Below are 71,856 nucleotides of genomic sequence, written 5' to 3' on the forward strand. Positions count from 1 at the left end.
TGACTGTGGGAAAAGCTTCAATCAGAAGGGTCACCTGAACTTGCACATATTGACTCACACAGGAATAAAACCATTTAGCTGTGGTGACTGTGGGAAAAGCTTCAATCAGAAGGGTCACCTGAACTTTCATATACGGACTCACACAGGAGTGAAACCATTTAGCTGTGAGGTCTGCGATAAAAGCTTCAGATACAAGGGCACCCTAGCCGAACATATACAGATTCACAAAGGAGAGAAACAACATGGCTGCTCAATCTGTGCTAAAAGTTTCACTCATAAAACAAATCTTCTGAGGCATGTGGATAAAGTCCACAAAGGAAGAAAACGGGGAAAAAACCTGAAAGACGAAAGAAAATGAGGACAAAGATGTTCAGTCAGAAGATGGGAATAACTGGCAGGATGTGGACAACACTTTTAGGAAAGCAAAGCAAATCTGGATCATTCATGCTTTGGGGTTCAGATGAAAAGGTGGTGTGATCAAATGGTACATAGTGTTGTAGTAAGGTCACAGGTCTGCTGATCAAAATATTGTTGACGTTTTCACGGAATTACAAAAAGGAATTCCTGGGCATTTGTTTAGTAATTTCTCTCATAATGTCTGATATTATTGATGCATAAAATACAATTCCAGAAAAGGTCTCCTTGTCAGTTGCCTTAATAAACCTCCAAGAGTATGTCTCAACAGATTTCACCTAATGCTGCTCATTCATGATATTGATTTAATCTTGTATAGAGTAATGATATACAGTTGACTCCTGGTGGAGAATGTATTCTCCCAGATCAGCCTAAACCGCTGTTTGTCGACGTCCTCTGCGTTTATTTTCAGCAAACTTAACAAACTCTTCCACCAAGGCACCTGCAAGTTCCCGGATATTTCTGGGGGGAATGGACCTAGCCCTCACCCTCCGATCCAACAGGTCCCAGATGTGCTCAATGGGATTGAGATCTGGGCTCTTCGCTGGCCATGGCAGAACACTGACATTCCTGTCTTGCAGGAAATCACGCACAGAACGAGCAGTATGGCTGGTGGCATTGTCATGCTGGAGGGTCATGTCATGATGAGCCTGCAGGAAGGGTACCACATGAGGGAGGTAGATGTCTTCTCTGTAACGCACAACGTTGAGTTTGCCTGCAATGACGACAAGCTCAGTCCGATGATGCTGTGACACACCGCCCCAGACCATGACGGACCCTCCAAGTCGATCCCGCTCCAGAGTACAGGCCTCAGTGTAACGCTCATTCCTTCGACGATAAACGCGAATCCGACCATCACCCCATGTGAGACAAAACCGCGACTCGTCAGTGAAGAGCACTTTTTGCCAGTCCTGTCTGGTCCAGCGACGGTGGGTTTGTGCCCATAGGCGACGTTGTTGCCGGTGATGTCTGGTGAGGACCTGCCTTACAACAGGCCTACAAGCCCTCAGGCCAGCCTCTCTCAGCCTATTGCGGACAGTCTGAGCACTGATGGAGGGATTCCTGGTGTAACTCGGGCAGTTGTTGTTGCCATCCTGTACCTGTCCCGCAGCCCTGTTTCTGGGTTCGCCACCCACTAGAATTACGACTTTTCAATTGTTTTTGACTAGATCATGTAAGTAGAATGCTTCCACAAGTTACCAAAGCCAGAAAAAAAAATGGCTATATTGTAAAAATGTATGAAAATAAAAATCAGCTTTTGGTCTTAATTTAAGGTTAGGGTTAAGCATAAGGTTAGCTGTGTGGAGTAAGGTTATGTTTAAAATCGCATTTGAAAAAGATAAATTGTAGAAATAGGCGGGGTCTATGACTTTATGGCTGTGGTAACTAGCGACGACCACTTCGATTTGATTTTTGCCTTCATTGTGTGGAGTAAAGACATGTTGACAACCAGGCTACCGAACTCTCATTCCACTGAAAATGTGTAAACTACAGTTGTTGCATGTGTTTTTATTACATTTTTATTGTAACCCCAGACAAGCACACCTGACTCAACTTGTGAACTAATCATCAAGCCCCTGAGGAGTTGAATGAGGGCTACAACGAAGTTGGGTAACGCTGCCCCAGAGTACCACAGTATGAGTCATATTACCCATAAAACCTAGCGGTCAAACAAGAAAATGGTTCCAATCGTTTTTCCAGCATACATTTTTTTCCTCATAGTGGATTTTAGAAACACTTAAATAAGTGCTGTGTTTCATGTCAACTTACCCTGGCGTGACGTTTTGATAACCGTGTGAATCTCTCTAGGACAAGGTGACTTTTATCAATATAGTCGGCTCTATTTACACCCCAAAATGAAATCCTAATTATCTGCTAATGTGGCTATCACAAAGAACTACACATGCCATGATGATCTGCATGAGACTGCCGAATCGAGGCAAAGGTAAGAATCTCTGGATTATGTTAGCAAAGTTTTGTATTGAATAAATTGGCTATATTAGTTTAAATTGACAATTCTGTAAATTGTCCTGTGCAAGTTTTAAATTGACACCATACCTGTTAGTAAAGGTGTCCACTAGAGATGACGTAAGAGCTTGCAGGGATTTGCAGTCTTGCATGATGTCTACTTTAACGCTAATTAGTATTTTCGAATCTAAGAGTAAATAGAGCCGAATATATTGCCAAAAGTTACCTTGTCCGAGAGAGATTTACATGGTTATCAAAACGTCACACCAGGGTAAGCCTACGTGAAACACAGCCCTTATTTTAAGCGTTTCTAAAATAAATAAATGGTAAAGAAAAACGATTGGAACCGTTTTACGGTATTATGACACCACCACCGTATGACTGAGTTCTAGTAATCTGAGTCGTAGTGCACCGGTTGATGGCCTGTGACGTGAATGGACAAAAGCGGTGAGGGAGGACCGCCCTTCACAAATCGGCGTCACTCGGTCATGTTATCAGTAAGGCAGCATGGTGCATCATGGTACAACATCTCTTTTCCATAAAATATATGTTCACGTTTTCATTGGGAAGGCAAATAAAGCATTTTATCAAAAGCAATCACTTCTGTTTGTGAAAACACAGAATCCTACTCATTACTCCAAGTTCTTAATCTAGCCTAGGCTACATAACTTTTGACATGGGCTTTGAACGGGCACTGGGTCACACCCAGGAGGCTGTTCCAAAACAATGCAATCACTTTTCACCCAATACAACTCCTCACACCGGGGTAACCCGGGACAGATAATCAAATCCCTTCAATTCCTATAGCATTTTAAACAACCCTGTGGATCATTCTCCGACAACACTGAATGCAGGTCAAAACTACTGTATCACCCGAGTAAGGGATAATCAACGAGGGGCTGTGAGTTCTCTAGAAAATAATGAACGATGTGAAAGGTCGGAGAACGGATACAAACTGGGAGACTAAGGCCTAGATTCAATCAGATCGAGCATCAACCGGCAATAGCTATTTTTGTTACCTTTACTTAACTGACAGCCAAACCTGGACGACACTGGGCCAATTGTGCGCCGCCCTATGGGACTCCCAATCACAGCCGGATGTGATGCAGCCTGGATTTGAACCAGGTACTGTAGTGACACCACTGAGATGCAGTGCCTTAGACTGCTGCACCATTCGGGAGCTCCCCTAAAACCTGCAGAGCTGACGTTTTGCCAATGTCTGAGGTGTAATTGTGTTGCAGCTGTCAAAGCAGTGAGAAAATTCTCTTGATCGTTGTCAGGAAACCACACCTGGTAAACGCATGAGGTAAGGTTAACTTATGCTTCCCAGTGAAATACTTACACCATCGTTTCTAAAATGTTGGCTCAGCATTCCCGAACAGTCCCATTACCAGTCAGAATGTTGAACAAACTGACTTTACCTATTGTCCGCTGATTTTTGTCCCTATGTCGGAGGTAATCTGATACAAATATCTAACAGGGAAGTGTTATCAACCCGACCTTCAGTAAACTGGTTTGTATTTCAGTTTTTTTTTTTTTCAATACTGATGCAATTCGCACTGTGACAAAACACTTGCACAATATGTCCGAGCCTAACTGAACCACAGACCAAAGGGCGAACACTTCCAGCTGATTGTGAGGAAACGTGCTTCGGTCGACTACGTTCGGTTACATTCGGCTGTTGTTTACATATTGTGCATCACGTGCAATGCGTCAAGAGATTGAAAATACAAGCGACAGAACCTACCGGAGCTGTGGATATCCTATCTCTCCACCTCCTATTGCCAAAAGGACCAACAGCATGTACAACTGGTAAAGGAAGTGTAAATATAATTTTATTAAACATTCTGGTTTGTAGAGACTATTGCGTCTTTTTAAGAGCAACTAGAGAGAATGTAGTAGACGGTATGTGTTAAAAGGTGATTGATGAGCTATTTCTGTGTCATGTGTTTATGGTGTGCTTATGTAACATGATAGCACAGCGGTTTCTGCGAAGTAAAGCAAATGTTTGCAATATAAAGTAATGGCCTGATGATTGATGTGTGGTGACCTTGTTGAACTGAAAGAAAATGTGTTTGAAAAATGTGAAACGGTTGGGAATGTTTGTAGTGAATGGGGGAGGCCTGAGTTTGAGCTGTTTGAAAAATGTGAAACAGTTGGACATTTTTGTAGTGAACTTATTGAGCAGTTGGGTAGCTTGTGACCCCTTGTATAATGAAAAAGTAATTTCCAGGGTAGGTCTGCCTGAGCATAAGTAGATAAACTACAGAAAACATGTCTCCTAGACCAATTCTAGGTGTATTGTGTCCTTCATGTCTAGGACACGATGACAAAACTATCTTAAGCCATTTTCTCCAAATCCTCATCTTCTTCAAGCTGTGAGCTCCTCAGACAATGTCTCTTCCACGCTGGATCTCCAGGGCCTTCCAGGTTTTCTATGTTTTCTTCTCCATGATAGATCAACCTTCTTGCCGTTAAGTCCAAGTTATGTCTTGAGGACAGAAGGGCCCATGTTCGTAAATGTTCATGATGGTGGAAAAACCGCTGTACTTGTTTCATCATATCAAGCACTTTAAAATAATCTCCCCACCTGAAGCTAAAGTCAGGCACAAAATAGTTGACCTATGTGCATGCTTTTGAAGATGCATATTAACTAACAGATTTGGTGGCATTTGAGCTATTGAATTCAGAACAACCTAAAATTGTAATTTGGAGTCTGGACTATATGCCACTGAAGAGATTCTGATGGCTTTCAAATCATCTCGCCTGCAGACTTCCTCTTCCAATGCGTACCCCGGCAGGGATGTTCCACTTAGGGCCTGTTTGATCTGACTTAGAGCAAGTCTTAAGCGCACTCTCAAATGTTGTTTTTTGACATCATTGTAAGCCTGCCACACACACACTATACGATACATAATAATGAGTGTGTTTTTGTCACAACCCGGCTTGTGGGAAGTGACAAAGAGCTCTTATAGGACCAGGGTACAAATAATAATAATCAATAATTTTGCTCTTAATTTAGCCATTTTACATAACTTTATTTGTTAATAGAAAATTGTGAATAACTCACCACATGTTAATGAGAAGGGTGTGCTTGAAAGGATGCTCATATCTCTGTAATGTTGGGTAGTATTGGAGAGAGTCTCAGTCTTAAATCATTTTCTACACACAGTCTGTGCCTGTATTTAGTTGTCATGCTAGTGAGGGCTGAGAATCCACTCTCACATCGGTACGTGGTTGAAAAGGGCATCAGTGTCTTAACAGCGTGATTTGCCAAGGCAGGATACTCTCAGCGCAGCTCAATCCAGAAATCTGGCAGTGGCTTCTGATTAAATTCAATTTTCACAGAACCGCTTGTTGCAATTTCGATGAGGCTCTCTTGTTCAGATATCAGTAAGTGGACTGGAGGCATGAAAGGATAATGAATCCAGTTGTTTGTGTCGTCCGTTTCGGGAAAGTACCTGCGTAATTGCGCACCCAACTCACTCAGGTGCTTCGCCATATCACATTTGACATTGTCCATAAACTTGAGTTAATTTGCACACAAAAAAAATCATACAATGATGGAAAGACCTGTGTGTTGTCCTTGTTAATGCAGACAGAAAAGAGCTCCAACTTCTTAATCATAGCCTCAATTTTGTCCTGCACATTGAGTTGCAAAGAGTCTCTGTAATCCTAGATTCAGATCATTCAGGCGAGAAAAAACATCACTCAGATAGGCCAGTCATGTGAGGAACTCGTCATCATGCAAGCGGTCAGACAAGTGAAAATGACGGTCAGTAAAGAAAACTTTAAGCTCGTCTCTCAATTCAAAAAAACGTGTCAATACTTTGCCCCTTGATAACCAGCACACTTCTGTATGTTGTAAAGGCATTACATGGTCGCTGCCCATATCATTGCATAATGCAGAAAATACACGAGAGTTCAGGGGCCTTGCTTTAACAAAGTTAAACATTTCCACTGTAGTGTCCAAAACATATTTCAAGCTGTCCGGCATTCCCTTGGCAGCAAGAGCCTCTCGGTGGATGCTGCAGTGAACCCAAGTGGCGTCGGGAGCAACTGCTTGCACGCGCGTTACCACTCCACTATGTCTCCCTGTCATGGCTTTTGCACCATCAGTACAGATACCAACACATCTTGACCACCAAAGTGCATTTGATGTTACAAAGCTGTCCAGTACTTTAAAAATATCCTCTCCTGTTGTCCTGGTTTCCAGTGGTTTGCAGAAGAGTATGTTTTCCTTAACTGACCCCCCATAAACGTAACGGACATATACCAGGAGCAAGGCAGTTAACCCCCAACAACAACTGCTCCCCGGACACTGATGACATGGACATCGATGAAGGCAGCCCCCCTGCACCTCTCTGATTCAGAGGGGTTGGGTTAAATGCAAAATACCATTTCGGTTGAATGCATTCAGTTGTGCAACTGACTAGGTCTCCCCCTTTCCCTATAAAACTGACTAGGTATCCCCCTTTCCCTATACAACTGACTAGGTATCCCCCTTTCCCTATACAACTGACTAGGTATCCCCCTTTCCCTATACAACTGACTAGGTATCCCCCTTTCCCTATACAACTGACTAGGTATCCCCCTTTCCTAACTGTTTCCCCACATGTAGTTATCTCTTTCCATTATCACCTTGTAGTAAAACCCTAGATTATTGATACATTTCAAATATGCTTTCAAGAAAACCTTGCCTTGCATTTGTCCAAGAGTGTTTATCATCACCGCTCCTACCGGTCATAGACTACGGCGACATTATCTACATTAATGCAGCTGCCAAATACACTGAAACCATTAGATGCAGTTTATCACAGAGCACTACACTTTATTACAGGCAACAGGTTCAGTTCACATCACTGCATTCTGTATCAGAAAGTAGGTTGGCTATTTTACAAAATAAAGCCATTTTACAAAATCTCCCACTGTACCTAACACCATTAATCACTTTTAAGATGTACAAGTTACCAAGGATGGTTAACTCTGGATATTCCTTCGTTCTCTACAGAGTTAGGTAAACTTCCTTGTGGAATAATCTCCAAAAGTCTCAAATTTGATGATTTGGTGCCTTTTTAGGGCATTTCAGACAGCTGATTGAGGACCTTATTTAATGTAGAATGTGTTTGTTTTCTATGACTGTGTTTCATATTGGTTCTTTGCTTTTCATAGTGTATTTAATGTGTGTATTTGTGTAATTACAGGGCTCATCTGTAAAAGAGACCTTGGTCTCAGCATGCCTCCCTGATAAAATAAAGGTTAAACAAAAATTCTGACCTCATTCAAACTAATGCTATACTGTCGACTCCTGATGAAAATGGATTATTCCAGATTATTCTATAGTTATGATATTAATCCATTGTTTGTCTACATGTAATGATCTTTTCCCTTTTTTACCTGGCTGCCATGCACGGTAGTAAACCCCCATCCAGCTACCGCGCTGTTGTTCCTTTCCGGGTTTGCCACCAACTAGTTTGAACCGATGTATCACAGATAGAACAACGTGACAGATATTTCACCGGATGTATAAATGTGAAACATCTGCTTGGCGTTTCCACTCGTTACCAAATATGGTAGTGAGCGGAAGCACAGTGGCCGGCAGTGGGAGAAGATGGAAGGAGATGGATTTTGGCCAATATTCTTCAAATATTCTCATTATTGGATCTAAATAAAGTTTTCTGTTTCCAAAGGTAAGCTTTGAAGACTTTATCCTGTGCAAAAGTTTTTCAACATTTCTTTGTCTAAAAGGAGCGCTAAGGCGAATTTAGTTATTGCACAAGGATAGGCGTCCCCTATCGGAAAAATGCAGATATATGCCAGAACGGTCCAATAGGATCTCGTTAGCTAGTGCATGGCTCTGCCCACTATGACTAATTTCTTCCCATTGGAAACGAAAGGCTGTGGTCTATCTTGGTTTAGTTATAAAAGTCTTTGGAGTTATTTTCCTAAATTCCTTGACTAGAACACGGAAGTAGGATTGGAGACGACTGTGTCACAGACAGAAGAGGATTTAGTTATACATGTCTTTGACTTTGTTTTTAATTCCTTGCGTGGAGTAACGAAAGATCAACTGACTAAACTGAAGACTGAAAATGTCTAAACTACAGGTGTTCCGTGTGTTTTTAAATGATCGTTTAACGGCGGCTGCTGTGGAGATTTTCGGTGCAGTTGAGAAAACGGTAGTAGAATACCAGGAGGAGAATGATCGGCTACGGAGACTGCTGCGGAGGACACCGGAGAATCAACTATGTAGAATAGGTACGTATTTAGATATATACTAGAAGCTAGCAATAGTTATACCTTATTGATAAACTATTTGTGCTAAAAGTGATCACCATTTAATACATTTTAATATTGTTGTTTTTAAACCACGCATGGATTAAAAACATTGTCATAAAAAAATCAGGAAGTGATTTGAATGTATTCTTAAAAAAATGTAACACCTTTTTAGAAATGAATCTTATTCTCCAGGCTGCATCACATCCGGCTGTGATTGGGAGTCCCATAGGGCGCACAATTGGCCCAGCGTCTTCTGGGTTAGGGTTTGGCCAGGGTAGGCCGTCATTGTATATAATAATTTGTTCTTAACTGACTTGCCTAGTTAAATAAAGGTTAAATGAAAAAATATATTATTATCTTCAATTCATTAAGTAGTTGAAAATTATATTTTATTTTTATTTATTTCACCTTTATTTAACCAGGTAGGCCAGTTGAGAACAAGTTCTCATTTACAACTGCGAACTCGCCAAGATAAAGCAAAGCAGTGCGACAAAAAACAACACAGAGTTACACATGGAATAAACAAAAGTACAGTCAATAACACAATAGAAAAATATATATACAGTGTGTGCAAATGGCATGAGGAGGTAAGGCAATAAATGGGCCATAGTAGAGAAGTAATTACAAATTAGCAAATTAACACTTGAGTGATAGATGTGCAGATGATGATGTGCAAGTAGAAATACTGGTGTGCAAAAGAGCAAAAAAAAAGTAAATTAAAAACAATATGGGGATGAGGTAGGTAGATTGGATGGGCTATTTACAGATGGGCTATGTACAGCTGCAGTGATCGGTTAGCTGATGTTTAAAGTTAGTGAGGGAGATATGTCTCCAACTTCAGCGATATTTGCAATTCGTTCCAGTCATTGGCAGCAGAGAACTGGAAGGAAAGGCGGCTAAAGGAAGTGTTGGCTTTGGGGATGACCAGTGAGATATACCTGCAGGAGCGCATGCAGTGTTGTTATGGAGCGCGTGTGGGTGTTATGGTGACCAGTGAGCTGAGATAAGGCGGAGCTTTACCTAGCAAAGACTTATAGATGACCTGGAGCCAGTGTGTCTGGCGACGAATATGTAGCGAGGGCCAGCCGACAAGAGCATACAGGTCGCAGTGGTGGGTGGTATATGGGGCTTTGGTGACAAAACATATGGCATTGTGATAGACTACATCCAGTTTTCTGAGTAGAGTGTTGAGGGCTATTTTGTAAATGACATCGCCGAAGTCTAAAATCGGTAGGATAGTCAGTTTTACGAGGGTATGTTTGGCAGCGTGAGTGAAGGAGGCTTTGTTGTGAAATAGGAAGCCAATTCTAGATTTAATTTTGGATTGGAGATGCTTAAATGAGTCTGGAAGGAGAGTTTACAGTCTAGCCAGATTTTAGTTTTACGGTTATGGAATTGGAGATACAGTTTACCCAGTCTTGAATTTACTGTCTTAAATCCAAATTGACCCCAACCCTGATATCTAAAGTCTAGGTAACCTCTGCTCCTCCTCTCCTTCCCTCCAGACTCTCTGCAGCTCTCTGTCTCTGAAGAGGACGTTCCCCCTGAGCAGCAGCACTGTGAGCAGGAGTGGAGCCCCAGTCTGGGGCAGAAGGACCCAGAGCCCACACAGATTAAAGAGGAAGAGGAGGAAGTCAGGACCAGTCAGGAGGAAGAGCAGCTTCAGGGCATTGAGGCTGATATCATGGAGTTCACATTCACTCCTTCCTGTGTGAAAAGTGAATGTGATCAGGAGGACCCACTTCAGTCCTTGACTCTTCCCCAAACCCAGACTGTGGAGAACAGAGAGAGTGACTCTAAACCAGTGGATCTCAAACCTTTTGCCACTGTAACCCACCTAAAGGGTCTTGACATTCTCTGTGACCTTCCAGATAATCAAAACAATGCCTCCAGCCACAGTTCAGCTGTAAGCAGCTACCCAGTAGGACTTGACATCAGCCCACCATTAGATCCAAACACGTCAATGGGGGAACACGGTTCCAAACCCAACACCACGTCTAGAAAAACTCACCACTGTGGTGAAATGTTTCCTCTGAAAGCTGACCTGCAGAGGCACGTGACTCTTACCAATAATATAATCAGTGAATGCCGCTTCTGCAATAAACAATACAACTCCACCTGTAAACTGAAGGCCCATATCCAACTCTGTCACATTGACAAATCATGCACATGCCCTGTTTGTGGCAAGACCATCAAACACAAAGGAGATCTGTCCAGGCACATGAGTATTCACACAGGAGAGAAACAATTTAGCTGTGGTGACTGTGGAAAAAGCTTCTATCAGAAGGGGCACCTGAACTTGCACATACTGAGTCACACAGGAGAGAAACCATTTAGCTGTGGTGACTGTGGGAAAAGCTTCTATCAGAAGGGAGACCTAGGGAGTCATATACTGACTCACACACAAGAGAAACCATTTAGCTGTGGTGTCTGTGGGAAAAGCTTCTATCAGAAGGGTCACCTTACAGATCATATACGGACTCACACAGGAGAGAAACCATTTAGCTGTGGTGACTGTGGGAAAAGCTTCAATTTGAAGGGGAACCTAAGAAAGCATAAACTGACTCACACAGGAGAGAAACCATTTAGCTGTGGTGACTGCGGGAAAAGCTTCAGTCAAAAGACTAACCTGCTGACGCATGTCAAAAACATCCACAAAGGAAGAAAACAGGATGAATAGTGAAAGAAGACAATTAGGAAAAATATGTTCTGTCAAAAGATATGAATAACAGGCAGGATGTGGTCAACACTCGTAGGAAAGGAAAGCTACTCTGGATAATTTATGCGGTTGGTTCGAGATCAATAGATTTGTGATGGATTTACTATTGTAAAAAATTCTATATGAATACAGTTTGATTTGAATTATGATGTAATGATTAAACATTACACAGCATTGTCGGAAGCTCACAGGTCTGCTGTTCAGTCTAATGTTTTCACGTTATTAGAAACAGGAATTCCTGGTCATTTGTTTTAGAATGTCTCTCGGGTGATGAGAGAATGGTCTGACTGATGTTATTTAGACAAAACGTACACACATTCTGTAAAATATCTCATCAAAATATTTCTCATCGATTTTTGACCAAATCTTGCTCATTCATGATATTGATTTAGGATTTTATGGAGTAATGATATACAGTAGACTCCTGAGAATTGATTAAAAGCATTCCAGGTGAAGCTGGTTGAGAGAAAATAGTAAAAATTAAAAACCTTGAATAAGTCAGTGTGTCCAAACTTTTGACTGGTACTATATAGCACCAGTCAAAGTTTTGGACACACCTACTCATTCAAGGTTTTTAATTTTTTTTAACTATTTTCTATCTATATATATCTATATATAGATAGTAGTTAACCTTAAAAATCTAAATGAAAATTCTTGTAGAAAATAGTAAAAAAAAATAGATATATAGATAGTAGTATATTCATATATATATATATATTCAAATCTAAAGTATGTAATTCAACCAGACAGCACCCTTATATCATGGTAAAAGGCCGCACTTGACCGTTGCACTTGAATCATTCCCACGGTGAATGGCTAGGCCCGCTATAATATGAAACCACACACTGTTGAATCATTCCCACGGTGAATGGCTAGGCCTGCTACACTATGAAACCACACACTGTTGAATCATTCCCACGGTGAATGGCTAGGCCTGCTACACTATGAAACCACACACTGTTGAATCATTCCCACGGTGAATGGCTAGGCCCGCTATACTATGAAACCACACACTATTACAGAGACTTTGATATAAATTTTTTATTTTACCTTTTATTCATACAGGTTTTTCTCATTGAGATAACATCTCTTTTCCAAGAGAGACCTGGTCCAATAGCAGCAGGGGGAACAATGTTTCAGACAAAACAACTTACATACAGTAACACAACATTAAACAAAACTATAAACACACATATAATACAACAAAAACATTTTATGTAAAAAACACGAAAGTCTTGACTAAAAACATTGTTCTGAAGACAATTGCACTCTTCTATGATATATAGATCGATCAAGTGTTTAAACTCCACCAACGAAATGTTAAATGTTCAGGAGAGAATTCCAGGACCACGGAGCTAAGTAACTACAACTATTTCTACCATTACCTGTTCTAATTTTTGGTACCGTTGGAAGCAAATGAGAATGGGACCGTAATTTATATTTATTTACCTACCTGACTAAAAAAGAACAGAGATAAAATGGCATTTTACCCAATATTACCGGCAGCAATTTATACGGTGAAAACAATGTGTGGGGACGCAGACGCACAGAAACTCACATCAATACCTTTGTCAGATAACACTGATAAATTATTTGTTTATGCTACAGAATTATGATAAGTGTACTATATTACGTATTAGATCACTAAAAAATACAACTTTAACAGTTCCGTGTAGTTTCCCAATAAAATGGTCTGACGGTGAATTGTACATACTCGGTATACATATCCCGAAATTAATAAATAATCTCACTCCAATACATTTTAATAGGAAGTTAGCAAAAAAAAACATAAGATATTGCTATCTTGGAAAGGAAAATACATTTTTATTTGTGGAAAAATCACCCTGATTAAATCTTTAGTCATATCCCAGGTTACCTATTTGCTTATGGTCTTGCCTACACCTAGCGACCAGTTTATTTTAAATTATATGAGCAAAAAAGATTCAATTTTATTTGGAACACCAAGCCAGACAAAAATAAACGGCCTTATTTATATCATGAATTTGAATTCGGAGGGCAGAAATTATAAAATATCAAAGCATTAGATCTCTCACTAACAGATTATTAAGAATTTCTCACCTGATGTTCCAGAATGGCCTTTTTCCCTTTTTTTCAGATTACAATCTCTCATTTTCAGTTATTTGAAAATGAAATAATCTCCAAAATATTGCTATTTTTTAAAACAAGCCGTAGAAAGTTGGTCGCAATTTTAGTTTAATCCACCAGAAAATAACAAATAATACAACAAATATTGTGATTTAAAGTCATTGATTAAAAAAAGTAATTATTAAAAAAAGATATGAATAATCTTTTGTAAAGGATATCATAAATAGGACTGGTGGAGTTACGTCACACATGCAGCTAACAAAAATATGGAAATGTCTGCTCTACCCAAAATTACAACCAACTAATTGCAGCATTACCGCAAAAATCGTAGAGGCAAGCGGAAGGGGGGAAAAAGCATTAAAAGACCAACATTGGTTAAAGAAAATTGGGCTAAATGGGAAAAAGTATACCAGTTTCATTTAAGGACCAAAACATTTACAACGGTGCCATATAGATTGCTAAATAGGTGGTAAGAGATTTTTGATGTATCGATTCCATGGCACATGGTTTATGAACTGAGACGCAAAACGATGCTGGATTCAAAACGCTGAATTTTTCTATATAAATTATTATACAAAATTCTTGCAACCAATAGAATGTTATATATATATATGGGGGATACAACCTTCACAGCTCTGCAGAGTTTTGCTGCTTAGTTATAAATATATGGTTAATAGAAATAAACACTGGATGCTGGAGTGAGTAGTCGTGCTGTTCTTCGCTCTGCGGGTAATATTACATTTCCTTACATTCCAACGGAACGATTTGATGAGTGTAATGTTAGCTACATAGTTGTCTTTGTGTCAAGGATAAAGGTGTAGCTAAAGGTGTAGGTGTAGCTTTGAGAAACTAACAAGGTTAGCTAGCCAGCTGTATTCGTTCGGCGTCAACATCATCACAACACCACAGCCACTGCTAGCTAGCCAGCCAACTTCACCAACTAGCGGTACTGTAGAAACTAAATACATTACAACGGAACGATGTGATTAGTGTAACGTTAGCTAGCTACATAGTTGTCTTTGTATCAAAGATAAAGGTAAACGCAGCCACTGCTAGCTAGCCGACTCTACCAGCTAGCAGTACTGTATAATTTTTAGTCAATAAGATTTTTGCAACGTAAGCTTTCGTGTTGTGTAGCCCACTTGTGTAGCTAGCAGGACTGACTTTGTGTTAGCTAGCCAACGTTTAATTACTTCTGCGTTATGAAAGGAACTAGACACTGACACGAATGATCCACTGGTAGTTTGTTGTAACCAAGTATTGGTCCTAACCGTGTGTTATTGCATGCTAGTCAGCTACGGCGTCATAGGATACGGTGCACTGGGTGGGTTTCACGGAAGAATACTGTACCAAGTTATCTAGCTGAATAAACTAAATTTGAGCCTATTCCTGGAAACATTGAACCACTGTAGTTTACATCAATTATAATTTCTAAAGTGGAAGTTGGAATAGTTATATTTGAGTGTTTCAGCGAATGGTTAGTGAGGGAGGCCCTGCTCTCTCGCTTCCCCAGTTGTTTAGTTAATTTTCATTCCAATCTCCTTTGCATTAGCATAGCCTGTCAACTATGTGTCTGTCTATCCCTGTTCTCTCCTCTCTGCACAGGCCACACAAACGCTTCATACCGCATGGCCGCTGCCACTCCAACCTGGTGGTCCCAGCGCGCACGACCCACGTGGAGTTCCAGGTCTCCGGCAACCTCTGGAACTGCCGGTCTGCGGCCAACAAGGCAGAGTTCATCTCAGCCTATGCTACCCTCCAGTCCCTCGACTTCTTGGCGCTGACTGAAACATGGATTACCACAGATAACACTGCTACTCCTACTGCTCTCTCCTCGTCTGCCCACGTGTTCTCGCATACCCCGAGAGCATCTGGCCAGCGGGGTGGTGGCACTGGAATCCTCATCTCTCCCAAGTGGACATTCTCTCTTTCTCCCCTGACCCATCTGTCTATCTCCTCATTTGAATTCCATGCTGTCACAGTTACCAGCCCTTTCAAGCTTAACATCCTTATCATTTATCGCCCTCCAGTTTCCCTTGGAGAGTTCAACAATGAGCTTGACGCCTTGATAAGTTCCTTTCCTGAGGATGGCTCACCTCTCACAATTCTGGGTGACTTTAACCTCCCCACGTCTACCTTTGACTCATTTCTCTCTGCCTCCTTCTTTCCACTCCTCTCCTCTTTTGACCTCACCCTCTCACCGTCCCCCCCTACTCACAAGGCAGGCAATACGCTTGACCTCATCTTTACTAGATGCTGTTCTTCTACTAATCTCACTGCAACTCCCCTCCAAGTCTCCGACCACTACCTTGTATCCTTTTCCCTCTCGCTCTCCTCCAACACTACTCACTCTGCCCCTACTCAAATGGTATTGCGCCGTCGCAACCTTCGCTCTCTCACTCCTGCTACTCTCTCCTCTTCCATTCTATCATCTCTTCCCTCTGCTCAATGCTTCTCCAACCAATCTCCTGATTCTGCCTCCTCAACCCTCCTCTCCTCCCTTTCTGCATCCTTTGACTCTGTCCCCTATCCTCCCGGCCGGCTCGGTCCTCCCCTCCTGCTCCGTGGCTTGACGACTCATTGCGAGCTCACAGAACAGGGCTCCGGGCAGCCGAGCGGAAATGGAGGAAAACTAGCCTCCCTGCGGACCTGGCATCTTTTCACTCCCTCCTCTCCACATATTCTTCCTCTGTTTCTGCTGCTAAAGCCACTTTCTACCACTCTAAATTCCAAGCATCTGCCTCTAACCCTAGGAAGCTCTTTGCCACCTTCTCCTCCCTCCTGAATCATCCTCCTCCTCCCTCTCTGCGGACGACTTTGTCAACCATTTTGAAAAGAAGATTGACGACATCCGATCCTCTTTTGTTAAGTCAAACGACACCGCTGGTCCTGCTCACATTGCCCTACCCTATGCTTTGACCTCTTTCTCCCCTCTCTCTCCAGATGAAATCTTGTGACGGCCGGCCGCCCAACAACCTGCCCGCTTGACCCTATCCCCTCCTCTCTTCTCCAGACCATTTCCGGAGACCTTCTCCCTTACCTCACCTCGCTCATCAACTCATCCTTGACCGCTGGCTACGTCCCTTCCGTCTTCAAGAGAGCGAGAGTTGCACCCCTTCTCAAAAAACCTACACTCGATCCCTCCGATGTCAACAACTACAGACCAGTATCCCTTCTTTCTTTCCTCTCCAAAACTCTTGAACGTGCCGTCCTTGGCCAGCTCTCTTGCTATCTCTCTCAGAATGACCTTCTTGATCCAAATCAGTCAGGTTTCAAGACTGGTCATTCAACTGAGACTGCTCTTCTCTGTGTCACGGAGGCTCTCCGCACTGCTAAAGCTAACTCTCTCTCCTCTGCTCTCATCCTTCTAGACCTATCTGCTGCCTTTGATACTGTGAACCATCAGATCCTCCTCTCCACCCTCTCTGAGTTGGGCATCTCCGGCGCGGCTCACTCTTGGATTGCGTCCTACCTGACAGGTCGCTCCTACCAGGTGGCATGGCGAGAATCCGTCTCCGCACCACGTGCTCTCACCACTGGTGTCCCCCAGGGCTCAGTTCTAGGCCCTCTCCTATTCTCGCTATACACCAAGTCACTTGGCTCTGTCATATCCTCACATGGTCTCTCCTATCATTGCTACGCAGACGACACACAATTAATCTTCTCCTTTCCCCCTTCTGATAACCAGGTGGCGAATCGCATCTCTGCATGTCTGGCAGACATATCAGTGTGGATGACGGATCACCACCTCAAGCTGAACCTCGGCAAGAAGGAGCTGCTCTTCCTCCCGGGGAAGGACTGCCCGTTCCATGATCTCGCCATCACGGTTGACAACTCCCTTGTGTCCTCCTCCCAGAGTGCTAAGAGCCTTGGATTGACCCTGGACAACACCCTGTCGTTCTCCACTAACATCAGGGCGGTGACCCCATCCTGTAGGGTCATGCTCTACAACATTTGCAGTGTACGACCCTGCCTCACACAGGAAGCGGCGCAGGTCCTAATCCAGGCACTTGTCATCTCCCGTCTGGATTACTGCAACTCGCTGTTGGCTGGGCTCCCTGCCTGTGCCATCAAACCCCTACAACTCATCCAGAACGCCGCAGCCCGTCTGGTGTTCAACCTTTCCAAGTTCTCTCACATCACCCCGCTCCTCCGCACACTCCACTGGCTTCCAGTTGAAGCTCGCATCTGCTACAAGACCATGGTGCTTGCCTATGGAGCTGTGAGGGGAACGGCACCTCCGTACCTTCAGGCTCTGATCAGTCCCTACACCCAAAGAAGGGCACTGCGTTCATCCACCTCTGGCCTGCTCGCCTCCCTACCTCTGCGGAAGTACAGTTCCCGCTCAGCCCAGTCAAAACTGTTCGCTGCTCTGGCACCCCAATGGTGGAACAAGCTCCCTCACGACGCCAGGACAGCGGAGTCAATCCCCACCTGAAGGACACCTGAAACCCCACCTCTTTAAGGAATACCTGGGATAGGATAAAGTAATCCTTTTAACCCCCCCCAAACAAAATATATAGATGTACTATTGTAAAGTGGTTGTTCCAGTGGATATCATAAGGTGAATGCACCAATTTGTAAGTCGCTTTGGATAAGAGCGTCTGCTAAATGACGTAAATGTAAATGGATGGACATTCGTTATGGTTGCTTTGTGTGATGTGGTGTTGTCTCTACCTTCTTGCCATTTGTGCTGTTGTCTGTGCCCAATAATGTCATCCATGTTTTGTGCTGCTACCATGTTGCGTTGTTACCATATTGTCATGTTGTGTTGCCACCATGCTGTGTTGTCATGTGTTGCTGCCTTGCTATGTTGTTGTCTTAGTTCTCTCTTTATGTAGTGTTGTGTTGTCTCTATTGTCGTGATGTGTCTTCTATATATTTTATTTCTTTTTAATCCCAGCCCCCGTCCCCGCAGGAGGCCTTTTGCCTTTTGGTAGGCCTTCATTCTAAATAAGAATTTGTTCTTAACTGACTTGCCTATTTAAATAAAAATCAGAAATAGATGGGAGAGGTGAAGGATAGGAGTAAAAACAAACAAAATATAACTTTTGTAAAATGGATTGTGTCCGTAGAAATGTATATAGTATGTATAAGCTGGAAGTAGAAGCCTAAGTGGTGTTGTTCATTAGTTTACTCCAATTAGGGGAGGGGTGGTAGGGTTAGTGAAAAATACAGGAAAATATATTTTTAAAAGATGTATATACAGTGCATTCGGAAAGTATTCCGACCTCTTGACTTTTTCCACATTTTGTAACATTATAGCCTTATTCTAGAATGGATTAAATTGTTGTTTTTTAAATCAATCTCCACACAATACCCCATAATGACAAAGCAAAAACTGTTTTTTAGAATGTTTTGCACATTTATAAAATAAACTGAAATATCTCATTTACATAAGTATTCAGATCCTTTACTCAGTACTTTGTTGAAGCAATTTGGGAGCGATTACAGCCTCGAGTCTTCTTGGGTATGACGCTACAAGCTTGGCACACCTATATTTGGTGAGTTTCTCCCATTCTTCTCTGCAGATCCTCTCTAGCTCTGTCATGTTAGATGGGGAGCGTCGCTGCACAGCTATTTTCAGGTCTCTCCAGGGATGTTCGTCCGGGCTCTGGCTGGGCCACTCAAGGACATTCAGAGACTTGTCCCGAAGCCACTCCTGTGTTGTCTTGACTGTGTGCTTACGGTCATTGTCCTGTTGGAAGGTGAACCTTTGCCCAAGTCTGTCCCTGCCACTGAAAAACATCCCGACAGCATGATGCTGCCACCACCATGCTTCACCGTAGAGATGGTGTCAGGTTCCTCCAGACGTGACGCTTGGCATTCAGGCCAGAGAGTTCAATGTTGGTTTCTTCAGACTAGAGAATCTTGTTTCTCATGTACTGAGTCCTTTAGGTGATTTTTTTGGGAAACTCCAAGTGGGCTTCCATCTGGCAACTCTACCTTACACACCTGATTGGTTGAGTGCTGCAGACATGGTTGTCCTTCTGGAAGGTTCTATCATCTCCACAGAGGAACTCTGGAGCTCTGTCAGAGTGACCGTCAGGTTCTTGGCCACCTCCCTGACCAAGGCCCTTCTCCCCCGATTTCTCAGTTCGGCTGGACGGCCAGCTCTAGGAAGAGTTTTGGTGGTTCCAAACTTCTTCCGTTTAAGAATGATGGAGGCCACTATGTTCCTGGGGTCCTTCAATGCTGCAGAAATGTTTGGTACCCTTCCCCAGATCTGTGCCTCAACACAATCCTGTCTCGGAGCTCTAAGGACAATTCCTTCGACCTCATGGATTGGTTTTTGCTCTGACATGCACTGTCAACTGTGGGACCTTATAGACAGACAGCTGTGTGCCTTTCCAAATCATGTCCAATCAATTGAAAGTCCACATGTGGACTCCAATCAAGTTGTAGAAACACCTCAAGGATGATCAATGGAAAAAGGATGCTCCTGAGCTCAATTTAGAGTGTCATAGCAAAGGGTCTGAATACTTATGTAAATAAGGTATTTGTTTTTTAATACATTTGCAAAAAGTATCAAAAATCTGTTTTCGCTTCGTAGTTATGGGGTGATGTGTGCAAAATGCATCATACAGAGAGGATTTCTGTATTTTGAAAGTATCTTGAAAACTTGATTGCTGATAAGCAAAACATTTTGGGACTATGGCAACGATGGACTAATGAAAAAAATACCAAAATATCGTTTTAGGGTGGAGTTTTCCTTTAAGTATACACCACAGGAGTTTTTATTTTTTATTTTATTTACCTTCTGTGTAGGCGAAGGTTATAATGTCTGTATTGAAACACAACCACAACCGATTCACCACATAAAAACATAAACACATAAATCAAGTAATGTCTTATATGATAAGCAGCATACAATATATGGATAACTGTTCACATTTTACATAATATTTGCCCTAATTATTTACAAAGTATACAGGATGGGACACTTATTCTGAAAGATTCAACAAATCCGTGACCCGGAAGTACTTCATTCTTACTTGTGTCATAGAAGTCTTTGTTTTGATTTTGCGTTCAAGCTTGTGTGGAGTAAAGACTTACTGACTCTACTAAATAGACTACTCAACTGTCATTCGACTGAAAATGTTTAAACTACAATTGTTACATGTGTTTTTAAATGAGCGTTTAACGGCGGCTGCTGTGGAGATTTTCGGTGCAGTTGAGAAAACGGTAGTAGAATACCAGGAGGAGAATGATCGGCTACGGAGACTGCTGCGGATCACACCAGAGCATATTACACCAGAGATACAACTATGTCGAACTGGTGCGTTCAGTTCTACTCAATTCATAATTTGTGCTGTACGTTTGATACCGGAGCCTTCGAGGCATGCGTCAAAACCGCAAAGCAGTTGTACCGATGCGTGTATCAATTGATCAGAAAGACGTCGCTTCGTTTGATCACGTGCTTTTTCAAATAAGTGCGCTTTCTTCGAATCCAAGCTGCTTTTAAATATTTACCTCTACTGGACACCGTAGTTACAGGTATAGTTAGGATTTTGTTATAAAACGTTTCACCTGACTGGTATCATAGCAGGTACAATAGGGAACTCTGGAACAGTCGGCGATGTTAGGGTATGCAGTCAAATCCCTATATTTCAAACACATTTCTAAATCATCTATGCGAAATCACACTATGTACTGTTTTTCCAAGTATTTTATTTAGTATAGTATAGTATAAGCTTCTGTCTTAAGCATCCAATGTAATGCCATGGATTCCGTTTTCGAAGGCATAAAAGGGAAGGATAATGTAAAATGTGAACCTGGTATTCCAGCTGATTTATGAGCTACTAAAGCCAACGATTTACCACTGAGCTATGGAGTTTTGAAGAAAACAATTTGAGAAAAAAAAAAACATCTCATAATCAGACGCTGCTATTCATTGCTGACAAGCAGATGTTATTAATGTGCATTGTGAACCAGAGGAGGCTGCTAGGAGGGGTTGTAGGAGGACGGGCTCATTGTAATGGCTGGAATGGAGTATATGGAACTGTATTGAACAAAGCAAACGTATGGAAACCACGTTTGACTCCGCTCCATAAATTATATTCCAGCCAATACAATGAGCCTGTCCTCCTATAGCCCCTCCCACCAGCCTCCGCTGTTGTTAACAGGTAATGAAGCTCTGAGAAATGAATCGTTTTCCAGAACAATTTGGTGAAAGTGCCGAAGCCTTCAGAAAGCCTCGGTTTCCCGTCACTATTAATAATACAGTGTTTTTAGGGATTCAGTGATCTCTATTCAAACACATACGTAATTTTTTTACTTTTTCCTGTGCATGGTCAGCGTCACTAAAACCAGGAAGTGATTTGGTTGTTAATTTTTTTATTCACAGTAATTCCATTTACAACAATAAGCACAATAGTTTCACAATATCAAAAGATTTGAATGTAGCTATAATTCTGTTGTAGTTTTACCAAAAATGATTGTTTTTCCCCTTTCATCTGTGATTTTTTTTTTTTTTTTACTGTAAAGTTAAATGTTGAGCTATTAGCTAGCTTGCTTGTAGACTAGGTTGGGCCAAACTAGCAACCCATTTTTAATTCTCACAGGAGGTGTAGAACAAATAGCACGCAACAACAACTGCCGTCAATTCGTTTTCACTTTGGATATTCTGAGTTCTCTCGTCAATGGCTCTCTGAGTCCAACGGAATGTGTCCAGAATCAGATCCCCCCCCCCCCCCCCACCACCACCACCTCATCCATGCTGCATTCAGGTGATTCCTCACAAAACAGGACCCTGATCTTTTGAATTTTTACAACAACAAAAAAATATCAAAAGAAGGGTCCTTTGGAGGAAGGATTGCTGACATATATTCTACATTTGTATCTTAGCATAATTGACAAATAATTAATTGAAGTTTGAACATGTGTGAGATTTGGACCATGCCCAGGCTTCCTTTAAGACACCCAGGCTTCCTTTACAGTGAGGGAAAAAAGTATTTGATCCCCTGCTGATTCTGTACGTTTGCCCACTGACAAAGAAATGATCAGTCTATAATTTGGTAGGTTTATTTGAACAGTGAGAGACAGAATAACAACCAAAAAATCAAGAAAAACACATGTCAAAAATGTTATAAATTGATTTGCATTTTAATGAGGGAAATAAGTATTTGACCCCCTCTCAATCAGAAAGATTTCTGGCTCCCAGGTGTCTTTTATACAGGTAACGAGCTGAGATTAGAAGCACAGTCTTAAAAGGAGTGCTCCTAATCTCACCTTGTTACCTGTATAAAGGACACCTGTCCACAGAAGCAATCAATCAATCAGATTCCCAACTCTCCACCATGGCCAAGACCAAAGAGCTCTCCAAGGATGTCAGGGACAATATTGTAGACCTACACAAGGCTGGAATGGGCTACAAGACCATCGCCAAGCAGCTTGGTGAGAAGGTGACAACAGTTGGTGTGATTATTCGCAAATGGAAGAAACACAAAAGAACTGTCAATCGCCCTTGACCTGGGGCTCCATGCAAGATCTCACCTCGTGGAGTTGCAATGATCATGAGAACGGTGAGGAATCAGCCCAGAACTACACGGGAGGATCTTGTCAGTGATCTCAAGGCAGCTGAGACCATAGTCACCAAGAAAACAATTGGTAACACACTACGCTGTGAAGGACTGAAATCCTGCAGTGCCCGCAAGGTCCCCCTGCTGAAGAAAGCACATATACATGCCCGTCTGAAGTTTGCCAATGAACATTTGAATGATTCAGAGGACAACTGGGTGAAAGTGTTGTGCTCAGATTAGACCAAAATGGAGCTCTTTGGCATCAACTCAACTCGCCGTGTTTGGAGGAGGAGGAATGCTGCCTATGACCCCAAGAACACCATCCCCACCGTCAAACATGGAGGTGGAAACATTATGCTTTGGGGGTGTTTTTCTGCTAAGGGGACAGGACAACTTCACCGCATCAAAGGGACGATGGACGGGGCCATGTACCGTCAAATCTTGGGTGAGAACCTCCTTCCCTCAGCCAGGGCATTGAAAATGGGTCGTGGATGGGTATTCCAGCATGACAATGACCCAAGACACACGGCCAAGGCAACAAAGGAGTGGCTCAAGAAGAAGCACATTAAGGTCCTGGAGTGGCCTAGCCAGTCTCCAGACCTTAATCCCATAGAAAATCTGTGGAGGGAGCTGAAGGTTTGAGTTGCCAAACGTCAGCCTCGAAACCTTGATGACTTGGAGAAGATCTGCAAAGAGGAGTGGGACAAAATCCCTCCTGAGATGTGTGCAAACCTGGTGGCCAACTACAAGAAACATCTGACCTCTGTGATTGCCAACAAGGGTTTTGCCACCAAGTACTAAGTCATGTTTTGCAGAGGGGTCAAATACTTATTTCCCTCATTAAAATGCAAATCATTTTATAACATTTTGACATGCGTTTTTCTAGCTTTTTTTGTTGTTATTCTGTCTCTCACTGTTCAAATAAACCTACCATTAAAATTATAGACTGATCATTTCTTCGTCAGTGGGCAAACGTACAAAATCAGCAGGGGATCAAATACTTTTTTCCCTTACTGTAAGACACCCAGGCCTCCTTTAAGACACCATAATGTTTCATCTTTGTTTTTGTTACAAGGCAAAAATTGGTGTCATAATGCTTTACCACTTGCTCTGTAATATGAGTAGCATTTTTACTTCGATAAAACATTTCTTACACATAATTTATGAATATTGAAAAATATAAACATGAATATTGAAAATATCTTGTTTGTTTGGCAAAATGTTCTATAGATTGTTGAACGTAATATACTCTTCGGGCATGTCAAAATTCCAGAGTTTTAGAGCTAAATATCTTAAATTCATGTTAGAAGGAATTCAAACAAGGACAGTACTTGTCAGTAGATATTTTTGCACATGTGGATATTAAGCTATTAAAAAAAAATCCCAAAATATTATTTTAAAATCAGTGAACTTTAAATTAGGAAATCTTTTTTTTAAAATGTTTAACCCCTTTTTCTCCCCAATTTCGTGGTATCCAATTGGTAGTTACAGTCTGGTCTCATCGCTGCAACTCCCGTATGGACTCGGGAGAGGCGAAGGTCGAGAGCCATGCGTCCTCCGAAACACGACCCAACCAACCCAACTGCTTCTTGACACAATGCACATCCAACCCGAAAGCCAGCCGCACCAATGTGTCTGAGGAAACACCGTACACCTGGCGACCTGGTCAGCGTGCACTGCGCCCGGCCCGCCACAGGAGTCGCTAGTGCGTGATGAGACAAGGATATCCCTGCCGGCCAAACCCTCCCCTAACCCAGATGACACTGGGCCAATTGTGCACCGCCCCATGGGCCTCCCGGTCACGGCCGGCTGTGACAGAGCCTGGACTCGAACCCAGAATCTCTAGTGGTACAGCTAGCACTGCGATGCAGTACCTTAGACTACGAGCCCGTCCTCCCCAATTAAGGTGCCACCAACCTGTGATTAAGACAAACTTTTTTTTTCTGTAAACACCAGGTTCTGCAGATGGCACTTGTAAGATGGTCCCTTAGCCAAGAGTGCAAACATTCCCCCATTGAAACCAATGTAAAGTCACTTTATGGAAACAGAACTTAACTCAAAAACAAAGGGTGTAGCTTGCTCTCTACCATCTTCTGATTCTAGACATATCACTTTCATCATCCTAGGATCTCCTGTCAAAGAGAGATTGACAAGGGAAATCCAAATATGAAACCAATATCCAAAGTGGAAACACATTTATGGCAGTGACAACGTCTGGAGTATCTGGTTTATTGTTCACCCTTGGTTGTACAGGCAGGTGGTCTAGCTCCAGCACAATGGGAAGTTATCCACTGTAATGCAGAGCCATGCCACAGTCATTTTACCATTATACAACTGGGTATTCAAGTCACCAACAGACTGGACACAGCAGGTTATAAACCTACAATAACACACGTTATTGAACCAATTCAAACATGTTTTTTTTTGTTTTTATTTACTAAATAGCTTATTTTCTTCACATTATAAGGAAGTAATTGAAAATAGATTCTAGTCTTACAATCATAGAATTTGAATTTCAGTTCACCTTTTGAAATGACCCCAACAATGATGTCTAAATAACTTAAATAACTTATGCTGCTCTCCTTCCCTCCAGACTCCTTGCAGTTCTCTCTTTCTCTCTCTGAAGAGGAGGTTCCCCCTGAGCAGCAGCACTGTGAGCAGGAGTGGAGCCCCAGTCTGGGGCAGGAGGACCCAGAGCCCACACAGATTAAAGAGGAACAGGAGGAAGTCAGGACCAGTCAGGAGGAAGAGCAGCTTCAAGGGCTCTTTGATACCAAAGACTCCACATTCACTCCTTCCTGTGTGAAAAGTGAATGTGATCAGGAGGACCCACTTCAGTCCTTGACTCTTCCCCAAACCCAGACTGTGGAGAACAGAGAGAGAGACTCTAGACCAGTGGATCTCAAACCTTTTGGCACTGTAACCCACCTAAGGGGTCTGGACATTCCCTGTGACCCTCCAGATAATCAAAACAATGCCTCCAGCCACAGTTCAGCTGTAAGCAGCTACACAGTAGGACTTTACAGCAGCCCACCATTGGATCCCAGCCCACTGTTGAATCTCAACCCACCAATGGAAAAACAGTGTTTCAAACCCAGCACATCTAGAAAAACTCACCACTGCCGTGACTGTGGTGAAACATTTGCTCTGAAAGCTGACCTGCAGAGGCATGTGACTCACACCAGGAAGAGACCCGGTGAATGCCTCTTCTGCAGAAAACTCTATAACTCCACCTGTAAACTGAAGGCCCATGTCCGACTCTGTCACGGTGGGAAACCCTGCACCTGCCCCTTTTGTGGAAAGACCTTCAAACAAAAAGGACATCTGTCCAGGCACATGAGTATTCACACAGGAGAGAAACCATTTTGCTGTGGTGACTGTTGGAAAACCTTCAATCGTAAGGAGCACCTTACCAGGCATATACGCATTCACAGAGGAGAGAAACCTTTTAGCTGTGGTGACTGTGGGAAAAGCTTCAATCGCAAGGAGCACCTAAGTGAACATAGACAGACTCACACAGGAGAAAAACAACATGGCTGCTCAGTCTGTGGTAAAAGATTCACTCGGAAGACTCATCTACTGAAGCATATGGACAATATCCACAAAGAGAGAAAAACAGACAGGAGAAAGAAAATCTTCAGTCAGAAGATGGGAATAAAAAGACAGGATGTGGACAACACTCATAGGAAAGGAAAGCAACTCCAGACCATTCATACTGTGGGTCTCAGATAAATAGATATTTGAATGTAAATGAAGTTTGATCATTACCTCATTATTCAAATCAAACAGTACAGAGTATTGTAGGAAATTCACAGGTCTGCTGTAATAATAATAATAATAATAATAAGTAATAATTGATTACATTTGTAAAGCGCTTTTAATTATACAGAATAATCTCAAAGTGCATAAAATGAAAACCCCAAAAATATATATTAATGGAAACAATTACACAGATGACGCTACAAGGGACATGGACAAGGAGGGAAATTACCATGAATAGTCAGCAGGAGGGTTATTACCGTAAATACCCTGGAAAGTCAGCAGGAGGGGTATTACCGTAAATACCCTGGAAAGTCAGCAGGAGGGATATTACCGTAAATACCCTGGAAAGTCAGCAGGAGGGTTATTACCGTAAATACCCTGGAAAGTCAGCAGGAGGGTTATTACCGTAAATACCCTGGAAAGTCAGCAGGAGGGATATTACCGTAAATACCCTGGAAAGTCAGCAGGAGGGATATTACCATGAATACACTGGAAAGTCAGCAGGAGGGTTATTACCATGAATACACTGGAAAGTCAGCAGGAGGGATATTACCATGAATAGTCAGCAGGAGGGTTTTTAATTCAGTCTGGAATAAGACGGGGAGCCAGTACAGAGATGCCAGGATGGAGGTGATGTGGTGGTGTTGAGACGGGGAGCCAGTACAGAGATGCCAGGATGGAGGTGATGTGGTGGTGTTGAGACGGGGAGCCAGTACAGAGATGCCAGGATGGAGGTGATGTGATGGTGTTGAGATGGGGAGCCAATACAGAGATGCCAGGATGGAGGTGATGTGGTGGTGTTGAGACGGGGAGCCAATACAGAGATGCCAGGATGGAGGTGATGTGGTGGTGTTGAGACGGGGAGCCAGTACAGAGATGCCAGGATGGAGGTGATGTGATGGTGTTGAGATGGGGAGCCAGTACAGAGATGCCAGGATGGAGGTGATGGGGTGGTGTTGAGACGAGGAGCCAGTACAGAGATGCCAGGATGGAGGTGATGTGGTGGTGTGGCGGGGGCCGTCGAGAGCCGGGGGGGGGGGGTGGAGGGGAGCCAGTACAGAGATGCCGGGGGGGGGAGGGGGATGGGGGCCGCAGGTGCCGGATGGGGTGAGGGTGGTGTGGCGGGGCCGTCGGTGCCGGGGGGGGGGGGCCGCACTCTCATCAGGATTCTGGCAGGGCTGTTCTGGAAGTACTGGAGCTTCTGGAGACTCCTGACAGGGATCCTGGTGAAGACTGTGTTGTAGTCCTGGAGACTCCTGACAGGGATCCTGGTGAAGACTGTGTTGTAGTTCTGGAGACTCCTGACAGGGATCCTGGTGAAGACTGTGTTGTAGTCCTGGAGACTCCTGACAGGGATCCTGGTGAAGACTGTGTTGTAGTCCTGGAGACTCCTGACAGGGATCCTGGTGAAGACTGTGTTGTAGTTCTGGAGACTCCTGACAGGGATCCTGGTGAAGACTGTGTTGTAGTCCTGGAGACTCCTGACAGGGATCCTGGTGAAGACTGTGTTGTAGTTCTGGAGACTCCTGACAGGGATCCTGGTGAAGACTGTGTTGTAGTTCTGGAGACTCCTGACAGGGATCCTGTTGAAGAGTACGTTGCAGTAGTCAAGCCTTGAAGAGATAAAGGCATGGACAAGCTGTACAAAGTCTTTATCATGTTTTTATATCATTACAAATAGGAATATCTGATCGTTTGATTCAGAATGTCTCTCAGGGTGATGAGATAATAGTCGGACTGATGTTATCGATACATGAAATGAAATAAAATTCCAGAAAAGGTCTCCTTGCATTTGTCCAAAAGTATTTCTCGTCAATTCTGACATAATGCTGCTCATTCATGATTATTGATGTAATGCTGTGTAGAGTAATGATAAACAGTCGACTCCTGATGAATCATTGATTATGTATGCTGCCTTCCACAGTAGTAACTCCCATCCAGCTGGCAGCGCTGTTGTGTGGTTCCGGGTTCGCCAGCCAATAGCACAACGTATTTTCTAAGATTCCTTGATTAAAACACGGAAGTAAGAATTGGAGTAAAGAAAGACCCATTGACAGATCTGAATATACTACCCAACTCTCATTCGACTTAAAATGTATAAACTACAGTTGTTGAGTGTGTTTTTAAATGATCGTTTAACGGCGGCTGCTGTGGAGATTTTCGGGGAAGTAGAGAAAATTGTAGTGGAATACCAGGAGGAGAATGATCGGCTACGGAGCCTGCTGCGGATCACACCAGACATAAAACTATGTAGAATAGGTTCGTATGTGGATCTACCGATAGCTTGCTTCATCCCCTAATGAGCGGTAAACATTGAGGGGGTTCGATTAATCCCGCCCGGACGCCTGTTTACGCGTGTTTTGCATCGGCTGAAAGTTGATTGCATTCGATTTGGAGCTGGGCAGCCTCCCGGTGTTGTGCCGAAAGCTCCCCCCCTGCCACAATCCTAGCAGGGCAAGTTGCAGCAATGAAGGATAAACGGTCTGAATGGTCTGTTCACGCGAGGGGAGGGGGGGGGGGGCTTTTCGGTACAACACCGGGCGTGATCCAGGTGCCCAGTTCAAAGGGCACAGCGTAAAGTTGTCGGTTCAAAAAAAAAGGGACTTAATTAAGCACGTGTAGTAATTACTAGGAATCTGTGAAAACACCAAATACTACTCAGTGGATGTAGATTAGCCAGCCAAATAGAGAAAGGAACCAGCCAGGCCTTCCTTGTTCAACATTTTTGCTGAATGAGCTTTATTTTGGGTGGCCTCTGGCATAGCCGGGCGAAGTAGGGGTGCTGCCGCCCCCTTACATTTTCTTTGCAACTTAAGTGCGACTCGAGTTTCCATCTTCTCTGAGAAAGACGTTATTTTACAATCTAAATGTCTGAACATTTAGGAATTCAGTGTATTGTTTAGTTGTTTTGGATATGGTCTATATGATCCAGACAGTCTTCTAAGTGGACAACATGACACCTTTAAACATCTTCTCATGAGATTCAACTTATTTACAGTTTACTGCAAGATATTAATTGCCACAAGTGATTTTTGTTCTCCAAATTATGTATTTTATTAAAACATTAACATTTTCTTGAAAAATAAATTAAAGTAGTGCTGAGCTATTAACCGAATCATTGCGTATCATTGCATTTTGTAACAACATAACCATGTCAACACTTCTATTAGGTCAAATAAAAGTCACGTATCAAAATAGCAATTCAATCTGTTGTTGACCAAATTCGACACTCATTGACCTCAAAACAAAAATTCCTCACTTCGTGTTCTTATTTTCGAGGACAAATTTTGGGCGGAGTAAACCCTCTCACTTTGCCTCTTCATCTGTGACGTAGTTCAGTGCAGAAACGTGGTAATTAACTACAATGACCATAATCCATTGTGCCTGTTCTTTCCGGCCAGAGACAGAGGCGGATACACACAAAGATCATATGAAACCGCATGAGAGAGAAATGTAGTCTGCACAACACAACGACGAGAGGGATAGAGATAGTTTAAGGTAGCTCTGCCTTATTGATAGTTGAAGTAGTTGCTAATAGTGGTGAGGAAGAGGAGTCTATCGTGTCCGGAAGCGACTTCACCATTCATATTCGGGGTTCATCCAAACATCGTTTTAAGCTTTGTTTGACTATTTATTGACAGTTACAGCTGATTTCGGGATTGTATATCTATTAGAGGTCGACCGATTATAATTTTTCAACGTCGATATCGATTATTGGAGGACCAAAAAAAGCTGATACCGATTAATCGGCCGATTTTTATATATATATATATATTTGTAATAATGACAATTACAACAATACTGAATGAACAATGAACACTTTTATTTTAACTTAATATAATACATCAATAAAATCAATTTAGTCTCAAATAAATAATGAGACATGTTCAATTTGGTATAAATAATGCAAAAACAAAGTGTTGGAGAAGAAAGTAAATGTGCAATATGTGCCATGTAAAAAAGCTAACATTTAAGTTCCTTGCTCAGAACATATGAAAGCTGGTGGTTCCTTTTAACATGAGTCTTCAATATTCCCAGGTAAGAAGTTTTAGGTTGTAGTTATTATAGGACTATTTCTCTCTATACGATTTGTATTTCATATACCTTTGACTATTGGATGTTCTAATAGGTACTTTAGTATTGCCAGCCTAATCTCGGGAGTTGATAGGCTTGAAGTCATAAACGGTGCAATGCATGAAGCATTGCGAAGAGCTGCTGGCAAACGCAGGAAAGTGCTTTTTGAATGAATGCTTACGAGCCTGCTGCTGCCTACCACTGCTCAGTCCAGACTGCTCTATCAAATCATAGACTTAATTATAACATAATAACACACAGACATACGAGCCTTTGGTCATTAATATGGTCATATCCGGAAACTATCATTTCGAAAACAAAACATTTATTATTTCAGTGAAATACAGAACCGTTTCGTATTTTATCTAACGGGTGGCATCTCTAAGTCTAAATGTTCCTGTTACATTGCAAAACATTCAATGTTATGTCATAATTACGTAAGATTCTGGCAAATTAGTTCGCAACGAGCCAGGCGGCCCAAAATGTTGCATATACCCTGACTCTGCGTGCAATGAACGCAAGAGAAGTGACATAATTTCCCTAGTTTAATATTGACAGGTTCTTTTAACTAAATATGCAGGTTTAAAAATGTATTCTTCTGTGTATTGATTTTAAGAAAGGCATTGATGTTTATGGTTAGGTACAGTCGTGCAACGATTGTGCTTTTTTTCACAAATGCGCTTTTGTTAAATCATCCCCCGTTTGGCGAAGTTGGCTGTCTTTGTTAGGAAGAAATAGTCTTCACACAGTTCGCAACGAGCCAGGCGGCCCAAACTGCTGCATATACCCTGACTCTGTTGCACAGAACACAAGAGAAGTGACACAATTTCCCTCGTTAAAAGAAATTCATGTTAGCTGGCAATATTAACTAAATATGCAGGTTTAAAAATATATACTTGTGTATTGATTTTAAGAAAGGCGTTGATGTTTATGGTTAGGTACACATTGGTGCAACGACAGTGCTTTTTTCGTGAATGGGCTTGTTAAATCATCCGTTTGGCGAAGTAGGCTGTGATTCAATGATAAATTAACAGGCACTGCATCGATTATATGCAACGCAGGACAGGCTAGATAAACTAGTAATATCATCAACCATGTGTTGTTAACTAGTGGTTATGTTAAGATTGTTTTTTATAAGATATGTTTAATGCTAGCTAGCACCTTACCTTGGCTCCTTGCTGCACTCGCATAACAGGTAGTCAGCCTGCCACGCAGTCTCCTCGTGGAGTGCAATGTAATCGGCCATGATCGGTGTCCCAAAATGGCGATTACCGACTGTTATTGAAAACTTGAAATCGGACGTAATTAAATCGGCCATTCCGATTAATCGGTTGACCTCTACTATCTATTTTCTCTCCTTAAATATAAGTCAACTGATTTATTTGTTTGTCTATTAATTTTTTAATCGAACATTTCAACGCCAGCTCCTGATATCAGGGTATAAAAACAACAATCTCTCCTGAATTAGCCTAGTGCGCGTGTGCACCCAGCTATATCATGTCCCAAGGTTGTTTTCCCTGGGTTTCCCTAGCTAAACTAGCTGGCTAGCTGAACTATGCTAGTTTTCATCCTCATTGGCAAACTTCATAAATATACTGCACCCTCAACTTCAAAACGAATTTGCTAGTTATACAATAAGACATTCGCTGGAAAGAAACATGAAAACTGACGTTTTGTTTTGAGATATCTGTCGTAAGACAACGGTGGCGAAGGATTGCTACTTAACGCGGATCCAAGTTCAGTTTTGAGATCCACTGGCTCGTTGGGATATGTCGTGATTTTGCCAACACAGCCAGATACAGTGCCTTGCGAAAGTATTCGGCCCCCTTGAACTTTTCGACCTTTTGCCACATTTCAGGCTTCAAACATAAAGATATAAAACTGTGAATTTTTTGTGAAGAATCAACAACAAGTGGGATACAATTATGAAGTGGAACGAAATTTATTGGATATTTAAAACTTTTTTAACAAATAAAAAACTGAAAAATTGGCCGTGCAAAATTATTCAGCCCCCTTAAGTTAATACTTTGTAGCTGCGATTACAGCTGTAAGTCGCTTGGGGTATGTCTCTATCAGTTTTGCACATCGAGAGACTGACATTTTTGCCCATTCCTCCTTGCAAAACAGCTCAAGCTCAGTGAGGTTGGATGGAGAGCGTTTGTGAACAGCAGTTTTCAGTTCTTTCCACAGATTCTCGATTGGATTCAGGTCTGGACTTTGACTTGGCCATTCTAACACCTGGATATGTTTATTTGTGAACCATTCCATTGTAGATTTTGCTTTATGTTTTGGATCATTGTCTTGTTGGAAGACAAATCTCCGTCCCAGTCTCAGGTCTTTTGCAGACTCCATCAGGTTTTGTTCCAGAATGGTCCTGTATTTGGCTCCATCCATCTTCCCATCAATTTTAACCATCTTCCCTGCCCCTGCTGAAGAAAAGCAGGCCCAAACCATGATGCTGCCACCACCATGTTTGACAGTGGGGATAGGGTGTTCAGGGTGATGAGCTGTGTTGCTTTTACGCGAAGCATAACGTTTTGCATTGTTGCCAAAAAGTTCGATTTTGGTTTCATCTGACCAGAGCACCTTCTTCCACATGTTTGGTGTGTCTCCCAGGTGACTAGTGGCAAACTTTAAACGACAGTTTTTATGGATATCTTTAAGAAATGGCTTTCTTCTTGCCACTCTTCCATAAAGGCCAGATTTGTGCAGTATACGACTGATTCTTGTCCTATGGACAGAGTCTCCCACCTCAGCTGTAGATCTCTGCAGTTCATCCAGAGTGATCATGGGCCTCTTGGCTGCATCTCTGATCAGTCTTCTCCTTGTATGAGCTGAAAGTTTAGAGGGACGGCCGGGTCTTCGTAGATTTGCAGTGGTCTGATACTCCTTCCATTTCAATATTATCGCTTGCACAGTGCTCCTTGGGATGTTTAAAGCTTGGGAAATCTTTTTGTATCCAAATCCGGCTTTAAACTTCTCCACAACAGTATCTCGGACCTGCCTGGTGTGTTCCTTGTTCTTCATGATGCTCTCTGCGCTTTAAACGGACTTCTGAGACAATCACAGAGCAGGTGCATTTATACGGAGACTTGATTACACACAGATGGATTCTATTTATCATCATTAGTCATTTAGGTCAACATTGGATCATTCAGAGATCCTCACTGAACTTCTGGAGAGAGTTTGCTGCACTGAAAGTAAAGGGGCTGAATAATTTTGCACGCCCAATTTTTCAGTTTTTTATTTGTTAAAAAAGTTAGAAATATCCAATAAATTTCGTTCCACTTCATGATTGTGTCCCACTTGTTGTTGATTCTTCACAAAAAATTACAGTTTTATATCTTTATGTTTGAAGCCTGAAATGTGGCAAAAGGTCGAAAAGTTCAAGGGGGCCGAATACTTTCGCAAGGCACTGTATGTACACAGTCGTGTACCCTTAAGCTTTTTAAACTGACTATCGTATTTGTTGGTTAAATTAATATAATAAGTAATGCAGGAATGTCACGAGTTAATTGACATGAGAAAACTCGAGAAAATAGCAACTCTACAGAGCGCAGTGACTAATGACAAAATGACATCTAGACATGGAAAAAACACTCCAAAAAGCATAACAGTATGCAAATTAAGGAGACAAATTAACATCTCTCTTAACGATGCGATTCTCTAGGCTACACTGAAGAGTCACTCACTTTAGCGTCACTGTCTGGCAAGTCCCGACATGGGCTTCATATCCTAGGAAAATACAAAAGAGATCTTTGGTTATTTGAGCTGTTCTTGCCACAATATGGACTTGGTCTTTTACCAAATAGGGCCATCTTCTGTATACCACCCCTACCTTGTCACAACACAACTGATTGGCTCAAACGCATTAAGGAAATAAATTCCACAAATACACTTTTAACAAGGCACACCTGTTATTTGAAATGTATTCCAGGTGACTACCTCATGAAGCTGGTTGAGAGAATGCCAAGAGTGCAAAGCTGTCATCAAGGAAAAGGGTGGCTACTTTTAAAAATCTAAAATATATTTTGATTTGTTTAACACTTTTTTTGGTTACTACATGATTCCATATGTGTTATTTCATAGTTTTGATGTCTTGACTATTATTCTACAATGTAGACAATAGTAAAAATACAAGATAAACCTTTGAATGAGTAGGTGTGTCCAGACTTTTGACTGGTACGGGTGTGTGTGTGTGTGTGTGTGTGTGTGTGTGTGTGTGTGTGTGTGTGTGTGTGTGTGTGTGTGTGTGTGTGTGTGTGTGTGTGTGTGTGTGTGTGTGTGTGTGTGTGTGTGTGTGTGTGTGTGTGTGTATGGTGTGTGTGTGTGTATGGTGTGTGTGTGTGTGTTAGGTTTTGAATTGGAGGGGGGGTGGTGGCATGTAATAATTGGATTGAATAATTTCCTTGGCACCAATCAGCAAACTAAGCATTATTATCAGACCTGACCACTGATATACCCTCCAATGGGGGAAAAGCATTGCCAAACAGGCACAGGCTGTATGTACTTTACACAGTGGGTTAGTTTATTACTGCTAGACTGAGATACAATGTCTGTCTAGAAGCTGGCCCTAACTACCTGAACTGAGGCACGTCTAAAGAGATACAGTCTCAGTCTAAAGGCTGTTTAGATCTTAGAAATCTATCATTCAAATGTATGATTCAAGTGTGTGCACCTCCTCTCCTTCTCTCCAGACTCCCTGCAGCTCTCTGACTCTGAAGAGGAGGTTCCCCCTGAGCAGCAGCACTGTGAGCAGGAGTGGAGCCCCAGTCTGGGACAGAAGGACCCCAAGTTCACACAGATTAAAGAGGAACAGGTGGAACTCAGGAGCAGTCAGGAGGAAGAGCAACTTCAAGGGCTGGAGGCCGATATCATAGAGTTCAATTTCACTCCTCCTTGTGTGAAAAGTGAATGTGATCAGGAGGACCCAGTTCAGTCCTTGACTCTTCGCCAAACCCAGATTGTGGAGAACAGAGAGAGTGACTCTAAACCAGTGGATCTCAAACCTTTTGGCACTGTGACCCACCTAAAGAGTTTCAACATTCCTTGTGGTCCTCCAGATAATCAGAACAATGCCTACAGCCACAGTTCAGCTATATGCAGCGACCCAGTAGCACTTGATAGCAGCCCACAATTGGATCCCAGCCCACAATTGGATCTGAACCCACCAATGGGGGAACTCTGCACCTGCTCCTTTTGTGGCAAGACCTTCAAACAAAAAGGAAATCTGTCCATGCACATGAGGATTCACACAGGAGAGAAACCTTTTAGCTGTGGTGACTGTGGGAAGAGCTTTATTCAGAAGGGGGACCTAAGGAGACATATCCTGACTCACACAGGAGAAAAACCATTTAGCTGTAATTTTTGCTGTAAAAGCTTCAATCAGAAAGGGGACTTAAGGAGACACATACTGACTCACACAGGAGAGAAACCATTTAGCTGTGATTACTGTGGTAAAGGATTCATTCGCAAAGAGCACCTAACTGCACATATACGGACTCACACAGGAGAAGTGTCGGTCTCAAGCAGAACCTAACCATGCAGAAACTGGTAAATGTTAATGTTGAAAACATTCTGTAAATAAAGTTTGATTTGAATGATGAGGTAATTATCAAACAGTACAGAGGATTGTAGGAAATGCACAGGTCTGCTGTTCAAAGTCTGTAGAATTGTTCTCTTCATTCCTGTTTCTAATATCTGATCTTTTGATTAGGAATGTCTCTCATGGTGATAAAGGGCAGCTGATGTTAGGAAATATAATTCCAGAAAATATCTCTTTCCATTTTTCCAAGAGTATTTCTCATCAACTCAGACCTAATGCTGCTCATTCATTATCTGTATTGCGATTCGATATTGTGATGTTATTGCTATTTGATGTTCATAACCATATTACTCCCTATATGTCTCCTGCAGAGAGACAAGAGAGCATCAGAAAATGTGTTTTGATCATGGAAATAAAAGTGCTGAAAACATGTTGGCTCCCTATTTAAAAAGTAACGAGCTATAGGTTGAAACATACTTGAGTTTTGGTGCTGGTACAGCCAACTAGCAAAACAAATATATATATACACTTTCTAATTTTTTTTACAAATCGATACTTGGAGTCAGAGTATCGATATAATATCGTCCAAAGAAAATATTGCGATATGTATCTGGATAGATGTTTCCCCCATCCCTATTGCCTACTGGCTATACTTATGATCTGCTGGCCAGATTGTAACAGCAAACAGATCAATGTTTTCCTGCAGTAAAGTAACCACACTTTTGACTCAGAGGATGCTAAGCAGTCAATCTCTGAAACAGCTAGCTACAAGTACTTGAAGTAGGCTAACCACCCAACAGACACAAACATTATCAAGAATGCCTAGCTTCAACCATCTAAGTTAGCAAGCTGGTTAACTAGTAAGCTAGACTGTTGGTTTATAAAAGCCAAAGAAAGCTAAACTAGTTTATGAATTTCTCATGCATTTAAATGAATAGATAGACGGCTAATTTTGCCATCTAGCCAGGCTAATGTTGCTAACTAGCTAGACCATGAGCTAGCTAGGTAGATAACATGTATTGTGTAAATGTACAACTTCCCAAGATTGATTAAATTGACAATTATGTGAAATAATGTAGCCAATTTATTCATTACTAAATGTAGCTAACATTAGATAGTTAAACCAGAGGTAAGGCATTTGTAGTTCTGTATGATAGCCTCATTAGCAGCTAATTAGCGTTTCGTTTGGGATGGGGGGGGGGGGGGGTAAATACAGGCAAGTATATTGATAAAATTCTCCTTGCCCGAGACAGTTATCATGCCAGGGTAAGTCTACATGAAACACAGCCCTTATTTTAAGTGTTTCTAAAATCCCCTCTAGGAAAAATGAAGTAAATCAGTATCTCCCAAAAGATCAATATATAAAATGCATTTTGACCTGGACTAACCGGTGCCCCTGCACATGGACTCTGTACCAGTACCCCCTGTATATAGTCTCACTATTGTTATTTTACTGCTGCTCTTCAACTACTTGTTACTTTTATTTGTTATTTGTATGCTTTTAACTGCATTGTTGGCTAGGGGCTTGTAAGTAAGCATTTCACTGTAAGGTTTACACCTGTTGTATTCGGCATATGTGACTAATAAAATTTGATTTGATTTATAAAGCCCTGTTTACTTCTGCAGATGTCACAAAGTCCTTATACAGAAACCCAGCCTAAAACCCCAAACAGCAAGCAATGCAGGTGTAGAAGCACGGTGGCTAGGAAAAACTCCCTAGAAAGGCTGGAACCTAGGAAGAAACCTAGAGAGGAACCAGGCTATGAGGGGTGGCCTGTCCTCTTCTGGCAGTGCCGGGTGGAGATTATAACAGAACATGGCCAAGATGTTCAAATGTTCATAGATAACCAGCAGGATCTAATAATAATAATCACAGTAGTTGTCGAGGGTGCAACAAGTCAGCACCTTAAGAGTAAAGGGCAGTTGGCTTTTCATAGCCGATCATTCAGAGTTAGAGACAGCAGGTGCGGTAGAGAGAGAGAGAGGGAGAGAGAGAGAGAGGGAGAGAGAGAGGGAGAGAGGGAGGGAGAGAGAGAGAGAGAGAGGGCGAGAGAGAGGGAGAGAGAGAGAGGGAGAGAGAGAGAGAGAGGGAGAGAGAGAGGGAGAGAGAGAGGGGGAGAGAGAGGGAGAGAGAGAAAGAGGGAGAGAGGGAGGGAGAGGGAGAGAGAGAGAGAGAGGGAGAGAGAGAGAGACACATAGAGGGAGAGAGAGGGAGAGAGAGCGAGAGACAGGGAGGGAGAGAGAGGGAGAGAGAGCGAGAGAGAGAGAGGGAGAGAGAGAGGGGAGAGAGAGAGACACAGAGAGAGAGAGACACAGAGAGAGAGAGAGAGAGGGGGAGAGAGAGTTGAAAACAGCAGTTCAAGGCAGCACATCCGGTGAACAGCTCAGAGTTCCATATCCGCAGGCAGAACATATTGAAATGATATATATCATGATTGAGCAGCATTAGGTCAAAACGTGTGAGGAAAAGTATTGGACAGATGGAAGGATGGCAGGTACGGCGACAGGTAGCCTAGCAGTTAGAGATTTGGGCCAGTAGAAGAAAGGTTGCTAGTTTGAATCCCCGAGCCGACAATGGGAAAAATATGTCAATGTGCTCTTGAGCAAGGCACTTAACCCTAATTGCTCCAGGGTCAATAATGCCTGGTACCTGGCTGTGACACCACTCTCAGTGGGAGTTGAGATATGCAAAAAACATATTTCCATTTCACACACGTACAGGTTACCCACTTTTGCATGCGGTGAAACAGGACAAATAGTGTATAAGCAACCCTTTCCTGAGGATATACTTTCTGTCTTTCTCCCTCTTAACCACTTTCCATCTCTCTACAACAGGGTACTGTCCCAAACGGAGGGTACTGTCCCAAACGGAGGGTACTGTCCCAAACGGAGGGTCCCAAACGGAGGGTACTGTCCCAAACGGAGGATACTGTCCCAAAACGGATGGTACTGTCCCAAACGGAGGGTACTGTCCCAAACGGAGGGTCCCAAACGGAGGGTACTGTCCCAAACGGAGGGTACTGTCCCAAACGGAGGGTCCCAAACGGAGGGTACTGTCCCAAACGGAGGGTACTGTCCCAAACGGAGGTTACTGTCCCAAACGGAGGGTACTGTCCCAAATGGAGGGTACTGTCCCAAACGGAGGGTACTGTCCCAAACAGAGCGTCCCAAACGGAGGGTACTGTCCCAAACGGAGGGTACTGTCCCAAAACGGAGGGTACTCTCCCAAACGGAGGGTACTGTCCCAAACGGAGGGTACTGTCCCAAAACGGAGGGTACTGTCCCAAACGGAGCGTACTGTCCCAAAACGGCACCCTAACCCTAATATAGTGCACTACTTTTCAACCAGAGCATTGTGGGTCCTGATAAAAAATAGTGCACTACATTTCAATCAGAGCATTATGGGTCCTCATCGGAAATAGGGTGCCATTTCGGACACACTACAGGTGTTCTGTTCCCAAAGGAAGTATTAGATAAGTAAATCAGAGAAATGCTCATTTTTATTAAGTTCTTAAGGTTCGTTTTTTTGTGTCTTTAACTTTTGTTTTTTGTACACCATCTTAAAACAGCTGAAAATACAATATGTTTGGTTATGGAAAATATATTTCACAGCGGTTTAGATGGTACAATGATTCTATACTCTATACTTGCTTGTTTTGTTACAAACTGAAATGTGGAGAACTATTAGAATTTTAGCAACCAGGAAATGGCGGAGCCATATTTCCTACTGCCCTGATTGGTGGTTGAGAGAGAGGATGAGGGAGAGAGAGACAGAGAGCGAGAGAGCGAGAGAGAGGATGAGGAAGGATAAAAAAACATTTTATTTAAAAAAAAATACATTTTACCTTTATTTAACTAGGCAAGTCAGTTAAGAGCAAATTCTTATTTACAATGACAGCCTACCCCGGCCAACGATGGGCCAATTGTGCACCGCCCTATAGGACTCCCAATCACTGCCGGATGTGATGCAGCCTGAACACTAACCAGGTACTGTAGTGACACCTCTAGCTCTGAGATGCAGTGTCTGTAGTGACACCTCTAGCACTGAGATGCAGTGTCTGTAGTGACACCTCTAGCACTGAGATGCAGTGTCTGAGACCACTGCGCCACTCAGGAGCCCCTATTGAGAAGGGAAGGGAGAAAAGAGAGGAGAGGAAAGAGAGCGGAAGGGAAAGAGAGATTTAGAGAGAGGATGAGTGGGAGCAGAGAGAGCGGGAGAGAGCGGGAGAAGAAAGAAGGGGGATGAGAGGAGGATAGACATGGACTGAAGAAGGAGAGATGTATGAGGTCGTGTAATTATGAATGAAACTCTTCCCTCTTTCTCTCTCTGCCTCTCTCCTCTCTCTCTCTCTCTCTCTCTCTCTCTCTCTCTCTGCTGATATCCAGACAATGTAGAGTGCAGAGTTCACTTCAAAAGCTCCTCTGTGGCTGCAGGAACCTAGGACTGGGTTGACCGATACTGTACTATTTTGCACAATGTTGTGGTCTTACACCGCCATCTAGTGGTCGCTTGAAGCTATTACCACAGATGGATAGGGTCTTATTTATTGGTACAGCTAGCTATACAGCATTTGCTATTACTGCACTGATAAAGTAAGTTGAGAAATAGATCTGAAAGCAGAAGCAGGTGAAGAGGAGTTTTATTAGGGACATGCTAAAGGTGCAGTCTGCGACTGGAACATCAATGTTTTGGACATTTAAATGAATCATGTACACTGAGTATACAAAACATTGACAACACCTGCTCTTTCCATGACATAGACTGACCAGGTGAATCCAGGTGAATCCAGGTGAAAGTTATGATCCCTTATTGATGTCACTTGTTAAATCCACTTCAACAGTGTAGATGAAGGGGAGGAGACAGGTTAAAGAAGGATTTTAAAGCCTTTGAGACAATTGAGACATGGATTGTGTTTGTGTGCCATTCAGAGGGTGAATGGGAAAGACAAAAGATTGAAGTGCCTTTGAACGGAGTATGGTAGTTGGTGCCAGACATACCGGCATCAAATCTAATTGTTGTTGGTCACATACACATATTTACCAGGAAGCTATTGGTCACATACACATATTTAGCAGGAAGTTATTGGTCACATACACATATTTAGCAGGAAGTTATTGGTCACATACACATATTTACCAGGAAGCTATTGGTCACATACACATATTTAGCAGGAAGTTATTGGTCACATACACATATTTAGCAGGATGTTATTGGTCACATACACATATTTAGCAGGATGTTATTGCGTGTGTAGCGAAATGCTTGGTCTACCAATATTTATTTTAGTAGGGGACAGCCCTAAAGAATAATGTTATGAGTAAAGTAGGAAGCATACTTTATAAATGTGCCATAAAATAAGTGTGTATCTGGCCTGGCGACACTGTTTTATGTGTTGACTGAACAGGGGTTGATGATTATGAGTTTTCTACTCAGCTGGTCTCGGGAAGAAATTACGAGAACGCATTGTCCGAGACCGAGTCAAGACAGAGTCAAAATGTATCTGAACTCGAGACAAGACCGAGTCAAGACAGAGTCAAAATGTATCTGAACTCGAGACAAGACCGAGTCAAGACAGACTCACTCAATACGTGGTTTCGAGACCACAATCCAGTACTACAACACTGGTATATTGTATACTCTCATAACAGTACTACAACACTAGTATTTTGTAGACTCTCATAACAGTACTACAACACTGGTATATTGTATACTCTCATAACAGTACTACAACACTAGTATTTTGTATACTCTCATAACAGTACTACAACACTAGTATTTTGTATACTCTCATAACAGTACTACAACACTAGTATTTTGTATACTCTCATAACAGTACTACAACACTGGTATTTTGTATACTCTCATAACAGTACTACAACACTAGTATTTTGTATACTCTCATAACAGTACTACAACACTAGTATTTTGTAGACTCTCATAACAGTACTACAACACTAGTATTTTGTAGACTCTCATAACAGTACTACAACACTAGTATTTTGTAGACTCTCATAACAGTACTACAACACTAGTATTTTGTAGACTCTCATAACAGTACTGCAACACTAGTATTTTGTAGACTCTCATAACAGTACTACAACACTAGTATTTTGTAGACTCTCATAACAGTACTACAACACTGGTATTTTGTATACTCTCATAACAGTACTGCAACACTAGTATTTTGTAGACTCTCATAACAGTACTACAACACTAGTATTTTGTAGACTTTCATAACAGTACTACAACACTAGTATTTTGTAGACTCTCATAACAGTACTGCAACACTAGTATTTTGTAGACTCTCATAACAGTACTACAACACTAGTATTTTGTAGACTCTCATAACAGTACTACAACACTGGTATTTTGTATACTCTCATAACAGTACTGCAACACTAGTATTTTGTAGACTCTCATAACAGTACTACAACACTAGTATTTTGTAGACTCTCATAACAGTACTACAACACTGGTATTTTGTATACTCTCATAACAGTACTGCAACATTGGTATTTTGTATACTCTCATAACAGTACTGCAACATTGGTATTTTGTATACTCTCAAAACAGTACTACAACACTGGTATTTTGTATACTCTCATAACAGTACTACAACACTGGTATTTTGTATACTCTCATAACAGTACTACAACACTAGTATTTTGTATACTCTCATAACAGTACTACAACACTGGTATTTTGTATACTCTCATAACAGTACTGCAACACTGGTATTTTGTATACTCTCATAACAGTACTGCAACACTGGTATATTGTATACTCTCATAACAGTACTACAACACTAGTATTTTGTATACTCTCATAACAGTACTGCAACATTGGTATTTTGTATACTCTCATAACAGTACTGCAACATTGATATTTTGTATACTCTCATAACAGTACTGCAACACTGGTATTTTGTAGACTCTCATAACAGTACTACAACACTGGTACTTTGTATACTCTCATAACAGTACTACAACACAAGTATTTTGTATACTCTCATAACAGTATTACAACACTAGTATTTTGTATACTCTCATAAAAGTACTACAACACTGGTATTTTGTAGACTCTCATAACAGTACTGCAACACTGGTATTTTGTATACTCTCATAACAGTACTGCAACAGTGGTATTTTGTATACTCTCATAACAGTACTGCAACAGTGGTATTTTGTATACTCTCATAACAGTACTGCAACACTAGTATTTTGTATACTCTCATAACAGTACTACAACACTAGTATTTTGTAGACTCTCATAACAGTATTACAACACTAGTATTTTGTATACTCTCATAACAGTACTGCAACACTAGTATTTTGTAGACTCTCATAACAGTACTACAACACTAGTATTTTGTAGACTCTCATAACAGTACTACAACACTGGTATTTTGTATACTCTCATAACAGTACTGCAACATTGGTATTTTGTATACTCTCATAACAGTACTGCAACATTGGTATTTTGTATACTCTCAAAACAGTACTACAACACTGGTATTTTGTATACTCTCATAACAGTACTACAACACTGGTATTTTGTATACTCTCATAACAGTACTACAACACTAGTATTTTGTATACTCTCATAACAGTACTACAACACTGGTATTTTGTATACTCTCATAACAGTACTGCAACACTGGTATTTTGTATACTCTCATAACAGTACTGCAACACTGGTATATTGTATACTCTCATAACAGTACTACAACACTAGTATTTTGTATACTCTCATAACAGTACTGCAACATTGGTATTTTGTATACTCTCATAACAGTACTGCAACATTGATATTTTGTATACTCTCATAACAGTACTGCAACACTGGTATTTTGTAGACTCTCATAACAGTACTACAACACTGGTACTTTGTATACTCTCATAACAGTACTACAACACAAGTATTTTGTATACTCTCATAACAGTATTACAACACTAGTATTTTGTATACTCTCATAAAAGTACTACAACACTGGTATTTTGTAGACTCTCATAACAGTACTGCAACACTGGTATTTTGTATACTCTCATAACAGTACTGCAACACTGGTATTTTGTATACTCTCATAACAGTACTGCAACAGTGGTATTTTGTATACTCTCATAACAGTACTGCAACAGTGGTATTTTGTATACTCTCATAACAGTACTGCAACACTAGTATTTTGTATACTCTCATAACAGTACTACAACACTAGTATTTTGTAGACTCTCATAACAGTATTACAACACTAGTATTTTGTAGACTCTCATAACAGTACTACAACACTAGTATTTTGTATACTCTCATAACAGTACAACAACACTAGTATTTTGTAGACTCTCATAACAGTATTACAACACTAGTATTTTGTAGACTCTCATAACAGTACTACAACACTAGTATTTTGTAGACTCTCATAACAGTACTACAACACTAGTATTTTGTAGACTCTCATAACAGTACTACAACACTGGTATTTTGTATACTCTCATAACAGTACTGCAACACTGGTATTTTGTATACTCTCATAACAGTACTACAACACTGGTATTTTGTAGACTCTCATAACAGTACTACAACACTGGTATTTTGTATACTCTCATAACAGTACTGCAACATTGGTATTTTGTATACTCTCATAACAGTACTACAACACTAGTATTTTGTATACTCTCATAACAGTACTGCAACATTGGTATTTTGTATACTCTCATAACAGTACTGCAACATTGGTATTTTGTATACTCTCATAACAGTACTACAACACTAGTATTTTGTAGACTCTCATAACTGTACTACAACACTAGTATTTTGTAGACTCTCATAACAGTACTACAACACTAGTATTTTGTAGACTCACATAACAGTACTACAACACTAGTATTTTGTAGACTCTCATAACAGTACTACAACACTAGTATTTTGTAGACTCTCATAACAGTACTACAACACTAGTATTTTGTAGACTCTCATAACAGTACTACAACACTAGTATTTTGTAGACTCTCATAACAGTACTACAACACTGGTATTTTGTATACTCTCATAACAGTACTACAACACTAGTATTTTGTATACTCTCATAACAGTACTACAACATTGGTATTTTGTATACTCTCATAACAGTACTACAACACTGGTATTTTGTATACTCTCATAACAGTACTGCAACACTGGTATTTTGTATACTCTCATAACAGTACTGCAACATTGGTATTTTGTATACTCTCATAACAGTACTACAACACTAGTATTTTGTACACTCTCATAACAGTACTGCAACATTGGTATTTTGTATACTCTCATAACAGTACTGCAACATTGGTATTTTGTATACTCTCATAACAGTACTGCAACACTGGTATTTTGTATACTCTCATAACAGAACTGCAACACTGGTATTTTGTTTACTCTCATAACAGTACTACAACACTAGTATTTTGTATACTCTCATAACAGTACTACAACACTGGTATTTTGTATACTCTCATAACAGTACTGCAACACTGGTATTTTGTATACTCTCATAACAGTACTGCAACAGTGGTATTTTGTATACTCTCATAACAGTACTGCAACAGTGGTATTTTGTATACTCTCATAACAGTACTACAACATTGGTATTTTGTATACTCTCATAACAGTACTACAACATTGGTATTTTGTATACTCTCATAACAGTACTACAACACTGGTATTTTGTATACTCTCATAACAGTACTACAACACTGGTATTTTGTATACTCTCATAACAGTACTACAACATTGGTATTTTGTATACTCTCATAACAGTACTGCAACACTGGTATTTTGTATACTCTCATAACAGTACTGCAACAGTGGTATTTTTTATACTCTCATAACAGTACTACAACATTGGTATTTTGTATACTCTCATAACAGTACTACAACATTGGTATTTTGTATACTCTCATAACAGTACTACAACACTGGTATTTTGTATACTCTCATAACAGTACTACAACACTGGTATTTTGTATACTCTCATAACAGTACTGCAACAGTGGTATTTTGTATACTCTCATAACAGTACTACAACATTGGTATTTTGTATACTCTCATAACAGTACTACAACATTGGTATTTTGTATACTCTCATAACAGTACTGCAACATTTGGTATTTTGTATACTCTCATAACAGTACTACAACATTGGTATTTTGTATACTCTCATAACAGTACTACAACACTGGTGTTTTGTATACTCTCATAACAGTACTACAACACTAGTATTTTGTATACTCTCATAACAGTACTGCAACACTGGTATTTTGTATACTCTCATAACAGTACTACAACACTGGTATTTTGTATACTCTCATAACAGTACTGCAACATTGGTATTTTGTATACTCTCATAACAGTACTACAACACTAGTATTTTGTAGACTCTCATAACAGTACTGCAACATTGGTATTTTGTATACTCTCATAACAGTACTACAACAGTGGTATTTTGTATACTCTCATAACAGTACTACAACACTGGTATTTTGTATACTCTCATAACAGTACTACAACACTGGTATTTTCTATACACATAACAGTACTGCAACATTGGTATTTTGTATACTCTCATAACAGTACTACAACATTTGTATTTTGTATACTCATAACAGTACTGCAACATTGGTATTTTGTATACTCTCATAACAGTACTGCAACACTGGTATTTTGTATACTCTCATAACAGTACTACAACACTGGTATTTTGTATACTCTCATAACAGTACTGCAACATTGGTATTTTGTATACTCTCATAACAGTACTACAACACTAGTATTTTGTAGACTCTCATAACAGTACTGCAACATTGGTATTTTGTATACTCTCATAACAGTACTGCAACATTGGTATTTTGTATACTCTCATAACAGTACTGCAACATTTGTATTTTGTATACTCTCATAACAGTACTACAACATTGGTATTTTGTATACTCTCATAACAGTACTACAACACTGGTATTTTGTATACTCTCATAACAGTACTACAACATTGGTATTCTGTATACTCTCATAACAGTACTACAACACTGGTATTTTGTATACTCTCATAACAGTACTACAACATTGGTATTTTGTATACTCTCATAACAGTACTGCAACACTGGTATTTTGTATACTCTCATAACAGTACTACAACATTGGTATTTTGTATACTCTCATAACAGTACTACAACGTTGGTATTTTGTATACTCTCATAACAGTACTGCAACACTGGTATTTTGTATACTCTCATAACAGTACTACAACATTGGTATTTTGTATACTCTCATAACATATTCGAACATCTGTGTGAAAACTGTGCGGTCACACAGATACCAAACAACATATGCCTACTTTTCCTCTGACAAGTGTGGACTGTTAATTAGTGAGGGTAATACCTGTTAATTAGTGAGGGTAATACCTGTTAATTAGTGAGGGTAATACCTGTTAATTAGTGAGGGTAATGCCTGTTAATTAGTGAGGGTAATACCTGTTAATTAGTGAGGGTAATACCTGTTAATTAGTGAGGGTAATACCTGTTAATTAGTGAGGGTAATACCTGTTCATTAGTGAGGGTAATACCTGTTAATTAGTGAGGGTAATACCTGTTAATTAGTGAGGGTAATGCCTGTTAATTAGTGAGGGTAATACCTGTTAATTAGTGAGGGTAATACCTGTTAATTAGTGAGGGTAATACCTGTTAATTAGTGAGGGTAATACCTGTTAATTAGTGAGGGTAATACCTGTTCATTAGTGAGGGTAATGCCTGTTAATTAGTGAGGGTAATGCCTGTTAATTAGTGAGGGTAATACCTGTTAATTAGTGAGGGTAATACCTGTTAATTAGTGAGGGTAATACCTGTTAATTAGTGAGGGTAATACCTGTTCATTAGTGAGGGTAATGCTTGTTAATTAGTGAGGGTAATGCCTGTTAATTAGTGAGGGTCATATATCATTCACATTCAAATAAAATCAAATTTTATTTGTCACATACACGTGGTTAGCAGATGTTAATGCGAGTGTAGCGAAATGCTTGTGCTTCTAGTTCCGACCATGCAGTAATATCTAACAAGTAATCTAACCTAACAATTTCACAACAACTACCTTATACACACAAGTGTAAAGGAATGAATAAGAATATGTACATAACAATATATGAATGAGTGATGGCCATGCGGCATAGGCAAGATGCAGTAGATGGTATAGAGTACAGTATATACATATGAGATGAGTAATGTAGGGTATGCAAACATTATATAACATTATATAAATACAAAATCCTATTACACACACACACACACACACCTCAACACCTTAACCATATCATTTTCAGTTCATTTACGCCGTTTGCTTGAGGAAATAAGAGAGTTTGACGCAGTTCCTTAACTGAGCTGTAGTCATCCTCAGTCTTCATCAGAACCCTGCTGTGCCCGTGTCTCCAGCAGGCTATCTGAGCACCATTTGGTTAGACTGGCCGCTCCTTGATGCTGATTAGGAGAGGCTTTGAAGTAGACGGGAGATGTGAGAGAAGGTGTAGGGGATTAGTGTTTACACTCATCTCGTTGAAAAGTTAGCTTTCGGTTTATCTAAAATCTCACGGGAGTGGTCTGTACTGATGATGACTGAATATAGTTGAGCAGTGTAGGGAAATGACTGTTTTATCCCTCCCCTGTAGTCCCAAATGAAGTCCATTCAATTGATTGAAGATGTCACTTAAAAACTAAAAATAATCTGATAGGAACGCTAGATGTGTTGGATTTCTTGTGGCGGCAATCACGGCGAAAAGCATCTATGTCCTCCCTCAGTTCACATAGGCTGCTCTCGAGAGGACTCTGTGCGCAATAATAGTGATTAACATGATTTTTGAATGACTACTCCATCTCTGTATCCCACACATACAGATAATTGTAAGGTCCCTCAGCCAAGCAGTGAATTTTAAGCACAGATTCAATGACAAAGACCAGGGAGGTTTTCCAGTGCCTTGCAAAGAAGGGCACCTATTGGTAGATGGGTAAAAATAAAACAAAAAAGTAGACATTGAATATCCCTTTGAGCCTGGTGAAGTTATGAATTACACTTTGGATGGTGTATCAATACACCCAGTCACTACAAAGATACAGGTGTCCTTCCTAACTCAGTTGCCGGAGAGGAAGGAAACCACTCAGGGATTTCACCATGAGGCCAATGGTGATTTTAAACCAGTTACATAGTTAAAATGGCTATGATAGGAGAAAACTGAGCCTGGATCAACAACATTGTAGTTAATCCACAATACTCAATCTAAACTAGATGGTAACTATTCTTTTTTTTTTGCGGTAGTGAAAGAAGTTCAAAAAGTTGTACTTTGTATTATTCAAATAGTGAAATCATTTTTAATTCCCATCGATAGTCAGTAGATTTGATCAGTAGTTATGTGGTTCAGTAGTTATAAGGTTCAGTTGTTGTGGTCAAAAGTTGTGTATATGGTCAGTATTTAGATGTGTGTTCAGTAGTTGTGTGGTTGTGGTCAGTAGTTGTGGTCACTAGATGTGGTAAGCAGTGATGTGGTTGGGTTCAGAAGTTGTGTGGTTATGGTCACTAGTAGGGATGCACGCTATAATCGGTAAGCATATCGGAATCGGCTGATATTAGCTAAAAATGCCAACATTGGCGTCGGCCCGATGTCTAGTTTAACGCCGATGTCAACGCTGACGTGCATACCTATATAACATTAGGTAGGTGACGTAATGACGCCACGAGAAATACAGCGCTACACGTGCAATACAGCATTCCTAACCTGGCCCACAATGTCTGCTGTGTGGATCTATTTTGAAGTTTCAAAGGAAGATAACAAAAAGGCCATATGTAACGTTTGTGCTGCTATTATTTCCTGAGGAGGGGAGAAAGTGAAATCTTTCAATACCACAAACCTAATGACTCATTTGAAAGGGCATCACCCCCCAGACATTCAGTGGCTACTTAGAACAAAAGCAGTAAAAACAACTAAACAAGTTCAAGTTGAGTAGTCATTTGAAAAAGTAAGAACATTTCAGCGAGACAACTCAAAAAGCGAAATCCATTAAAAAACGCCAGGATAATGGAATTCATTGGCCTTGACAATCAACCGTTCTCTGTTGTGGATGATGTTGGCTTTCGCCGACTGGTCGAGTACCACGAGCCCTGGTACACACTACCAAGTAGGCGCTATTTTTCAGATGTTTCCCCACCGGAGTTACACAGTATTGCTGAAACGCACATCCATGAGCTACTTGCTATGGGCGTCACTGCTTTTAGCTTCACGACTGACATTTGGACCTGTGATGTCAGTCCCATGAGCATGCTGAGTCTGACAGCACATTGGGTCGACGAGGAATTCGCACTGAGGAAAGCCGTATTGCATGCTCAAGAATGTGCTGGTTCTCATACATGTTTGAAACTTGGAAACATGAACACTCTCCTAGCTCCATTTGAACAACTGACTGGAGAAATAAGCTCATCAACTGCGTCTGTAGCAGACGTGATACCCTCTGTCATGGCATTGAAACACCTGCTCAACAAAACTGCCCACACAGACTGTGGGGTTAAAACTAACAAAAGTACTCTACTAGAGGCTGTGAACAAGCGATTCGGTGGCATTCTCTCTGAGCCTCTTTACTGTGTCGCCACCACGCTTGATACTAGGTACAAAGACCGCCACCTCGATGCAGACAAGAAACAGGGTTTACGTGAAATGTTACAGACACAGCTGGACAAGATGGAAACGGACACAGTGCGCACCGACGAGGACCCACGACAGAAGAGGCCACAGACAGAAAGAGCTGAAACTTCACTGCTTGACATGTAGGATCCTCGGAGTGTGATGTCAGGAAAATAACCTCTCACTCAACGTCAACAAAAGGAGATGATCGTGGACTTCAGGAAACAGCAGAGGGAGCATCCCCCAGCCACATTGACGGGACAGTAGTGGAGAAGGTGGAAAGTTAAGTCCTCGGCGTACACATTGGACAAACTGAAATGGTCCACCCACACACACACAGCATGTTGAAGAAGGAGCAACAGCGCCTCTTCAACCTCTGGAGGCTGAAGAAATTTGGCTTGTCACCTAAAACACTCACAAACTTTTACAGATGAACAATCGAGAGCATCTTGTCGGGCTGTATCACCGCCTGGTACGGCAACTGCTCCGCCCGCAACCACAAGGCACTCCAGAGGGTAGTGTGGTCTGCACAACGTATCCCCGGGGGCAAACTACCTGCCCTCCAGGACACCTACACCACCCGATGTCACAGGAAGGCCAAAAAGATCATCAAGGACAACAACCACTTGAGCCACTGCCTGTTCACATAGCAACCATCCAGAAGGCGAGGTCAGTACAGGTGCATCAAAGCTGGGACCGAGAGACTGAAAAACAGCCATCAGACTGTTAAACAGCCATCACTAACATAGAGTGGCTGCTGCCAACATACAGACTCAAATAAATTTACATTTAGTAAAGGTATCACTAGTCACTTCAAATAACGCCACTGTAATAATGTTTACATATCCTACATTACTCATCTCATATGTATATACTGTACTCTATACCATCTACTGCATCTTGCCTATGCTGCACGGCCATCGTTCATCCATATATTTACATGTACATATTCTTATTCATCCCTTTACATTTGTGTGTATAAGGTAGTTGTTGTGAATTTTTTAGATTACTTGTTAGATATTACTGCACGGTCGGAACTAGAAGCACAAGCATTTCACTACACTCGCATTAACATCTGCTAACCATGTGTATGTGACCAATAAAATGTGATTTTATGAAATCCTGGTTGAGAATGAAACGACTGAACAAATGAACGAAACAGCAAGTGAGTGAAATAAATAGGTTTTGATTATGTTTTACTGGTACGTACGTAAATTTACATATGTAAATGCCAACAAAATAACTTTTTGGTCAGTGTGTGTTTCAACTATTTAACTGTACTAGAATGTTTAAAATGCTGCTAAAAATGTATATATTGGTATTGAGTTTTTTTGGCAAGGAAAATATCAGATATTGTCACTAAATGTGGTAAGCAGTTGTGTGGTTGCAGTCAATAAACACCATGGGACCACGCAGCCGTCATACCGCTCAGGAAGGAGACACGTTCTGTCTCCTAGAGATGAACGTACTTTGGTGCGAAAACTGCAAATCAATCCCAGAACAACAGCAAAGGACCTTGAAGATGCTGGAGGAAACAGGTACAAAAGTATCTATATCCACAGTAAAACGAGTCCTATATCGACATAACCTGAAAGGCCACTCAGCAAGGAAGAAGCCACTGCTCCAAAATCGCAATGAAAAAGCCAGACTACGGTTTGCAACTGTACATGGGGACGGTCTACCGGGCATTGGGATGACAAACCAACTCGGGATGAGGAGGGCTTTTAGCAGGTAGAATAGTAGGGACCAATTGGAGGTTAACTTAGTAGCAATACAAATGTCATTAACATGTGTAAATATTTGTATGAACATAAGATTCAACAACCGACATAAACTGAAGAAGTTCCACAGACATGTGACTAACAGAAATGGAACAATGTGTCCCTGAACAAAGGGGAGGTCAAAATCAAAAGTAACAGTCAGTATCTGGTGTGGCCACCAGCTGCATTAAGTACTGCAGTGCATCTCCTCCTCATGGACTGCACCAGATTTGCCAGTTCTTGCTGTGAGATGTTACCCCACTCTTCCACCAAGGCACCTGCAAGTTCCCGGATATTTCTGAGGGGAATGGCCCTAGCCCTCACCCTCCAATCCAACAGGTCCGACGTGCTCAATGGGATTGAGATCCGGGCTCTTCACACTCTTGGCATTCTCTCAACCAGCTTCATGAGGTGGTCGCTTGGAATGCATTTCAATGAACAGTTGTGCCTTGTTAAAAGTGTATTTGTGGAATTTATTTCCTTAATGTGTTTGAGCCAATCAGTTGTGTTGTGACAAGGTAGGGGAGGTATACAGAAGGTAGCCCTATTTGGTAAAAGACTAAGTCCATATTATGGCAAGAACAGCTCAAATAAGCAAAGAGTAACGCCAGTCCATCATTATTGTAAGACATGAAGGTCAGTCAGTATGGAATATTTCAACAACTTTGACAGTTTCTTCAAGTACAGTCGCAAAAACCATCAAGCTCTATAATGAAACTGGCTCTCATGAGAACCGCCACAGGAAAGGAAGACCCAGAGTTACCTCTACTGCAGAGTATAAGTTCATTAGAGTTACCAGCCTCAGAAATTGCAGCCCAAATAAAATGCATCAGAGGTCAAGTAACAGACACATCTCAACATCAACTGTTCAAAGGAGACTGTGTGAATCAGGCCTTCATGGTCAAATTGCCTCAAAGAAACCACTACTAAAGGACAAGATAAGAAGAAGACTTGCTTGGGCCAAGAAACATGAGCAATGGACATTAGACTGGTGGAAATCTGTCCTTAGGTCTGATGAGTCCAAATTTGAGATTTGTGGTTCCAAACGCTGTGTCTTTGTGAGATGCAGTGTGAGGTGTGAGGTGCTTTGCTAATGACACTGTCTAATTTATTTAGAATTCAAGGCACACTTAACCAGCATGGCTACCACAGCATTCTGCAGTGATACGCCATCCCATCTGGTTTGCGCTTAGTGGGACTATAATTTGTTTTTCAACAGAACAATGACCCAAAACACACCTCAAGGCTGTGTAAGGGTTATTTGATCAAGAAGGAGAGTGATGGAGTGCTGAATCAGATGACCTGGCCTCCACGATCACCCGAACTGGATGAGTTGGATCGCAGAGTGAAGGAAAAGCAGCCAACAAGTGCTCAGCCTATGTGGGAACTCCTTCAATTAATCTCATGTATTTATAAAGCCCTTGTTACATCAGACGATGTCACAAAGTGCTATACAGAAACCCAGCCTAAAACCCCAAACAGCAAACAATGCAGATGCATTCCAGGTGAAGCTGGTTGAGAGAATGCCAAGTGTGTGCAAAGCTGTCATCACGGCAAAGGGTGGCTACTTTGAAGAGTCAAAAATATATTTTGATTTGTTTAACACTTTTTGGGTTACTACATGATTCCATATGTGTTATTTTATAGTTTTGATGTCTTGACTATTATTTTACAATGTAGAAAATAGTAAAAATAAAGCGAAACCCTGTAATGAGTAGGTGTGTCAACTTTTGACTGGTACTGTATATACATTGATTCTGGAAGAATAGAACTTATAAATGCCTCATGAGCTTAGTTCTACTGTCACACTCCATAAGAATCAAAAATATAAGCTTGTTTTACTCCAATGTTTGTAAACATTGTAAATGTAAACGAACAATGTATAGCCTCATAACATGGTTAAAAAAATTATAATATCATGGATGGTCAGTCCTTGCATCCATAGCTCTGTCTATTAATCTGAGAGTGGTTACATTTCTCCAGGCCCATCTTTCCACTTTTTACCAAAATCTGTGGATTTGCCCTTTAAACAGCTGCATATTATCAAGGTATTAAAGTGTCCACTACAAAAAGGTAAACAATAGGCCTATAGCAAATGCAGCACATGGCATTCATTTTTCACATGTAAATAGCACTTTTCAGTAGTGTTCAAACCATGAGAGCAGCATTTATTTTTCAACTCGAATCAATGAGCCCAATCAGTCCTCCATGACAACAAAATAAACAACAGAGTAGTGCTGGCTAATAAGTCCTTAGTTTTGGGGTTATGCTCAGGTAAAACAATGGTTCATCTATACTTCCATATTTCCAAGTCCTATTATTGAAGATTGAGGGGTATAACATTTATTGTAATGACTGAAATTCTGATAGACAGTGGTTATTAATGTAAAGATATAATTTAATCATATTATTATTTGTAGTAGAAAGCGATGTGTTAGAAGAAGCCTACATAACCAACCCATAAAGTAAAATTTAACATCCATATATGGCCAGCTATGTAAACTTTAACATTGATTTATCCTGCAATAAATGTCGTTCAATTGGTAACATACATTTTTGTCTTCTTCTAATGCCACTTAATTGGAAAGTAATATAAATGTAACGGAATGTAATCAGATTATGTTACTACATTTGGGTAATCCAAAAGTTACGTTACTGATTCCAATTTTAGACAGTTAACTAGCAACTAACGGATTACATTTATAAAGTAACGTACCCAACCCTGCTACATGATTTATATTTGATGATTTTTTGGGGGCGGAGCGTTGGTGGAGTCGATGCTTCTCTCCAACAGCACCCTGGAGAGGTGCGCTGGGAATGAACAAGAAACATACTTTTAACCTCTACCACTGAGAAAGGGGACAGCACATGGATTCATCATGGACTGCGCACAGATCTCTGATCTGATCTTGCTGAGATCTTCTCTGTTAGTAATTAGCATTTCACATTTTGAGAGTAAATTGAGGCGAATATATTGATACAACTCACATTGTCCGATAGAGAATTACACGGTTATCAAAACGTCACGCCAATGTAAGGTTACACCAAACACATATTTTATTTGAAGTGTTTGTACAATTCACGACGTGAAAAATGTATGTCGAAAAAACAATTTACAGCCATTTCCGTGTTTTACCGCTAGGTTTTGTGGGTATGATGACGCGTCCATTGGGACAGACTGTAAATCAGTTTGATGCAAACATCTCTGGTGGGAAAATGCGCATATTATCTTATGCAGATTTTTTTTTATTTTTAATATTCGCATGAAAACTGTCTCAAATTGAATGGAAACCTTTCTACAGGTTTTTTGTTGTTGATGCGACGCCATTACATCCGGCTGTTTTTATCGACACAAGATAGTTTAATGGAAATGCACAGTTGCCGCATCAATTTTCTATATGAATTTTCTAAATGTCGACAAAAAGATCACTGTACAAGTTAATGGAAACACAGCTTATTTTGTATGAGAACCGAGAATCCTACTCATTAAGCTCCACGTGATTTATGTCACTTTTGTTTTGATCCGACTTCGCCGTCGCTCACGCCAGGGAGGCAGCCTGGTTCCAAAACGTACGCAGTCATTTTTCACCTGGCGCAAACTGCCCTCACAGGCAGCCCGGGCTATAGCTTAGGGCAACACGACAGAAGACTGCTGTCAGACTGAGTGATCTACAACTCACCTTGCATACTAAATAACTCTTTTTAAAATGTATTTAACTAGGCAAGTCATTTAAGAACAAATTCTTATTTACAATGATGGCCTACCCAGGCCAAACCCAGACTGCACTGGGTCAATTGTGCTCCACCCTATGGGACTCCCAATCACAGCTGGATGTGATACAGCCTGGATTCAAACCAGGGACTGTAGTGAGACCTCTTGCACTGAGATGCAATGCCTTAGACCACTGCGCCACTCGGGAGCCCGAATAGCTACTCATTATTATATATTATTATTACAAAATTATACGATTTTGGTTTTAGATGTCTGTTTTTTTGTCTGTATAACTTCCAAAAAGTGGAGAGAGGAAATCAGATCATAAAATTACACTTTAGAGTCTACTTATTTTTTTTATTTAACCTTTATTTTTAAACTAGGCAAGTCAGTTTAAGAACAAAGTCTTATTTTTCAATTTACTAATTGAATATAATTTATAGACTTAAAGATACAACTCAACCAACCATAACATTTACAGCTTCAAGAGCAGAACTTGACACTCTGAACTGTTCTTTAATTTGGAGACACAGGATGTGAAGTTCCCGCCCATGGAACGTCTCATTGGCCGGAGAACTGAACCCAGCCGTCTGGAACGTCTCATTGGCCAGAGAGCTGAACCCAGCCGTCTGGAACGTCTCATTGGCCAGAGAGCTGAACCCAGCCGTCTGGAACGTCTCATTGGCCAGAGAGCTGAACCCAGCCGTCTGGAACGTCTCATTGGCCGGAGAGCTGAACCTAGCCGTCTGATTGGCTTAAACACAGAAGGCGTCAAACTTCGAGAACTGGCGCGGGTTTTTGTATTTTATCTACTACGGTGGCGGGAGATGAGAAGTTAGACAGAGAGACATTTGATTAGTATCTCCACTACTTTTGAGAATTAATCAAATTAGCTTCATGTTTTGAGTTTATTACTGTCTCCAAATATCAAGTTTGCTTCGGGAGGAGAAGGACAATGAAAATGGATGATTTTGGGGTCTACGTTGTTTTGGGAGTGAACGATGTGCCCCTAAAGCTCCTATGGTAAATTATCTAACGTTAGCTAGCCAACCGTGTAACGTGAGTTTGATGTATCTTATTCGATACTAGATGGCTATTTATCGTAAATGTATCGCTTTGCCAACTTATTTGTGTTTGTTAATCGATAACACTAATGTGTGAGTTGCATGTTTTTATAAATGCGTTTAGCTAGCAATGTTATCACAAAATTCCACAATCACGCATGGTGCAGCAGTCATAGCTAGATTCTGGTATGGTTACCCCAACACATGTCTTGTCAACGTGTAGGAAAATGCATGATATAAAGTAGCTCAAGTGTAAAACATTTTTTGCACCAGCTAGCTAGTTAATAGGTAGCGTTAAGTAGTTTAATATTTAACTCTCCTTTACAGTGCAAACGGGTCAGCCCAGTTTTCCGTTGCAGTACCACCGAGTTCCCAGCAGGTGGTGCTGTTTTCCAGGGGGCGATGGGGAGACCGGATCTGCGTCAACGCAGAACTCAACGACGCCGACAGAGTTCCAATCACCATAGGAAAATTGACACCTTATAACAGGTACGTTCCTATATTTCCAGGGCCAGGACACGTTCAAAAAAACACAACGTCGAGGAAATGTCATGAAGAACAAAAATGCCTCCCTGACATGTAGCACAAGGAATCACTCTATTTGTGACATTGCTATCTGAAAACATTCCACAACATTTGCTTACTGAACGTGGCCCAGCGAGCTATGATGTAGACAATTACATGGAAGGATATTTTTGGGATGTCCCACAAGAAGACACACACACACACACTGACTGACTTGTCCCTGGTAAAAGTTTATTTTGCATGTCTCCTAGACCAGTATTTGTCAATCCTGGTCCTGGGGACCCTAAGGAACAAACTGAAATGTGTCGCCAGGACCAGTATTGAGAACCACTGTCTTAGACGGTAATAATAGGGAGTAAAGTATTGTAGTGTGATTGTCACATTATCTTGTTCCTGGTTCAGGTGTTTAACATGGGAGCAGTGGGAAGAGGAGAGCTGGACTGAAGGAGTGATGTTGACTGTCAGCTTGGAAGGAGGAAACCTGGTGAGTGGATGGATGGACAGATAGGACAGAGGGAGTTGGCTGTCAGCTTGGAAGGAGGAAACCTGGTGAGTGGATGGATGGACAGATAGGACAGAGGGAGTTGACTGTCAGCTTGGAAGGAGGACAACAAGGCTTCTGTTTGTGGCGAACATGTTGCCAGAGTAACAATTTCAGTTGAACGACTTGAATAAACATTCCAAAACGTTACAGTGAAACATCAAACTGCTACTTTTTGTAAGGATTACTGTGGCTTTTAGCGACTTCAAACTAAAAATGACTTAGCAATTCCTACTAAATATAATGAACAAAGATATAAACGCAACATTTAACAATTTAAAATATTTTATAGTTACAGTGCATAGAAGGAAATCAGTCGATTTGAAATAATTTCATTAGGCTCTAATCTATGGATTCACATGACTGGGCAGGGGTGCAGCAATGGGTGGGCCTTCGAAGGCATAGGCCCACCCACTTGGCAGTCAGGCCCACCCAATGTAGAGCCAGGCCAGCCAATCAGAATACTTTTTTCCCAACAAAGTATTTATGAGGAGTATTTCAGTCTGAAATAAAGACCTTGTGGGGAAAAACTTATTCCGCTTGGCTGGGCCTGGCTCTACATTGGCTGGGCCTGACTGTCAAGTGGGTGGGCCTATGATCCCACCAGTGGAGAAGCTGGTTGTTGAGGTTCTGGGTTGGCGTGGTTACACGTGGTCTGCGGTTGTGAGGCTGGTTGGACGTACTGCCAAATTCTCTGAAACGATGTTGGAGGTGGATTATAGTAGAGAAATGAACATTCAATTCTCTGGCAACAGCTCTATTGGACATGCCTGCAGTCAGCATGCCAATTACGCGCTCCCTCAAATTGAGACATCTGTGGCATTGTGTTGTGACAAAACTGCACATTTTAGTGGCCTTTGTCCCCAGCACAAGGTGCACCTGTGTAATGATCCTGCTGTTAAATAAGCTTTTTGATATGCCGCAACTGCGAGGTGGCTGGATCATCTTGGAAAAGGAGAAATGCTCACTAACGGGGATGGAAACAACATTTTTACAGAAATAAGCTTTTTGTGCGTATGGAACATTTCTGGGATTTTTTAAATTTATTTCAGCTCATGAAGCATGGGACCAACAATTTACAGTCACAGCTAACAAAATAGCTAATGGAATATGTTAGCCAACGTTCAACCTTGTTGAACGCGCCTCTGGGGAGTACTGCCTAAAATACTATGGTATCTATAGAGATGGAGAAGGTGGGATGGTTAGATACAGAGAAATAATTCCTGATTGAATATTTTATAGACTGGCGGGGAATACCATCTCTAAACCAGAGCATGCAGATATACAGAACTATGTATTACATTTTGAGACGATCCAAACGGCGATGGACTTGACTCTGTTTGTTCTACAGGCCAAAGGAGATATGGACCCTGACCTCACCATGTCCATGATGGAATACACCCCAGAGGTGAGATCAACACGCCTGGCTCCTCAGTCCTTCTAGGGCAGTGTTTCTTAAAGGGTACACATTAGAGTTGTTGCCCTAGCGCTAATGTTTCTTAAAGGGTACACATTATAGTTGTTGCCCTAGCGCTAATGTTTCTTAAAGGGTACACATTATAGTTGTTGCCCTGGCGCTAATGTTTCTTAAAGGGTACATAGACATTATAGTTGTTTCCCTAGCGCTAATGTTTCTTAAAGGGTACACATTATAGTTGTTGCCCTAGTGCTAATGTTTCTTAAAGGGTACATACACATTGTAGTTGTTGCCCTAGTGCTAACACACCCGAGTCCACTAATTAAAGGTTTGATGATGAGTGGATGAAGGTGTGTAGTGCTAGAGTTTAAAAACTAAAATGGGGAGCAGTTAAACACTGCTCTCGGGAAGTTCTACACCAGTGAATGTTGGGGAAAGGAGAGGACGCCATCTTGAAATTCAAAAGGGATAAGCCCATTGTTACTTCAGAACCTCGTTCTATTAAATGTCACTCAAAGGTAGAGTCAGTATTGCACGAAGTAGACTGCAATATCAGGCTCACGTCCGAAGTATCTGCAGTTCATCGTGCTTGTGCCCTCTCTGCCCTCCCTCTTTCTCCTTCCCCCCTCTTTCTCCTCGTCTCTGCCCTCCTTCCCCCCCTCTTTCTCCTCGTCTCTGCCCTCCTCCCCCCCTCTTTCTCCTCGTCTCTGCCCTCCTTCCCCCCCTCTTTCTCCTCGTCTCTGCCCTCCTTCCCCCCTCTTTCTCCTCGTCTCTGCCCTCCTTCCCCCCTCTTTCTCCTCGTCTCTGCCCTCCTTCCCCCCCCTCTTTCTCCTCGTCTCTGCCCTCCTCCCCCCTCTTTCTCCTCGTCTCTGCCCTCCTCCCCCCCTCTTTCTCCTCGTCTCTGCCCTCCTCCCCCCCTCTCTTTCTCTTTCCCCCCTCTTTCTCTTTCCCCCCTCTCTTTCTCCTTCCCCCCTCTCTTTCTCCTCGTCTCTGCCCTCCTTACCCTCTTTCTCCTTCCCCCCTCTTTCTCCTCGTCTCTGCCCTCCTCCCCCCCTCTTTCTCCTCGTCTCTGCCCTCCTCCCCCCCTCTTTCTCCTCGTCTCTGCCCTCCTCCCCCCCCTCTCTTTCTCCTTCCCCCCTCTCTTTCTCCTTCCCCCCTCTCTTTCTCCTCGTCTCTGCCCTCCTTACCCTCTTTCTCCTTCCCCTCTTTCCTCTTGTATTCCAGAGCGCCATGGCCCCTTCCCCTGTTAGGGAGGGGAAGAGAAAGAGGGGACAAACGAGGGAAGAAGACGAGGAAGAGAACAGAGGGAAGGAGAACACGTGTCCCATCGAAGTGGTGTCGTCATTTTCAGATAAGTCAACCCCGCTCAGAAAGGTCAGAGGTCAGAGCAGAGGAAGTCAGACCAGACTGTTCCTCCAGGGCGAGGAGCAGGGAGGCGCGGCTCTCACCCCTCAGAACACTCCTCCACAGAGGGGCAAGGGTAGACCTGCCAGGACACCCACTACACAGACTGGTGAGTTAACGTATCTGTGTGTGTGTGGGGTGGAAAGGATACATTATTGTGTGTAGACTGCCAACCAGTGTATTGACCCTGCTGCCTCCTCATCGATGCAGCCCCATTGGTCAACCCGTCAGGTCGCTGGGGTCAGAGCCTGTGCCCCATCGACCCCCAGACAGCCATTCTGATTGGAGGGCAGGGATCCAGGATGCAGTTCTGCAAGGACCCCATGTGGAAGCTGTGCACTGGTGGGTTTACCTTAAGACATGGTATACAGTTGAAGTCAGAAGTTAACATACACCTTAGCCAAATACATTTAAACTCAGTTTTTCACAATTCCTTGACATTTAATCCTAGTAAAAATTCCCTGTCTTAAGTCAGTTAGGATCACCACTTTATTTTAAGAATGTGAAACGTCATAATAATATTAGAGAGAATGATTTATTTCAGCTGTTATTTCTTTCATCACATTCCCAGGGGGTCAGAAGTTTACATGCACTCAATTCGTATTTGGTAGCATTGCCTTTAAATTGTTTAACTTGGGTCAAACGTTTTGGGTAGCCTTCCACAAGCTTCCCACAATAAGTTGGGTGAATTTTGGCCCATTCCTCCTGACAGAGCTGGTGTAACTGAGTCAAGTTTGTAGGCCTCCTTGCTCGCAATCTATAGGATTGAGGTCAGGGCTTTGATGGCCACTCCAATACCTTGACTTTGTGGTCCTTAACCTCTTACATCTAGACGTTCCGCTAGCGGAACACCGCTCCAATATCCAATGATAGGGCGTGGCGCGAATTACAAATTCCTCAAATCCCCAAACTTCCATTTTTCAAACATATGACTATTTTACACCATTTTAAAGACAAGACTCTCCTTTATCTAACCACATTGTCCGATTTTCAAAAAGGCTTTACAACGAAAGCAAAACATTAGATTATGTCAGGAGAGTACCCAGCCAGAAATAATCACACACCCATTTTTCAAGCTAGCATATAATGTCACAAAAACCAAAACCACAGCTAAATGCAGCACTAACCTTTGATCTTCATCAGATGACAACCCTAGGACATTATGTTATACAATAGATGCATGTTTTGTTCAATAAAGTTCATATTTACATCAAAAAACTGCTTTTTACATTAGCATGTGCCGTTCAGAACTAGCAAGGGTGACGCGCCGGCGCATATCGTGACAAAAAATGTCAAAATATTCCATTACCGTACTTCGAAGCATGTCAAACGCTGTTTAAAATCAATTTTTATGCGCTTTTTTTCTCGTAAAATAGCGATAATATTCCGACCGGGAGACGTCGTTTTCGTTCAAAGACTGAAAATGTAAAATGGACTCTTCACGTGCACCCGTATCATTGTTCTCAGATCGACCACTATCCAAATGCGCTACTGTTTTTCAGCCAGGGACTGCAGAGTCATCATTCAACGTTCTGGCGCCTTCTGAGAGCCTATGGGAGCCTTAGAAAGTGTCACGTTAGAGCAGAGATCCTCTATTGTCCATAAAGAGGCTATAGAAGGCCAAGAAATGGTCAGAGAGGGCACTTCCTGTATGCAATCTTCTCAGGTTTTGGCCTGCCATATGAGTTCTGTTATACTCACAGACACCATTCAAACAGTTTTAGAAACTTTAGGGTGTTTTTCTATCCAAATCAAACAATTATATGCATATTCTAGTTTCTGGGCAGGAGTAATAACCAGATTAAATCGGGTACGTTTTTTTTATCCGGCCGTGAAAATACTGCCCCCTGTCCTAAACAGGTTAAGCCATTTTGCCACAACTTTGGAAGTATACTTGGGGTCATTGTCCGTTTGGAAGAACCATTTGCGACCAAGCTTTAACTTCCTGACTGATGTCTTGAGATGTTGCTTCAATATATCCACATCATTTTCCTTCCTCATGGTGCCATCTATTTTGTGAAGTGCTCCAGTCCCTCCTGCAGCAAAGCACCCCCAGAACATGATGCTGCCACCCCCATGCTTCACGGTTGGGATGGTGTTCTTTGGCTTGTAAGCATCCCCATTTTTCCTCCAAACATAACAATGGTCATTATGGCCAAACAGTTCTATTTTTGTTTCATCAGAGCAGAGGACATTTCTCCAAAAAGTACGATCTTTGTCCCCATGTGCAGTTGCAAACCGTAGTCTGGCTTTTTTATGGCGGTTTTGGAGTAGTGGCTTCGTCCTTGCTGAGCGGCCTTTCAGGTTATGTCGATATAGGACTCGTTTTACTGTGGATATAGATATTTTGTACCGGTTTCCTCCTGCATCTTCACAAAGTCCTTTGCTGTTCTGGGATTGATTTGCACTTTTCACACAAAAGTATGTTCATCTCTAGGAGACAGAACGTGTCTCCTTCCTGAGCGGTATGACGGCTGCGTGGTCCCATGGTGTTTATACTTGCGTACCATTGTTTGTACAGATGAACGTGGTACCTTCAGGCGTTTGGAAATTACTCCCAAGGATGAACCAGACTTGTGGAGGTCTACAATTTATTTTCTGTAGGTCTTGGATGATTTCTTTTGATTTTCCGATGTCAAGCAAAGAGGCACTGAGTTTGAAGGTAGGCCTTGAAATACATCCACATGTACACCTCCAATTGACTCAAATGATGTCAATTAGCCAATTAGAAGCTTCTAAAGCCATGACATCATTTTCTGGAATTTTCAAAGCTGTTTAAAGGCACAGTCCACTTAGTGTATGTAAACTTCTGACACACTGGAATTGTGACACAGTGAATTATAAGTGAAATAATCTGTCTGAAAACAATTGTTGGAAAAATTACGTGTGTCATAGACAAAGTAGATGTCCTCACCGACTTGCCAAAACTATAGTTTGTTAACAAGAAATTTGTGGAGTGGTTGAAAAACGAGTTTTAATGACTCCAACTCAAGTGTATGTAAACTTCTGACTTCAGCTGTATATCCTCACCTTGATACCAATAACGGAGCTGTAGTAGATGGTGTCTAACCCCCTGTCCGTACCAATAACAGAGCTGTAGTAGATGGTGTCTAACCCCCTGTCCGTACCAATAACGGAGCTGTAGTAGATGGTGTCTAACCCCCTGTCCGTACCAATAACGGAGCTGTAGTAGATGGTGTCTAACCCCCTGTCCGTACCAATAACGGAGCTGTAGTAGATGGTGTCTAACCCCCTGTCCGTACCAATAACGGAGCTGTAGTAGATGGTGTCTAACCCCCTGTCCGTACCAGTAACGGAGCTGTAGTAGATGGTGTCTAACCCCCTGTCCGTACCAATAACGGAGCTGTAGTAGATGGTGTCTAACCCCCTGTCCGTACCAGTAACGGAGCTGTAGTAGATGGTGTCTAACCCCCTGTCCGTTCCAATAACGGAGCTGTAGTAGATGGTGTCTAACCCCCTGTCCGTACCAATAACGGAGCTGTAGTAGATGGTGTCTAACCCCCTGTCCGTACCAGTAACGGAGCTGTAGTAGATGGTGTCTAACCTCCTGTCCGTACCAGTAACGGAGCTGTAGTAGATGGTGTCTAACCTCCTGTCCGTACCAGTAACGGAGCCGTAGTAGATGGTACAGGGCCTTCAGAAAGTGTTCACAGCCCTTTTACTATTCCCTCATTTTGTTGTTACAGCCTGAATTTAAATGTGATTACTTTTAGATTTTGTGTCACTGATCTACACCCAATTCCCCATAATATCAAAGTGGAATTTAGTTGTTTAGAAATGTGTAAAAAAATTATGAAAAGCTGAAATGTCTTGTCAATAAGTATTCAGTCCCCGCTATGGCATGCCTAAATAAGGTAGAGTACATATGTGCTTCTCAAGTTGCATGGACTCACTCTGTGTGCAATAATAGTGTTTAACATGATTTTGAGTGATTACCTCATCTCTGTACCCCACACATACAATTATCTGTAAGGTCCCTCAGTCGAGCAGTGAATTTCAAACACTGATTCAACCACAACGACCAGGGAGGTTTTCCAATGCCTCGCAAAGAAGGGCAACTATTGGTAGATGGGTGAAACATTTTAAAAAGTAGACATTGAATATCCCTTTGAGCATGGTGATGTTATTCATTACACTTTGGATGGTGTATCAATACACCCAGTCACTACAAAGATACAGGCGTCCTTTCTAACTCAGTTGCCGGAGAGGAAGGAAACCACTCAGGGATTTCACCATGAGGCCAATGGTGACTTTAAAACGGCTACAGAGATTAATGGCTGTGATAGGAGAACTGAGGGTGGATCAACAACATTGTAGTTACTACACAATACTAACCTAAATGACCGAGTGAACAGAAGGAAGCCTGTACAAAAGCCTGTATTCCTAAACATACATCCTGTTTGGAATAAGGCACTAAAGTAATACTGCAAAAAATGTGGCAAAGAAATGTACTTATTGTTCAGAATACAAAGCATTCTCTTTGGGGCAAATCCAACACAATACATGATTGAGTACCACTCTTCATATTTTCAAGCTTGGTGGTGGCTGCATCCTGTTATGGGTATGCTTGTCATCGGCAAGGACAAGGGATTTTTTTTTTTTTTTTTTTTTTAGGATAAGAAACTGAATAGTGTTAAGCACAAGCAAAATCTTAGAAAACCTGGTTTAGTCTGCTTTCCAACAGACGCTGGGAGACAAATTCACCTTTCAGCAGGACAATAACCTAAAACACAAGGCTAAATATACACTGGAGTTGCTTACCAAGACAACATTGAATGTTCCTGAGTGGCCTAGTTACAGTTTTGACTTAAATCGGCTTAATTCTATAGCAAGACTTTAAAAATAGCTGTATAATAATGATCAACAACCCACTTCACAGCATTTTAAGTAAAAAAATACATGAATAATTAACAAATATTGAGCAAAGCTCTCCCTAAAAAGATTCACCGGTGTAATCGCTGTCAAAGATGATTCGAACGTGTTTTGACCTGGGTGGTTGAATACTTATCTATTCAAGAGCTATTTGTGTTTTTGTTAATCATTGTATTTTTTTTTTGATGTTTGAGTTTCTTTCACTGACAGAGTATTTTGTGTAGATTGTTGACAAAAAATGACAATTAAATCAATTTTAATCCCACTTCGTAACACAACAATGTCAAGGGGTGTGATTACTTTCTGAAGGCACTTTAGCTAGCTGTGTTTTTCATGTACTTTGGATCTTTGTTTTTTAATTGGTTCACATGACACCCTCACTTCCTTGTGGACCCTTCAGAGGACATGTCATGGGTTCCCGCGGAGACGCTGGCAGAAGGCCCCACCCCCGAGGCCCGGATTGGCCATACTGCGACCTACGACCCTGATTCCAAAAGAATCTTTGTGTTTGGGGGTTCTAAGAACAAAAAGTGGTTCAACGACGTTCACATCCTGGATACACAGAGCTGGAAGTGGAGCACAGTGGAGGTGAGACTGGACACACACACACACCTAATAATCAGGGACTGGATAGGTGTACGCTTCCATCTGTGCAAATGTAAGAACATGAATGATCTTTCTACCCTGTTCTCCCTCTCCTTCCTCTCCAGGCCCAGGGAAAAGTACCTCCATTAGCCTACCACAGCTGCAGCATGTTTCGGGGTGAACTATTTGTCCTGGGAGGGGTGTTCCCTCGCCCTCACCCTGAACCCGACGGCTGCAGTGACTCTCTCTACATCTTCGACCCACATCTCTCCATTTGGTACCAGCCCATCGTCACAGGCGACAGGCCCGCCCCCCGCTCAGGGTAAGATGGACCGATCCAAACCGAAAAAGCTTCAGACCGTTAGTTAGAAAGAGCGGTCCTCTTTCTACCTCTTGATTCACACCCACATGGGTAGCCTGGGCCCAGATCTGTTTGGGCTCTTGTCAAAATCCATTGCCTATTGTCAAACCAAACATGACAATAGGAAGTAGGTATGATGGCACAAACAGACTGGCAGCTAATAACTGGGTGGATGTTTAGCAACTTAAAGCACAGATTAGATGTACAAATAACTTTAACTTCTATAGTACAGATCAGAGGATTACCAGAACAGTCTTTTGGGGGGGGGGGGGGGGGGCTGTCTGATTTTCTCTTCTTTGATTCCCTCATTTTCTCTCCCTCTTGTCTCCTTCGATACCTTTTTTTTTTTTCTGTCTCTCTCTGTCTGTCTCTCTGTCTGTCTCTCTCTCTGTCTCTCTCTCTGTCTCTCTCTCTGTCTCTCTCTCTGTCTCTCTCTCTGTCTCTCTCTCTGTCTCTCTCTCTGTCTCTCTCTCTGTCTCTCTCTCTGTCTCTCTCTCTGTCTCTCTCTCTGTCTCTCTCTCTGTCTCTCTCTCTGTCTCTCTCTCTCTGTCTCCAGTCACTCTGCCTGCGTTATCCAAGGGAAGATCTATGTGTTTGGAGGCTGGGACACTCCACTCTGCTTCAACGACATGTACATGCTTGACCTGGGTAAGAGACACAGGCTTGTTTGTCCAGGAGGTCGATGTGTGGTGAGACTTCCTGACTGCTGTTTAGGTTACTCTTCACGGCTCTGCAGCTTGTCTGAGGCTCTGCAATACAATTGGCCGGGTTAGTTATTAGAGGGACGGCATTGGAGGACTAACATTTTAAATTAGATTGTCACTGTTTATTTAATATTAGTCACTGTATCTTTATTGCTTTATGGATCCCAACACTCCCAGGAAAACAGTGGGAAGTGTTGCTGAGTGGACTATCCTGAATAAATACATGTTAAATACAAATATATACAAATAAATACACATGTTTTCAGGACTGATGGAGTTTTCGTCTGTTCAGACCAATGGATCACCCCCTTCTCCGCGCAGGTAGGACTAAAGGCTATACACAAGAATGCAGGTTACAGAAACAAACAGTTTAAAGACTCAATGAGTCTCTCATAATTCAGACAGCCATCTTTTTATCCATCCTTTAAGGTAAGTTGAACCTTTTAACCCAGGAAGTGTCATTGAATCGCTCCCTTTTTATATAAGGGAAAACCTGTAATCGATGCAATGCTTTGTCTGTCTTCATAAATGTTTGTGCTTTTGGATACTGCTTCTCCCCACTATGAAAACTAACAGAGGACATGTTACATGTATGTGTGTGTTACAGCTGGCATGGTTGTGTGCTACTCTCTGACTCTACGTTTGTGGTCCACGGGGGATACAACGGGAACCAGGCCCTCAATGACACCTTTACCTTCAACACAGGTCAGACACACACACACCCTGCTTCTCGCCACACACACACTCCTCCAGAACCAGGCCTTCAACACTGTGTGTGTGTGTGTTGCAGACACCAACACCTGGACTGAGCTGGTTCACCCACAGCTCTCCGTGCCCAGAGCTGGACATTCCATCATCACCATGGCGCTAGCCAATCAAAACCTTTCATTCAAGGATGACGGCAAAGAACGGAACTCCGACCGCACCCCCAAAACCCTGCTGGTATTTGGAGGGGGCGACAACGAGGGGAACTTCTATTCCGACCTGACGACCCTGGTTGTCGCTGAACTTCTGGACCAGAACTAATGCTGTGTTCATAACCAAGTGGGAATTTACCACGTTACAGCTGGGGAAAATCCACTTGAATGCCTCGCCAACTGGTCGTTACTGGTGGGACACTTGTATATTATCCCTGAGCTCCGACTTCTCCCACATCCTGACCTCCCTTAAGTAAGGAAATGACCCCAATAACCACATTTTCGGCAGCTAAATGCGATAAAAACCATTGTTTATAAAAAGCTATCTATTCATTTTTTTTAACACTATAATTTGTTTGTGAGCATGATAACAGTTCCTGTAGTTTTATAGTTGACGCGGCTTGTTTGCCATTAGTCAATCTGCGATAATCAACAAGTTGAAAGCACGTGAATAAATCCAACTGGTATTTACTTCCCACTTGGTTATGAACACAACATAAACCACATGAGTGGAATCCTAAATGGCACCCTATTCTCTATATAGTGCACTACTTTGGACCAGGGCTCTGGCCACATACACAGCCCCTATGGGTGTATTAGAGGAATCTCACAGATCTGCTGTATATTCTGATGTTTTCACGTCATTAGAAACAGGAAGTGCTAGTCTTTTTTTTTGTTTTCAAATGTCTCTCAGGGTGATGAGAGAATGGTCAGACTGATGTTATTGATACATTAAAACATGTATACATTCCAGGAAATGCATATTTCTGTAGTGCACTGCTTTTAACCAGAGCCCTTTGTAGGGAATGGGTTGCCGTTTCGGAACTCAAGCCACATGTCTGGGTCGCGTTCATCAGTGCACACTGTAGCAAAACTGCAACAGAAAATGAGGGTTCCTTATCGGACAAATTAAGGTAGTTGTTCTATTTCGGACAGTTTGGTTCCTATTGAATACAACCCTGGGGTTTATAAAGTGAGGATTTATGGTTTGACTGTAACCTTTTGTACTTCAAGTGCAGTGTTTTTTTTATTATTATTTTGGTGAGCCTAAAGGTGTGTGTGTGTGTGCGTGTGCAAGCATTTTTTGTATTATTTTTTTTTTTTTTTTACTTTAGATGGTCAGTAACCATAGTGGAATTAAACTAAAGCATAATTTGAAGCCGGGTTGCCAGTCTGTTTCTGCTCACTTGCCAATTGAATTCCATAACTCAATCGGACTGGAAACCAGGCCACATTACCATATTGGGCTTTAAAATCATTTACAACAAGACTTAGAAATCTATTTCAAATTACAAAAAAGACAAAAAAAAACTAACTTTGTCATAGAAATAAAGAATTAGGTTTTTTCCTACGTTCCAATTATTTTGTGTGTGTGTGTATATATATATATATATTTTTTTTTTTTTTTAAAGCTACTCAAGTTCTGCGTCTCAGGTTCACACGTTCTAATTAGAGCCTGACTGATTTTTATCAGCCGATATTGGCTTTTTTAACGCTATATCGATATGGGCTGATAAACTATATTCAATAAATAGGATGGGGGTGAAATCTCGTGCTTATCTGGACACTTGTGACCATTCTCATGATGTCATTGTCACAATGTATGAAATCAATTTTTAAGCATAATTATTTGACAATTGCTCTTGTTGAATGAGAATTTTGTGAGAAATGATTTTTATTTTTTTATTTTCCCCATTGTAAACAAATGTGTGTGTGTGTATATATGGGCAGGTTTATTGGTATGGATCTTGTTTCAGAATGGTGTCGCTTTCATTTCTTAGGCAGATTTTGTTTTTGTACATGCATGCTGAATAAACTGAAAGATACTAAAAGATACTCCCTTGTGTAGTCTAAAGGGAATGATGCATAGCAGGCTGATTCGTGTAGCCTAGACTTGAGATAGCAGAGGCCATTGTAATAGATCTACAGCTGTGAGACTAGTCAATAGCTATCATGTTTTTCCTCTCTCCTTTGTAGGAGAAGGTGGTCCAAGTTCCTTCCCCTCTGACATTTTTTTCAATGGGTTTTGAGAAAGTGGTGAGGAGAGGAGATGCAAGGAATTGAGGAAAGATGAATTGAGAGTCTGTTTGGAGACCTACCTTAGCTATGGGTGAGTAGGTAGCTATATGAAAGCTGTGGTAGCTTGGCTACGGGTAGGTAGCTATACGAAAGTTGTGGTATGTGTATTTTGAAGGGAACCTAATGCACCCCACTCTTCCTTTATAAATCAGACTTTGATTATTGGTATAGTCTGAAACACGGCACTGCAAAAGGAGTTTCCTTACAAGCCAGAGTGTTGAATACAATTACACTTTACCGGTTATCTGTGTGGTTGGTCCTTCAGATGAAATTTAAAACAATCTACAGGACAGTATCATTTACCTGAATTTTTAGAGTGCATGTACTGAGGTAGACATGTCACCTGGCACATATGTAAAAACACCTGCAAGACATTGGTTAGTATGCATAGTTCGCAGAGTAAGTTCAAGTATAATTTTACTCAACATTTATGACAAACCAGGGATGATAAGGTTTATTTCTATGTAAATGTGCCTGGCGTTGCCTACACAATTGAAGGCATTGCTACATTATGTGAATATTCTGGTCGCAGCTGTATCCAACACCTGTATACTTTCCGTAATGTACCGAGTTTACCCGAAGTCAGAGAGCGGCCCCCCCTTTCCTCCAGTCGTGGTTCAAGCGGCCATGTTCGCTCGGTCGTCACTTGTAACCACAGCCACAAAGTCATCAATTCTGGCTAAACCCCGCCCATTTCTACAATTTAATCTTCTTAAAATCCCATTTTAAGCCTAACGTTAACCCTAGCCTGAACTACACTGCTAACCTTATTCAAACCTTTTAAATTTAAGACCAAAAAAAACAAATGTTTGTTATACA

At 41.6% G+C, this 71,856-nt stretch overlaps 6 protein-coding genes across 12 annotated transcripts in view; all 6 read left to right on the forward strand.

Annotated features, from left to right (window-relative positions):
• The window catches only part of LOC106578104 (uncharacterized), an 8,214-nt gene extending 7,579 nt beyond the window's left edge, over positions 1 to 635 (forward strand). The window contains exon 3 of the mRNA XM_045700522.2: positions 1 to 635. This exon is cut by the window's left edge and continues 748 nt beyond it. Within this exon, the coding sequence (XP_045556478.2) occupies positions 1 to 358 (358 nt within the window). The 3' untranslated portion in view covers positions 359 to 635.
• Positions 636 to 7,978: 7,343 nt separating this feature from the next.
• LOC145861789 (uncharacterized) lies at positions 7,979 to 11,568 on the forward strand. Its single transcript, XM_082965302.1, has 2 exons — positions 7,979 to 8,640; positions 10,167 to 11,568. Exons 1-2 carry the CDS (start codon positions 8,475 to 8,477, stop codon positions 11,339 to 11,341), a joined length of 1,341 nt encoding a protein of 446 aa, XP_082821428.1. The 5' UTR covers positions 7,979 to 8,474; the 3' UTR covers positions 11,342 to 11,568.
• An 8,811-nt stretch (positions 11,569 to 20,379) lies between these two features.
• On the forward strand, positions 20,380 to 27,780 carry LOC106578102 (uncharacterized). Its single transcript, XM_014156697.3, has 2 exons — positions 20,380 to 20,765; positions 25,601 to 27,780. Exons 1-2 carry the CDS (start codon positions 20,585 to 20,587, stop codon positions 26,737 to 26,739), a joined length of 1,320 nt encoding a protein of 439 aa, XP_014012172.2. The 5' UTR covers positions 20,380 to 20,584; the 3' UTR covers positions 26,740 to 27,780.
• Positions 27,781 to 28,787: 1,007 nt separating this feature from the next.
• On the forward strand, positions 28,788 to 36,818 carry LOC145850233 (uncharacterized). 2 transcript variants are annotated; one of them, XR_006760260.2, is made up of 3 exons: positions 28,788 to 29,028; positions 34,781 to 34,844; positions 35,541 to 35,906. XR_006760260.2 is itself a non-coding variant. In XM_082965303.1 (2 exons), the coding sequence occupies exons 1-2, from the start codon at positions 28,863 to 28,865 to the stop codon at positions 36,380 to 36,382; spliced, it is 1,008 nt and encodes a 335-aa protein (XP_082821429.1). In that variant the 5' UTR covers positions 28,792 to 28,862; the 3' UTR covers positions 36,383 to 36,818. The 2 variants fall into 2 exon arrangements, 1 of the variants encoding a protein (XP_082821429.1); XM_082965303.1 differs by lacking the exon at positions 34,781 to 34,844 and having other exon boundaries at positions 28,792 to 29,028; positions 35,541 to 36,818.
• A 20,270-nt stretch (positions 36,819 to 57,088) lies between these two features.
• On the forward strand, positions 57,089 to 70,794 carry krcp (kelch repeat-containing protein). Of its 2 annotated transcripts, XM_014156694.3 has the most exons (12): positions 57,089 to 57,570; positions 57,939 to 58,100; positions 58,539 to 58,620; positions 60,029 to 60,085; positions 61,319 to 61,607; positions 61,709 to 61,840; positions 66,792 to 66,979; positions 67,102 to 67,298; positions 67,894 to 67,985; positions 68,308 to 68,362; positions 68,649 to 68,746; positions 68,832 to 70,794. In XM_014156694.3, the coding sequence occupies exons 1-12, from the start codon at positions 57,503 to 57,505 to the stop codon at positions 69,065 to 69,067; spliced, it is 1,656 nt and encodes a 551-aa protein (XP_014012169.2). In that variant the 5' UTR covers positions 57,089 to 57,502; the 3' UTR covers positions 69,068 to 70,794. The 2 variants fall into 2 exon arrangements, with proteins under 2 accessions (XP_014012169.2, XP_082821430.1); XM_082965304.1 differs by lacking the exons at positions 57,089 to 57,570; positions 57,939 to 58,100 and having other exon boundaries at positions 58,583 to 58,685.
• A 1,047-nt stretch (positions 70,795 to 71,841) lies between these two features.
• The window catches only part of mark2b (MAP/microtubule affinity-regulating kinase 2b), a 148,229-nt gene continuing 148,214 nt past the window's right edge, over positions 71,842 to 71,856 (forward strand). For 2 of the 5 annotated variants that reach the window (XM_082965307.1, XM_082965309.1), the window contains exon 1: positions 71,842 to 71,856. This exon is cut by the window's right edge and continues 1,311 nt beyond it. The gene's annotated coding sequence lies outside the window, so the exon portion shown is untranslated. The other 3 variants (XM_082965305.1, XM_082965310.1, XM_082965308.1) reach the window with 3 other exon arrangements.

The sequence above is a fragment of the Salmo salar genome, chromosome 18, assembly GCF_965601325.2.
Source record: "Salmo salar chromosome 18, fSalSal1, whole genome shotgun sequence".
NCBI lineage: Eukaryota > Metazoa > Chordata > Actinopteri > Salmoniformes > Salmonidae > Salmo > Salmo salar.

Bases quoted from the DNA above. Each gene is read 5' to 3' on its own strand.
- LOC145861789 (XM_082965302.1), top strand. From the start codon at position 8,475: ATGTCTAAACTACAGGTGTTCCGTGTGTTTTTAAATGATCGTTTAACG. The intron at 8,641-10,166 runs GTACGTATTTAG...CCTTCCCTCCAG, and splicing joins GAATCAACTATGTAGAATAG to ACTCTCTGCAGCTCTCTGTC.
- LOC106578102 (XM_014156697.3), top strand. From the start codon at position 20,585: ATGTTTAAACTACAATTGTTACATGTGTTTTTAAATGAGCGTTTAACG. The intron at 20,766-25,600 runs GTGCGTTCAGTT...CCTTCCCTCCAG, and splicing joins GATACAACTATGTCGAACTG to ACTCCTTGCAGTTCTCTCTT.
- LOC145850233 (XM_082965303.1), top strand. From the start codon at position 28,863: ATGTATAAACTACAGTTGTTGAGTGTGTTTTTAAATGATCGTTTAACG. The intron at 29,029-35,540 runs GTTCGTATGTGG...CCTTCTCTCCAG, and splicing joins CATAAAACTATGTAGAATAG to ACTCCCTGCAGCTCTCTGAC.
- krcp (XM_014156694.3), top strand. From the start codon at position 57,503: ATGAAAATGGATGATTTTGGGGTCTACGTTGTTTTGGGAGTGAACGAT. The intron at 66,980-67,101 runs GTGAGACTGGAC...CTTCCTCTCCAG, and splicing joins GGAAGTGGAGCACAGTGGAG to GCCCAGGGAAAAGTACCTCC. The intron at 67,299-67,893 runs GTAAGATGGACC...CTCTGTCTCCAG, and splicing joins AGGCCCGCCCCCCGCTCAGG to TCACTCTGCCTGCGTTATCC.